General features: G+C 44.1%; 2 protein-coding genes and 3 pseudogenes across 2 annotated transcripts; 1 reads left to right on the forward strand and 4 right to left on the reverse strand.

Moving 5' to 3' along the window:
- Positions 1 to 7,075: 7,075 nt before the first annotated feature.
- Positions 7,076 to 7,821, reverse strand: LOC140897478 (olfactory receptor 5V1-like; annotated as a pseudogene).
- Positions 7,822 to 17,785: 9,964 nt separating this feature from the next.
- Positions 17,786 to 18,681, reverse strand: LOC140897479 (olfactory receptor 10A7-like; annotated as a pseudogene).
- A 5,264-nt stretch (positions 18,682 to 23,945) lies between these two features.
- On the reverse strand, positions 23,946 to 24,795 carry LOC140897481 (olfactory receptor 4N5-like; annotated as a pseudogene).
- Positions 24,796 to 32,064: 7,269 nt separating this feature from the next.
- On the forward strand, positions 32,065 to 33,000 carry LOC140897847 (olfactory receptor 14A16-like). The gene has a single exon (XM_073310984.1). It carries the CDS (start codon positions 32,065 to 32,067, stop codon positions 32,998 to 33,000), a length of 936 nt encoding a protein of 311 aa, XP_073167085.1.
- A 2,708-nt stretch (positions 33,001 to 35,708) lies between these two features.
- Positions 35,709 to 50,998, reverse strand: LOC140897765 (olfactory receptor 14A16-like). Its single transcript, XM_073310785.1, has 2 exons — positions 50,094 to 50,998; positions 35,709 to 35,760 (listed from the first exon to the last, which is right to left on the reverse strand). The coding sequence occupies exons 1-2, from the start codon at positions 50,996 to 50,998 to the stop codon at positions 35,709 to 35,711; spliced, it is 957 nt and encodes a 318-aa protein (XP_073166886.1).
- Positions 50,999 to 72,089: the final 21,091 nt, after the last annotated feature.

The following is a 72,089-nucleotide window of genomic DNA, read 5'->3' on the forward strand; positions in this document are numbered from 1 at the left end:
TGTAAGGTGATTTACTTTGTATATTTTGACACGGGTTGTTGACAATTTGTGTTTTAATTATTATAAAGTTTTAATTTTTTGAATCTCAGCGTCTACTGTTGCTCAATAATTATTGTCTGACCCCCTCCCATGTCTTTCCTCCCCTCATAGTTTCCCACAACTGTGACCACGTAAAATCTGAAAAAAAAAACCATTAAAAATAAGCATCAATATTATCGGCCGAAGTGATTAAAAAATCAAATGGTGGCAAGCCTACTTATGATGGAAATAGACATGACAGACAAAGGCGGGAAGGAAACAAAGGCCCAGAGAAGTTAATTGAATGAAGGCATTTAAATACATGCGGAGTGATGGGAAATGTTAAACTTTCATAGTTTGATGATGTTGAAGGCCAGAAGAGACAACTAGATCATCAAGTCCAGTGTTTCTCAAACTGGGGGTCCCAACCCAAAAGGGGGTCACAAATCTATTGTAGGGGGCTCACAAGAGCAGCGGCTGCTGGCCGGGCAGCCAGCTCTGAAGGCAGAGGAAGTGTGGCATGGGATGGTGGGGGGTCATCACTTTTTAGAGAGGTGTCATCACAGCCTGAAATATTTTCAAAGGGGGTCCCAGCAAAAAAAGTTTGAGAACCCCCGATCTAGTCTCACTTTCTCCTCTATAAGACAGGCTGTTAAACTTCACCCAGATACCCCTAAATAGAGCTGGGTACAATTTGTTGGATGAATAGTTTATTTGCAGTAAAAGGCATTTTCATGTAACCCAAGCTATTCATGAATTTTTACACAAATTTGCCAAATAGTTTTGGACAATTTAGGGGGAGGAGACTGAGGCACCTTTCAGAAAACAGCAGTGCCCTTCGTGCAACCTTTAACCCAATGGTGAGGGCACTCACCTGGGATGCGGAAGACCCAAGTTTAATTCACCCCTCTGTGTCAGGGCTGGTACACGGACAGCCTGTGTGCACAGTCAGCTGCTAAGTGGCAGACAGGCGATGAGTAGCGGGGTTGGGAGTGAGCTGGATCAGAATGCCAGGAAATCAGGGCCAGGCACCAAGTTGCAGGCGGCAGGCAAATAGCAGAGTTGGGGTTGAGCCAGGTCGGAATATCAGGAAGTTGGGGTCAGGCGCCAGATAACAGACAGCAAGCAAATAGCAAAGTCAAGGACAAACCAGGGTCAGAAGCCCAAGTCTAGGGTCTACAGCAAGCAGACACTGAAGCAGACAGAGGGAGGGAGGGAGGGAAGGAAGGAAGCAGGCAGGCAGTGTGCATGGTTCCTCAGACAGCCCCCTCATAGAATCATAGAATATCAGGGTTGGAAGGGACCTCAGGAGGTCATCTAGTCCAACCCCCTGCTCAAAGCAGTACCGATCCCTGACTAAATCATCCCAGCCAGGGCTTTGCCAAGCCTGACCTTAAAAACTTCTAAGGAAGGAGATTCTACCACCTCCCTAGGTAACGCATTCCAGTGTTTCACCACCCTCCTAGTGAAAAAGTTTTTCCTAATATCCAACCTAAACCTCCCCCACTGCAACTTGAAACCATTACTCCTTGTCCTATCCTCTTCTACCACTGAGAACAGTCTAGAACCATCCTCTCTGGAACCACCTCTCAGGTAGTTGAAAGCAGCTATCAAATCCCCCCTCATTCTTCTCTTCTGCAGACTAAACAATCCCAGTTCCCTCAGCCTCTCCTCATAAGTCATCTGTTCCAGACCCCTGATCATTTTTGTTGCCCTTCGCTGGACTCTCTCCAATTTCTCCACATCCTTCTTGTAGTGTGGGGCCCAAAACTCGACACAGTACTCCAGATGAGGCCTCACCAATGTCGAATAGAGGGGGACGATCACGTCCCTCGATCTGCTCGCTATGCCCCTACTTATACATCCCAAAATGCCATTGGCCTTCTTGGCAACAAGGGCATACTGCTGACTCATATCCAGCTTCTCGTCCACTGTCACCCCTAGGTCCTTTTCCGCAGAACTGCTGCCTAGCCATTCGGTCCCTAGTCTGTAGCGGTGCATTGGATTCTTCCATCCTAAGTGCAGGACCCTGCACTTATCCTTATTGAACCTCATCAGATTTCTTTTGGCCCAATCCTCCAATTTGTCTAGGTCCTTCTGTATCCTATCCCTTCCCTCCAGCGTATCTACCACTCCTCCCAATTTAGTATCATCCGCAAATTTTCTGAGAGTGCAATTCACACCATCCTCCAGATCATTTATGAAGATATTGAACAAAACCGGCCCCAGGACCAACCCCTAGGGCACTCCACTTGACACCGGCTGCCAACTAGACATGGAGCCATTGATCACTACCCATTGAGCCCAACAATCTAGCCAACTTTCTACCCACCTTATAGTACATTCATCCAGCCCATACTTCTTTAACTTGCTGACAAGAATACTGTGGGAGACCGTGTCAAAAGCTTTGCTAAAGTCAAGAAACAATACATCCACTGCTTTCCCTTCATCCACAGAACCAGTAATCTCATCATAGAAGGCGATTAGATTAGTCAGGCATGACCTTCCCTTGCTGAATCCATGCTGACTGTTCCTGATCACTTTCCTCTCATGCAAGTGCTTCAGGATTGATTCTTTGAGGACCTACTCCATGATTTTTCCAGGGACTGAGGTGAGGCTGACTGGCCTGTAGTTCCCAGGATCCTCCTTCTTCCCTTTTTTAAAGATTGGCACTACATTAGCCTTTTTCCAGTCATCCGGGACTTCCCCGGTTCACCACGAGTTTTCAAAGATAATGGCCAATGGCTCTGCAATCACAGCCGCCAATTCCTTTACCGCTCTCGGATGCAACTCGTCCGGCCCCATGGACTTGTGCACATCCAGCTTTTCTAAATAGTCCCTAACCACCTCTTTCTCCACAGAGGGCTGGTCATCTATTCCCCATGTTGTGATGCCCAGCGCAGCAGTCTGGGAGCTGACCTTGTTCGTGAAGACAGAGACAAAAAAAGCATTGAGTACATTATCTTTTTCCACATCCTCTGTCACTAGGTTGCCTCCCTCATTCATTAAGGGGCCCACACTTTCCTTGGCTTTCTTCTTGTTGCCAACATACCTGAAGAAACCCTTCTTGTTACTCTTGACATCTCTTGCTAGCTGCAGCTCCAGGTGCGATTTGGCCCTCCTGATTTCATTCCTACATGCCCGAGCAATATTTTTATACTCTTCCCTGGTCATATGTCCAACCTTCCACTTCTTGTAAGCTTCTCCATCTCTACTGAAGGTAGGACAAGAAGTAATGAGCTTAGATTTAGATTAGATATTTGGAAAAACATTCTAACTCTAAGGACAGTTAAACTCTGGAATAGGCTTCCAAGGGAGGCTGTGGAATCCCCACCACTGGAGGTTTTTAAGAACAGGTTCGACAAACACATGACAGGGCTGTGTGATGGAGCAAGGCCCGATGGCTATCGAAAAGCAGTGGGAGATAGATATATTAGCTCCAAGCTAAACAGATCCCTGGTACAAGGATAAATTAAATGGCGGCTGCTCCAGGTCAGTTAAGACACCTGGGGCCAATTAAGAACTTTCCAGAAGTCAGGGAGAATGCTAGATTGATTGGGACACCTGAAGCCAATCAGGGGCTGGCTGAAACTAGTTAAAAGCCTCCCAGTTAGTCAGGTGGGTGTGCATGTCAGGAGCTGTGGGAGGAAGTTGCACTGTTGGAGAGACTGAGTAGTACACACCATATCAGGCACAAGGAAGGAGGCCCTGAGGTAAGGATGAAGTGGAGCTTGAGGAAGTGAGGGCTGCTGTGGGGGAAGTAGCCCAGGGAATTGTACATGTCATGTTTCTAAAAGGTCAGCTGCCATAGATGATACTAATAGGGTCCCTGGGCTGGAGCCCGGAGTAGAGGGTGGGCCTGGGCTCCCTTCCCCCCATACACACACCTTTGCCCCCTGATTAATCACTGAGACTGGGAGACAACAGAGACTGTGCAAGGAAGGATAATTGCTCCTCAACTCCCTCACTCATTTATGATGAAAATGGCTTAGTAGACTGTGACCCTTGTCTCTAGAGAGAGAAGGGTTATGTGGAGGGTCACAGTGAGCCTCCGAGGCTAGCAAAATCTGCCAGGAAACGCGGGACCCATGGAGGCAAGGACAGAGCTATGTCACAGCTGGTCTAGGTTTCTTTGGTCCTACCTCATCACAGGGGCTGGAACTGATGACTTCAGGAGGTCCCTTCCAACCCAACATTTCTATGATTCTGTGATTTGTTACCCTGTTCAACAGGGGACCACAAATGGTCATCTAGGCCCACTGCTGTTGTGGGGAGAGGGACCATAGCTGTGGCCCAACTACCCCCTGCCTCTGGTGGAGTTTTAGCGTTGCAGTGGGTGCTGGAGTCCACAGATCCTTGTGTGCCGACACAGGGAGGGCTAACGCTGTGCCGTGCTTCTCGGGGTCACTTGGGGTAAGGCAGGCTCCTGGACTGTCTGCCTGGCACCATCCAGAAGAACTAGGGGCTAGCTTCACAAATTAGGCATGGGGACACTGAGTATCACCAGGCCTAACTTCTAGGTGCCTAGAAAACTACTGGGAGTTTGGGATTCACAAAGGCTGAGTTCAGCTCTCAGGCTACCTGTGCAATAGGTGCCTCAGAATGGAATTTGCAAAAGCCAGAACACTGGTAGGGGAGCCAGCTAAGGTAACCAATGGGAGATGACAAGGAGAGGAATGTGTGCTAAGCCCATCCCTCTCAGGGAGTTCAGCACTGAAGATGTTTTTTTGCAAGCCAGGGAAGGAGGAGCTCCCCCATAACTTTTAGCCTAGTGGTTATGATACGCACCTGGGATATGGAAGATCCCAGCTTCACATCCCCCATGCACCTGAGTGGCAGAAGGGATTTGAACAGGGCTCTGCCACTTCTCGAACCACTACACTATGGGATATTCTGACCAGGGGCTCACTCAGTCTCTCCTGTTGGAGTCATTCCAGTGTGGATAAATAATGAAAGTCATTGGAGCAGGGGGACTGGATTCTGGGTCTCCCAGCTGAGCGCTCTAACCAGCAGGCTACAGAGTCATTCTCGCGCTTGGTCTCTCGCTGTCTGGCCTACTCAGAGCAGAGAGAGAATATTCCCTCTATAAACAGCTCTAGGGAAATAGCACTTGCTCAGCTGTAGGCCTCTCTTTCCCCAATGCCTCTTCTCCTATAGCAGGGATGGGATAGCCCCTCTTTGCCTGAGTATGAGGATACCCTCCCCCACCCCGGAAATTCTGTGCTCAGATCAGGGCTCCAAAATGCTAGACGCCTCCCAAATAAAAATAGACCCATGTGTAATGGAAAAACCTCACTGCATTCTCTGAGCTACTAGTGAGGTGCCCAGATACTATGGTGATGGGAGTCATATAAGAAGCTATGGATTCATAGGCCAGAAGGGACCATAGTCTCACCTCCTGTATAGCACAGGCCAGAGAACTGCCCAAAATAATTTCTAGAGATCTTTTCAGAAAAAAAAAATCCCATCTTGATTTAAAAATTGATGAAGAATGAACCGCAACCCTTGGTAAATTGTTCCAATGGTTAATTACTCTCACTGTTAAAAATGCACACCTTATTTCTTGATGGCATAGATAGGAGAGATTAGATAGATAAGAATAATATGAAATCAATTTTATTTTATGTAACACCCTTTTAGACAAAATATACCCCACACATTTTGCAGAGAAGAAAAATACATATAACAGGATTAAATAGTACACAGAAGCAGAGGGAAATTGACATAATTAGTATAAGTTAATGAGAAATAACTCCCATGAAAACTCAAGCCTCAGCCTTTGGGGGAGTTAGGTAATAGGGAATGTTCAATTCATCCACTACTAATATGCACCCATATCAGGGATGGAGCATCAAAGTTCTGTAACAAATGAAACACGGCAGAGGAGTTTACAGGCCTGTGGACTCTTACTCCCGTGTAGTGAAGGGATTCATGTGCATTGGCAGGAGGGGAGAGGATGTAAGTCAATCAGACAATTATTTATGGCTTTGATTTTCAAAGGGGTTATAACGGAGTTCATTGAAAAATCAATGGGAGTTGGGTGCCTAACTCCCTTAGGCTCTCTTGGAAATCTGAGCCCACATGCTTAAATAGTTGGAAGGACTGGCCCAAAATTTCATTTTTTTTAGTCAAATATATATCATAGAATCATAGAAATGTTGGGCTGGAAGGGACCTTGAGAGGTCATCAAGTCCAGCCACCTGTGCTGAGGCAGGACCAAATGAACCTAGACCAGACCTGACAGGTGTCTGTCCAACCTGTTCCTAAAATCCCCCAATGACGGGGATTCCACAATCTCCCTTGGAAGCCTGTTCCAGAGGTCAACTCCCCTGAGAGTTAGACAGCTTTTCCTAATAGCTAATGTAAATCTTCCTTGCTGCAGACTAAGCCCATTGCTTCTTCTCCTACCTTCAGTGGGCATGGAGAACAGTTGATCCCTCTCATCTTTAGATGAGCCATTAACATATTGGAAGCCTGTTATCAGGTCCCCCTCAGTCTTTTTTTCTAAAGACGAAACATGCCCAGTTTTTTTCACCGTTCCTCATAGGTCCACCATTCCTCATAGCATAGGTTTGCTAAACCTTTTATCATTTGTGTTACTCTCATTTGGACTCTCTCCAATTTGTCCACATCTTTCGTAAATATGTGAAACACGTTCAAGGCCACACAGCAACTAACATTATGTTTATAAATTAAGGTTCAGTTTAATTGTAATGTTCTGTTGTTGGATCCTTTCTCAGACTTTCCTAGTGATTGACCTCCACATTTAATAATAACACTTTGCACCCCTATAAAAGTTTTCATCCATAGATATGAAAGCTCTTTGCAACAGTCCTGGGGCTTCAAATATGCTGCTCCAACCCCTAGACCCATTCCCCTCCAAGAGTCCAACCCCCTGCTCAAAGCAGGACCAATCCCCAATTAAATCATCCCAGCCAGGGCTTTGTCAAGCCTGACCTTAAAAACTTCTAAGGAAGGAGATTCTACCACCTCCCTAGGTAACGCATTCCAGTGTTTCACCACCCTCCTAGTGAAAAAGTTTTTCCTAATATCCAACCTAAACCTCCCCCACTGTGAGATGCGACACACAGGTGGAAAAGGCCTTGCTCCTCGCCTCAGGGGAATGTATTTTCAGTATCCTTGAAACAATGTATCCATATGAAAGTTCGATGCACAGGGTGGGGATCCACCCCAAGAAGATGCTGGAGACCAGTATAATAGTGACATTGAATGAGATGTCTCCACAGGAAAGAGTCAGCAGGGGTGGGATGTCACAGTAGAAGCAGTTGACCCCATTGGCCTCACAGAAAGGCAGGCGGATGGTAAGGAACATGTGCAAGGCTGCACTGAGTGTGCCATTAAGCCAGGAGCCTGACACCAGCAGAACACAAAACTTCCTGTTCATGAGCAGCATGTAGCACAGGGGTTTGCATATGGCCACGTAGCAGTCATACGCCATGGTGGCCAGCAAGACGCACTCAGCACCCACAAAAAAAGGAAGAAGTAGAGTTGTGCTGCACACCTTGCATAGGAGATACTTCTCCTGCCTGAGAGGAGGTGCACCAGCATCTGGGGGATGGTGGTGGTGGTCTGGCAGACATCTAGGGGGGAGAGGTTTCCCAGGAAGAAGTACATTGGGGTTTGGAGACGTGGTTCCACCAAGGAGAGGAAGATGATGAGAATGTTCCCCAAGATGGTGAAGATGTAGATGATGGAGATAACCCAAGAAAGTAGGAAACGTAACCCCTGAATATTATGAAATCCAAGAAGGATGAATTCAGTTGGTGTGGTTTGATTCTCCATGACCACATCTTCACTTAGCTGCAGCAGAGAGGAGAATGGTCTATAAACAAGGAAAAAGGAGTTATGATACAAGAATTTGCATATTTTAGTTTGGTCACTGGCAGAACCAGGAGTCTAGAATTTCTTCCCACTAATCCTTAGATCCCATTTCCCTCTCAGATCCAGGAATAGAGGCTAGGCATCCTGATTCCATGACCCTGATCTAACCCTATCATAAATATAAAGGGAAGGGTAAACACCTTTAAATCCCTCTTGGCCAGAGGAAAAACCCTTTCACCTGTAAAGGGTTAAGAAGCTAAGATAACCTCACCAGCACCTGACCAGAATGACCAATGAGGAGACAAGATACTTTCAAAGCTGGAGCAGGGGGGAACAAAGGGTCTTCTCTGTCTGTGTGATGCTTTTGCCGGGACCAGAGTAGGAATGCAGGTCAGAACTCCTGTAAAGAGTTAGTAAGCAATCTAGTTAGGTATGCGTTAGATTCTGTTTTGTTTAAATGGCTGATAAAATAAGTTGTGCTGAATGGAATGCATGTTCCTGGTTTGTATCTTTTTGTAACTTAAGGTTTTGCCTAGAAGGATTCTCTATGTTTTGAATCTGATTACCCTGTAAGGTATTTACCATCCTGATTTTACAGAGGTGATTCTTTTACTTTTTCTTTAATTAAAATTCTTCTTTTTAATTAAACCTGATTGCTTTTTCATTGTTCTTAAGATCCAAGGGTTTGGGTCTGTGTTCACCTATGCAAATTGGTGAGGATTTTTATCAAGCCTTCCCCAGGAAAGGGGTGTAGTGCTTGGGGGGATATTTTGTGGGGGAGACGTTTTCAAGTGGGCATTTCCCCTGTCCTTCGTGTAACACTTTGGTGGTGACAGCATTTAACCTAAGATGGTAAGAATAGGCTTAGGGGGTCTTTTGTGCAGGTCCCCACATCTGTACCCTAGAGCTCAGAGTGGGGAAGGAACCTTGACAAACCCCTAGAACCTGCTTGCCTTCTGGATATCCCAGCAATGTCACTGCTAGAGCACACACCATTTCCAGGGCTGAGGAATGCTCGTGGCTCCTAGACGTCACTGCTCTAACCACTACACTACACTCCCTCCCAGAGCCTGCAATACAATCCATGAGACCTGTCTCCAAGCCCCCTGTGCTAATCCACTAGACCCCGCTCACCACCCAAAGCTTGGAATAGAAACCAGGAGTGCTGACTCCCAAGCTCTACTTCTCTAACCAATAGACCCTACTCACCTCTCATAGTTGAGAACGGAACCCAGGAGTCCTGATTCTGAGTCTCCCCAATCACTAAACAGTAGAGCCCACTCCCTTTCTGAGCTTCGGATAGAACTCAAGAATCCTTCCCTCATTGGTAGATCACACATCTTTACGAGTACCTGAAGGAGGACATAGGAAAGCTCCTGATTCACCATCTTTGCTTTAACTCTTAGATACCAGTCTTTCCCTTAGCCAGGGCTAGTGCCTGTGTATTGGGGAAAGTTTGCCCTTCCATGGACCATGCCACACATATTCAAGTGATAAATAAAGGACTTTAATCTTCATGGACTGTAAATCTAATACTACAGTCAGAGGCATGGTACCATGAAAACACTGACAGTGGAGAGACAGATTATTACCACTAGCTGGTAAAATATAAAAACAATCTAATCTTCATTTCTTTAGCTGCTATACATTTCCAGATTTCATTCAAAATATGCTGTTATCCTTTTTTAATGTTTAAGTATTAAATTTATGTCAAAGGCATAGTAGGTTACATGTCTTTCAACTGAAGAGCCAGATTCTACCCTCCACAATAACTGTAAATTTCAATTAACTCAGACATTTTAAGAGACAGAGAAAGAGATGCATGTAGATGGAGTGTAAATAATTTGATGAGAGAGAAAGAATGATGAGAAGTATAACTTATTTTTAATTAATAAAATATACAATCATTTTATTCTTTCTTTAACTGCTTTATATTTCCTCCATGCAAAATATGGCGGTCCACTTGGTATTGGGATCCATTTGTTTTCAGCTTAGCTAAATGACAAAAATTGCAGTTTTTCATGATTGCATATATGAACTCTACATGCCCCTCAATGGCATGGTAGGTTAATACAAGACTTTAAAGAAGAGCCAGATTCTGCTCTCCACAACACCAGAAAGTTTTGAATATTCTAACGGAGAGACAAATAGTCTAATAGATAGATAAAGACAGAAGGAAACACACAAAAAGATAAATGGGAAAATAATATTATGATAAGAGCTAGCTACCCACCTGATTCTGATAGATAGATAGATACTGACTGCTGAGACAGAGATGATGGTGATGGTGAAGATGACGATGATGAATGCTTTTATTAAAAACATTAGTAAAAGATAGATAGAATCACCCTATGTTTTATTTTGATCTATTTTATGTTTCCAGATTTTCAGCAAAGTGAGAGAGACCAACTGATATCGGGATCCATTCGTTTTCTCCTTACCTAAATCTGAAAGATTGTACTCTCTCATGTTTGCAAGTTAGTTGTTGTCAAGGTTCCTTCCCCACTCTGAACTCTAGGGTACAGATGTGGGGACTTGCATGAAAACCTCCTAAGCTTACTTTTACCAGCTTAGGTTAAAACTTCCCCAAGGTACAAACTATTTTACCCTTTGCCCTTGGACTTCCACTGCCACCACCAAACATTTATCTGGGTTTATTTTTATTAGGAAAGCATCATTTGGAAACGTCTTTCCCCCAAAAATCCTCCCAACCCTTGCACCCCACTTCTTGGGGAAGGTTTGGTAAAAATCCTCACCAAGTTGCATAGGTGACCACAGACCCAAGCCCTTGGATCTTAGAACAATGAAAAAAGCATTCAGTTCTTGAAAAGAAACATTTTAATAGAAGAAACAGTAAAAAGAATCACCTCTGTAAAATCAGGATAGTAAATACCTTACAGGGTAATTAGATTCAAAACATAGAGAATCCCTCAAGGCCAAACCTTAAGTTACAAAAAAGACACACAGACAGGAATAGTCATTCTATTCAGCACAGATATTTTCTCAGCCATTTAAAGAAATCATAATCTAACACATACCTAGCTAGATTACTTACTAAGTTCTAAGACTCCATTCCTGTTCTGTCCCCAGCAAAAGCATCACACAGATAGACACAGACCCTTTGTTTTTCTCCCTCCTCCCAGCTTTTGAAAGTATCTTGTCTCCTCATTGGTCATTTTGGTCAGGTGCCAGCGAGGTTACCTTTAGCTTCTTAACCCTTTACAGGTGAGAGGATTTTTCCTCTGGCCAGGAGGGATTTTAAAGGGGTTTACCCTTCCCTTTATATTTATGACAGCATATTTAGCTAGATTACTTACTAAGATCTAAGACTCCATTCCTGTTCTGTCCCCGGCAAAAGCATCACCCAGACAGACCCAGACCCTTTGTTTTTCTCCCTCCTCCCAGCTTTACGAGTGAAAGGATTTTTCCTCTGGCCAGGAGGGTTTTTAAAGGTGATTACTCTTCCCTTTATATTTATGATAGTTGTACATTCAGAAACAAAAGCACAACAAATAAATAGTTTATATTCAAAATTTTGGTGCCCTTCAGACACTACAGAAGAGTGAAATTGTGCTCCCCGTAGTACCAGAAAGTTTCATACAACTCAGTAGAGCGAGAAATGGTGTGAGAGAGAGAGAGAGAGAGAGAGATGAAGGAGATTCAAAATATCCATGAAAGATTCAGAATCATTACAATAGCTACAGCAATATGTGAAATGTCTCTCACCTACCAGTTCAAATAAATAAATGGTGCTGGCTCTGCATTACTAACAATGGGGACCTAGAAGGAGAACTTAGATATATATTCTTTAAAAGGACTCTTGAGAACACATCCCTAGAGCATCTGCTGTGTGTTCAGAGATGAAGCTGCTTTGGGTGGGATTCCGGGGAAATGGGAGGGAGATATTGTCAGTTTGTTCTTTGGTGAAATACCTGTGACTGTACTGTGTAGTGGTGATATAAATTGTATTTGGAAATAGTCGTGTTCGCGTTGATGTATGTCTATACACACTGACATCCAAAGCCAGATTGTGGCTCTCTGGAGTGGAGTGTAGATCATGGCAACTTTTCTGGTGTCTTTGACAATTTCTGCAGAAATAAGCATCTAAGCCCTATGGATGGGAAATAAACTCTCCATATATGACCCTGATAAAGGACCCTGTAGGGCTATGAGCAGAAAGAGGTTTGAGCATCTAAAATTCTTATGGGTCATTTGGAATCCCCAGAGAAAAATCTCTGTTCTAGCATCATTTAAATCAAAGGATGAATTTTGGCTCCATTACTTCTCAGATAGGGTGATAACTATGAAAGCTACTGATGACATATTGGGTCAGATTTTCAAACTTGGTTTACCTACTGGTAAGGACTGAGACTGGGATTTTCAAAGAGGCCTAAGGGAGTTAGGCACCTGGCTAGATTTGCACTACGTCCAATGGAAGCCGGATGCCTAACTCCCTGGGGTCCTTTGAAAATCCCAGCTACAAATCTTTGAGCAACTTCATGTCAAATTCTATTTTGACCATTTGACAGCAGAAACTTAAAGTGCTTACTGAATTTGGGGTAGAGTATGGTATTTTAGTTGGAGACTGGGATATGGGTGTGATGTGAGCAGAGACACCAGACTCCATTTGCCTTAGCAGAGAACTACAGAATGCCCTCCTACTATAAAAGCCACTCATTATTAACTTCATCCTACAGTCTATCCTAGACTGTTCCAGAAATTGGAGGACCAAGAACTCTATGAATTCAAGTCACCTCCACAGCTGATCGAGCTTCAGTAGCATACCACCACTTTTCCCAGTTCCAAATTGACTCCTGCCTCTCTTTCAGGAAGAACCACATATGCTTTAGGGAGTCAATAGGACTTATTTGTACCCTGTGATGTGTGACTAAATTATTACATGTAGATATAAAAGTGAGAAGTGCTTTACAAAAATTTTGATCAGGGTGAATTGGAGCCTAGAGAATTTAGTTTTGCTTTGAACCTGCAGGAAGAGAGTAACACCCCCAAATGGAATTTGGCCATGTTAACAGGTCTGACAGAAAGAATTTGGCAAAGTTATAAGCAACTGAAAACAGGGGTGTAATGGGGTTGGGGCTCTCACCCCTAGCAAGGGCCTTTGGTCAAGTGTGTGCAGGCTTGCACTTTCTCTCCCTGTAGCCCTCCTTGGGCTCAGGTCCTTAATTAGTCCCATAATCTATCAATGATCTTAGTGCTGGTGTCGAGCCGTACGCCCAGGGCTTTTCCCCAGGAGGCAATGTCCTCACCATCTCTGGGTGCTTCAGGCTCCAGCTCTCTTGCTGGGCCACTATGGAGTTCCGTTCCCCTTCTGGGGTGCCTCAAAGTCCAGGCCACTACTCCCCCAGTGGCTAATGGGGGTGGGGGGACCCAGGCCCGCTCACTACTCCAGATCCCAGCCCAGGGATCCTGTTGATAGCAGCCATCCACTGTGTCCCTTTATCTAAGTCATACTGCTGATTTAATTCCCTGGGCCACTTCCCCACAACCCTGCACCTTCTTCACCCTTACCTTGTCTGAATAGGGTCCTAGCTACCAGCCTAGAGCTCCTTCTCGCTCCCTCGGCCAGCCGCACACCATTCACACTCCACCAGTTCCAGCAAGAAACTAACTCACTCTGGCCCTGCAGCTATTCCTAGACTAGCCTGCTGGACCCTGATTGGCTGTGTCCCACATAGCCCTTCTAGGCAGCCTGGAGAATCCTCTCCACTGCCTTTTTCAGGGACGGGATGTGGCAGGGCCATGAGGTCTCGAGCAGGGGCCAGTTTGTAAAAGGATGAATTCTTCCATTGACCTACCTACCACTTCTCAGAGAGGTGGATTAACTACATCAATGGATAAACTCCTTCCACCGACAAAGAAAGTGTCTATGCTATAGCGACACAGCTACAACACTGTGTCTGTGGGTCTGTATTGACATGTGCAAATCTTCATTGGCTCAGGGAGTGAAATCTGGGTCTCTCGGGGGAATGCATTAGCCACTAGTCTATAAAGTTATTTCCACTCTCTCTACACCCTCTAGGACTCTACAGAGCTAATTGCTAGGATGTTCTCCCGGGATACCCGCATTCCATTCCCTGCTCCAGTGAAGATTTCAGTACATGCACAGAGTAGAACAGCTTCAACAGGGGAGATTGAGAGAGACCCCTGAGAACACCTACCAGATTAGACCCCCACAAGTGAGATACTTGAGGGAGAACCAAGTTTGTAAATGCCACTGCGGAGTTGGCAGGAGTCAGGGCTGAGCTGCTCAGTTGTGTCAATAATTTGATGGCTTCCCACTAGCCCACTGACAAAAATGTAGGCGCCTCTGGGGCTTTACTGGTGGAAATTTAGGCACCTGAGAACATTAGGCACCTATAAGGAAAGGTAGCAGGGGTTTCATGAATGTCAATAAAAAGAAGTACTTGTGGCACCTTAGAGACTAACCAATTTATTTGAGCATGAGCTTTCGTGAGCTACAGCTCACTTCATCGGATGCATACCGTGGAAACTGCAGAAGACATTATATACACACAGAGACCATGAAACAATACCTCCTCCCACCCCACTGTCCTGCTGGTAATAGCTTATCTAAAGTGATCATCAAGTTGGGCCATTTCCAGCACAAATCCAGGTTTTCTCACCCTCCGCCCCCCCCCCACACACACATACAAACTCACTCTCCTGCTGGTAATAGCCCATCCAAAGTGACAACTCTCTTCACAATGTGTATGATAATCAAGGTGGGCCATTTCCTGCACAAATCCAGGTTCTCTCACTCCCTCACCCCCCTCCAAAAACCACACACACAAACTCACTCTCCTGCTGGTAATAGCTTATCCAAAGTGATCACTCTCCCTACAATGTGCATGATAATCAAGGTGGGCCATTTCCAGCACAAATCCAGGTTTTCTCACCCCCCCCCCACCCCCATACACACACAAACTCACTCTCCTGCTGGTAATAGCTTATCTAAAGTGATCATCAAGTTGGAGAGTGAGAAAACCTGGATTTGTGCTGGAAATGGCCCAACTTGATGATCACTTTAGATAAGCTATTACCAGCAGGACAGTGGGGTGGGAGGAGGTATTGTTTCATGGTCTCTGTGTGTGTATAATGTCTTCTGCAGCTTCCACGGTATGCATCCGATGAAGTGAGCTGTAGCTCACGAAAGCTCATGCTCAAATAAATTGGTTAGTCTCTAAGGTGCCACAAATACTCCTTTTCTTTTTGCGAATACAGACTAACACGGCTGTTACTCTGAAACCTGTCATGAATGTCAATGGTGTCTAAATGTTGGCCTTAGGAACCTAAGTTAGGCAGTTAGGCACCTAATCCCCCTTGTGAATCTAGCCCTAAGTCTCTAGATGTTATGGTTGCAAAGACAACATTGCAAACATGACTTGAGTGAAACCCCTGTGGCAATGTCTGCCTGAGTATGCAGAGAGCCTGACATAATAGCTCGGAAGTGTGAACTGCCTCATTTATTTCAATGGGTGCTGTTACAACCTGGCCCTGCCCTCCCCCTGGTCAGGCATCAGTCTGTTGTACTCAGAACTAAACTGTGTTTCCCATGAGATTCTAACCCCTCTATCAAGTCTGCATAGTGACTGGTCATTGCCTCTAGCTCTGGGTCTCTCTCAGGCATATTGCCAAGTGCAGACCCCATGCATGACACCCTTCTTGGGCAGTGGGAGTCTGCAGTCCACCTGGCTTAGACCACAAAACAACTGTCTCATTCCTCCCATCCTCCAATTACTTATACCCATTCCCCCTCATCTGGCAGTGGGAATCTGCCTCATCTGGCAGCCCAGACAAATCCTTCAGGGACAATGCAGCAAGAAAGCAAGAGACACAAACACTTTACAACACAACACCAGAGGTACAGAACTTAGGAAAACAATGTCCTCAAGGCACCCCCCTCAGTCTGATCTCACCACCCCTGGCAGACCTGGTTCTGGTCAGCATCCTTAGGTGATGCTGAATCTCTCAGCCACATCCTGTTTCCAGGTGCTTTTGCTGAGTGAATTTTCCGGCTCCAAATCCTACCCCTGTTTGCTTCTGTGTAGAGAGTCAATCAAAGTCAGCGGCCCTGCCAGTAGAAAACCCATTGTTCCAGGATAGAAGAATCAGTCCACGTTGATGGCCAGTGATGGCTCTCTCCTTGTGAGCGCTTTCCACACTCTAGCAGGGGCAGCAGTGCTCAGAGAAGGCTGATGCTGTCAGGATAGGCCTCTTTTTCATGAGCATCTGGATGTTCTAAACCAGCAAGGAGGTTACAATGCAAAACAAAGGTCTCGATGAACGTGACAACCACAAAATTGCTACAGCACATAGGCATGCTATGTCACTGGCCCTCTACAACCATAACTCTGCATTCATAAAGTTTTTGTCAGTGAATTTCCCAGGTGTTTTTATTATTGTTTGTTTGTTGTTGTTTTTTTTACAGAAAAAGCTGTTGGTAGGAGATTAGAAGTCATTTAGACAGTTGTAGTTGTCAGACATTCATAGAAATGTAGGGCTGAGATGGACCTCGAGAGGTCATCGAGTCCGGACCCCTGTGCTAAGACAGGACCAAGTAAACCTACAGCAGCCCTGAGATGTGTTGTCCAACCTGTTCTTAAAAACCTCCAATGATGGGGAATCCACAACCTGCCTTGGAAGCCTGTTCCAGAATTTAACTCCCCTTCTAGTTAGAAAGATTTCCCAAATCTATAACCTAAATATCCCAGATTAAGCCCATTACTTCTTGTTTTATCTTCAATGGACACGGAGAACCATAGATCACCATCCTCTTTATATCAGCATACTTGAAGGCTGTTATCAGGTCCCTCCTCAGTCTTCTTTTCTCAAAACTAAAGATGCCCAGTTTCTTTAACCTTTCTTGCTGTCAGGTTTTCTGACCCTTTGATCATTTTTGTTGCTCTCCTACATACTCTCTCCAATTTGTCCACATCTTTCCTAAAACATGGATGTAATAAAATACAGCCCAGACTTTAAATGTGACCTGCCCTTCTGGATGCCTCCTGGGTAGGCTGCCTCCTTCTGAGACCCTTCTCCAGTCCCATGAATGAACCCCTTCCACGTGGCCGGCTCATGCCTCTACTTCTCTCTGGGGTGGGATTCAGAAATCCAGCCACGTTCTGACGGGGTTTCCAGCTTCCCCCTTCCCAGATGCCCACCCCACTACCTCTCAGGTCCAGCTGTGCTGGGACTCTGCCAAAGTTCCCCTTTGGGATCCTGGCCCTGCAGCTTTGTTTGCAGTGACACAGAAGCAGGAGTATTTGTCCAAATCGTGCACAGTGCTTAAAGAAGCATATTTTAAAAATAACGAATACCTATAGGGCCCATTGTCTCCCCTACGTTTGGCATTCCCCTCCAGCCCCTGGGTAGACGTGACCCACCCTTGGTGTCTCCTGTTGTCTCTGGGCACCAAGTTATAGCTTGACCACTGCAGTTCCTGACCCTCAGTCTGTCTATCTGTTTTTCTTTACCCTGATGACTCTGGGTCTTTTTGTCAGGTTCCAGCAGAGCCGACCACTTCCTTTTTAACTTTCAGGGTCTTTTGATTCTTAGCCCTAGCCATAGGAAGAATAAAACATCCTATTGTGGATGGTGCCAGCCAGGTCGGTTCTTCCCCCAGTTGATGACCCAGCCCATTGTTGTCTTAACCCTCTGAAGTGGGTACCTCAGAGGCTGAATATCTGAGTCATTGTTTTACTTTTCATGAGTTCCTTAACAGCACACTTTACAACCTCCTTTGCTTTAACCCTACACATTCAACCAGACGACAATATAGAATTAAAAAGGGAAACCAAATTATACATCATATTTTAAGCAGTAGTACAGACATTTTCCCACTTTGTGACACCTCCCAAGTTGAGACACTTTAATGGGGCTCAGTGATCAGAAAAAACAACTGTATTTATGAGAACACAGAAATGTTAGTCCTGGTCAAGAATTTCCTCAGAGCCTCCTTGACTTCTTTGTTCCTCAGGCTGTATATGATTGGGTTGAATGTCGGAATAATGACCGTGTAGAGCAGGGTGAGGGCTTGGTCAGTGTCCACAGTGACATTGGAACTGGGCCTCATGTAGGTGATAAAGATGCTGCAGTAGAATAAGATGACTGTGATTAGGTGTGAGGAGCAAGTGGAGAAAGCTTTGTGTCTCCCCTCACCTGAGTGCATCTTCAGAATGGTCCAGATGATGCTTTCATAGGAGGTGATGATTAAGATTAAGGGGACTATTGTGAACACCATAGTGAGGAAGGGAAGAATCGCATTGATGAGCGATGTATCCGTGCTCACCAGCCTAAGCACTGGGAGGACATCGCAGAAGAAGTGGTTGATTTTATTTGGTCTGTGGAAGGGTAACATGAATATGGCTGCCATTTGCTCACATGCCACCAAGTTGCCCACGAGCCACACCACAGCTGCCAAGCTTAGGGTGACCTTTCTGCTCATGATGAGTGAGTAACGCATAGGGTTGCATATGGCAACGTATTAGTCATAGGACATAACAGTCAGCAAGCACAGTCCAGGAAAGAGATAGCCTGCCTCTCTGACAGGAGGTTGGTCAGGGTCTTAGGGATGACCACTGAAGTGTAGCAGATCTCCAAGACTGACAAGTTCCTGAGGAAGAAATACATGGGGGTGATGAGGGCCAGGTCAGCAACCATGACAGCGATGATGAGGCTATTTCCTATCAGTGTGATGAGGTAGATGAGTAAAATGAGGACAAAAAGAAGGGGCTGCAAATGCTGGAGGTCTGAGAAGCCGAGAAAGATAAACTCTGTCATTGCAGTTAGGTTTTCCTCCATAGCTCGGTCCTGTTGAGACCACATATGTATTTAGATACCTCTCAGGGGTTTGCATGGTATCTCATGATAGATAGATAGATTAGATACACAATCAGTTTCACCCCATCCCCTTTCTCATCTCTCTGTGTGCACACAGATCAGGTGTCAGGTCTCTTGGATCTTACTCATCTCTGGTTGGTGATTCTGACACCCTGTCCCACACTTACCTCAGGAACGGGCATTGGCAGCTGCTGTGTCCGCTCCAGAGGAGCAGCTGGGCCACACCTGAACGGTGCTGCGACCCTGCATGCTTGGTCGCAATGCCTGGAGTGCGGGGCTGGGCCCAGCCCTTCAGGACAGGCACTGCAGGAGCCCCCTCTGCAGGGTGAGTCATGGACACACAAAAAAAGTCATGAACAAACAGGAAAATCACAGTGTTTGTGACTTCTTTCCCATTGTCACAGACATGCAGCCCTACGAATGATTATTAAAGAGCACCCCAATATTTGTCCCCACTTCCCTACCTCACACAGTGCCATCCCACTAATGAGAATGAGATACCAGAGTGTTTATCGAAAAGGCACTAGAGAAACCAACAACAAACAGCCCATACACATAGCTGGTCCCGTCTAATCTTACATTTCACTGCCAGCTAATGTGGTTAGATTTACCTCTCACGTTACTGGAACACAGCTGGACCAATTTCTGTTCTTCTAGACAAAAAAGATTCTCCGGTGTGTCTGTGGGACTCTCAAATCTCAGTGAGACGAGAGAGAATCCTGTAGATGAAGATATTTTAGGTGCCTTTGAAAATGACAGGCAGATAGATGAGTCATTCATTAACATTAGTTACCTTGATAGAAAGAAATTATGCACAGTACCTTTGATAAGACAGAGAGAAAGAAATGAAGGACAATTCTGTAGATTCTGTACATGAGTAAATTAGATTGAGTGATTAGATGAGAGAGAGAGAGTGAAAGAGGTTGCTCTATTTTTCCTTCAATTCTGGAGATAATCTTGTTTGTCTAGAAGAACAGAAATTGGTCCAGGTGTGTTCCAGTAACGTGAGAGGTAAATCTAACCACATTAGCTGGCAGTGAAGTGTAAGATTAGACGGGACCAGCTATGTGTATGGGCTCTTTGTTGTCGTCCAGTCCCCGCATCTGGCAGTCAGAGGCTTAGATTATCTGTAAGCATCAGCCATAGGAGGTAAATGGCAGATAATAAGTGTCCACGCTGGGTTTTACAGAATGGAGGTAAGGAAGAACAGATCTCTGTGTTCTGTTCCTAACTGCTCCCTTGACTGTGTTAACTAAAAGGTTTGGGCTGTACATGTTATATCAGGGACGCCTATTAGTTTGGGAATTTATTTGTCAAAAAACACAGTTTCAGGGCAACCAAAACTATTCATGAATTCAGGTCAAATTTGGTGAATAGTTTTGGCTGAAAAAAAATCAGCTCATTTTGACATTTACTAAATGAAACATTTCAACCTTTTTTTCCAAAATGACTTTTTTTAGATGGTTAACTAGCTTTACTTTAAAAACAAACAAAATGGTAAAATAATAATAATAATTAATAACAACATCACCCCAAGAACAAAATGAAACAAACAAAGGAATAATAATAATTTTGGTCAAATGAAGTATTTTGTTTGACCAAAACAAAATTAAATGTTTCATTTCAGGTTAACCAAAATGTTTTGTTTTTGTTTAACCCAATTGTTGGATTTTTTTTTCCATTTTTGGGAAGAAAAAAATCCATTTCTGGTTGACCCAATTTTATTTTTATTTTTCCATAGTTTTGGGGTTGGCCATTGAATAAAAAAAAATCAGTGATTCACTCAGCTCTACTTCTGGCTTCTATTCCCAGCTCAGGGAGGGAAGTGGTATCTAGTGGTTAGAGCAAGGGGGCCTGAATGTCAGGACTCCTGGCTTCTATTTCCAGCTCCAGCAGGAAGAAAAGTCTAATTGTTTCGAGTAGGGGACTGAAAGTGAATACTCCTGGATTCTGTTTCTGACTCACTGTATGACTTTGAGAAAATTGAGTCACCTGTCTATGCCTCAGTTTACACATCTGTATAATGCTGATTATGAAGAGGCTCACTTTCACACAAGAGATATACTGTGCCCAAATAAATGCATACATTGTATTTTCCTTTTTAAATGCAGAACATTTTATTTTATATATTCTGATTGGTATATTTTTATTATATTTCCCTTCTAAAGGCAGTTTCTTCTGCACTACTGACATGAAAGGAGTGATTTCAAAGGGGAGAGTCTGACTGAAAAGTAACCAGCCAGCCTGTGGTGAGAAGCATCTAAGTTTTAAGGACACCGGAAGTGTTAAGATCACCTTAGAATGTGTTTTGCTTTTATTTCATTTGACCAAATCTGACTTGTCGTGCTTTGACTTATAATCACTTAAAATCTAGTTTTATAGCTAATAAATCTGTTTATTCTACCTGAATCAGTGTGTTTGGTTTGCAGTGTCAGAGGCTCCCCTTGGGATAACAAGCTCGGTACATATCAATTTCTTTGTTAAATTGATGAACTCATATAAGCTTGCAGCGTCCAGAGGGCATAACTGGACACTGCAAGATGGAGGTCCCTAGGATTGCGTCTAGGACCAGAGATATTGGCGAGTGTCATTCTATTGCAAGTAGCTGGGAGCAGTTTACATGCCAGAGGCTGTGTGTGAACAGCCCAGGAGTGGGGGTTCTCACAGCAGAGCAGGGTAAGGCTGGCTCCCAGAGTCAAGGACTGGAGTGGCCTAGCAGATCACCGGTCCAGACAACACCATAGGGGAATGTCACACCCACCTTACAGTTCTTGTACTAATCCCCAACTTTGCCAGTTTAGCTAATAATTTACCATGTGATACCATGTCAAATGCTTTACTGAAGTCCAGGTAGATATGGTCTGCCACAATTCCCTTGTCTGGTAAATCAGTTTTTTTTTCTCAGAGAAAAACATTAGGTTAGTCTGGCACCATCTACATTTGGTAAACCCATGTTGTGTTGTATCCCCTTTTCTGTTTACCTCCATGAATTTAATTATTCTTTCCTACAAAATTTGTTCTACAGCCTGGCATACTAGTGAGGTCAGGTTAACAGGTCAGCTCACTTTTTTTCCATTTCTTAACTATAGGTAATGCATTAGCTATTCTCCAGTCATATGGTACTACCCCTAAATTGGTAGATTTGTTAAATATCCGTGCTACTGGACTTGCAATGTCAGGTGCCAGTTCTTTCAGTATTCTGGGGTGGAGATCATCTGGTCCCTTTGATTTGAGTGCTTTAAGCTTGTTAAGTTTTGCTTCCACCTCAGAGGTGATCATTTCCATTTCTATGCCCTCATTCTCATCAGCCATCCTGTCTCCATGCCCATGTTCCACATTATCATCTTATTGAAAAATGAAATCTTCTGCTCCCTTTCCTTCCACCCCAGACCTGACCAGTGGTCCCATCCAGCCCAGTCTCCCCCTCAGTGCAGCACCAGGACATTCAAATTCAAAATGACCTTGACAAATTGGAGAATTGGTCTGATACCAACAAGATGAAATGCAATAAAGACAAGTGCAAAGTACTTCCCCCAGGAAGGAAAAATCAAACACATCACAATTACAAAATGGGAAATAACTGACTTCCAGCCCTACATTTCTATGATTCTACCTACCCATCCAACCTTGTATCCTGCCTTCCCCATCACCCTGGATCCATCTGATACTCCAGCTAACCTGCTACCACAGCCTTCTTGTGAATGCTTCACCAAGCCATTGGTACGTCCAGCCGAGTGCCTGGCCTCACTGCTCAGCCGGCTTAGACCAATGGTCCCTCTTGTGCAGCCAAGATCTCGGTCAAGGCCCCAGATGCTAGTATGAAATGTACAAGACTGTGTGTCACATGTATATCTGCCACTGCAGTACATGTCATGTGGTAATGCAATTAAAGGTTACATCAAAATATCCTGTAGGCACAAAGGGTAGTGTTAAGGCTGCTTGCCCAACCATGTCTTGAATTTGCTTAATCACACAACATTAATGTACAGTACAGTGTGCAATTGCCCAGACTTTGTGTGTGCTCTGTTTTGTTTTTTTAAACAAAGAAGGTGAAAAAAGTAAAAACATAAAACCAATAACCCAGCAGGGTCCAGACTCCAGGTCTTCACAGCTCCACAGACAAGCTGGAAAGTGACATAAGTTTGCAGGTCGCCCATATAACCTTGACTCTCCTCCCTATTCTAGAAGAAGCATGGTGCTGTAGCCAAGGACTTGGGCTGGGTCTTAGACCACCTGCATTAAATTCCCAATGCTGCTCCTGACCTTGCGTTTTTCAGTGACATCAGCAAGCTCTTTTAGGCATTACAGAACATTCCAGCCTTAATCTCTCTGGTCTCAGTTTTGTAAGGGCAATCATTCTTCCATTCATCCACTGTTTGTCTGTCTTGCCTATGTAAATTGTAATGTCTTTGGGGCAGGGGTACCTACTAGGGTACTTTTACTATGAATGTGTACAGTGCCTGGTACAAAGGGACCTGATCTCAGTAAGGTCCCTTATGTGCTAGCATAATATAAATCAAGACAATAATTAACCCTGCAATTTTAAGTGACATGAATTTAATTCTAGACACTTATTCAAACACATTGACTCATACCCAAGATTTCTTCTGTGTTTTAACACAGCTAATACAAGTGATAATCATCTCCTGCCTATTAATTAGTATTAATTACACATATTACATATTAATTACACCATATTCAGATGTAAAATATAATGAGCCAATTTCTTCTCTCAGTTACACCAATGTAAACTCTCAAGTTATCCATGATATACTCCATAGTCATCCCACAGATCTTCCATTGACACTACAGATTCATAAGATGGTCCATAGACATTACAGAGCAACTCCATAGATTCTACAGAGTTGCTCCATAGATATAACACATTTACTACAGGCTCACTCCACATCTACTGTAGAGTTATTCATTATAGAGTTAATACATAGCTGTTCTGTAAATGCTACAGATTTACTCATTATTCCACAGATTGTACAGGGATTTTCATATATGTTACAGTGCTATTCCATAGTTACTACAGATTTATTAGTAAGTTACTTCACATATTCTAGTTGCTCCATAGATACTACAGCATTACCATAGAGTTACTCCAGATCCTACTGAGTTGCAGTATAACTAAAAGCAAAACTGAGCCCTACACCAAGAATATGTTTCCCAGTCTGACAATTCTTTATTCTGACTTCCATTTATTACCCTCTCCAAAGCCCTTATCTTCCCATCATCCTCTTTATGGTGCTGATGATCATGTACAATGTGGTGTGGAATATGGACACCACCTTGTCCATGGGAAAGCTGCCAAAGAGCCAGGTGTAGACATAGAGGGCTGGACTGAATATGATGAAGACTGATGATGATGTGGGTGATGCAGATGAAAGCCACTTTGCTCTTTCCTGGACCGGATCCTGAGCTTGACCAGCAGGACAATGTAGGAAATGAGGAGGAGGACAAAGTACATCAAGGTGACCACGTTGCTGTCAGAGAACATCAGCAGCTGCACCACATAAGAGTCAATGCAGGCCAGCTTGATCACCTGAGGGACATCACAGAAGAAGTTGTCAAGCTTGTTGGGGCCTCAGAAGGATGGTCAGATGGTCAGAACCACCTGGACAATGGAATGTAGGAAGCCTCCTATCCACGCGTCCCTCACCAGGGTGCAGCAGGCCCCTCTCTATTTGAGCTTGGTACAGTGCAGAGGTTGGCAGATGTTCCACGTAGCAGTCATAAGCCATGACCTTGGCTGCCCCCAGAAGGTGGAGGAAGAAGAGCTGGGCCATGTAACCCTGGTATGCGATGGTCTTGCAGTGGGAGAAGAAGTTGACCAGTATTTTTGGATGGTTGACAGAGTAGTAGCAGAAAACCAAGTTGTCCAGGAAGTAATACATGGGGGAGCCCAGCAGGGGGGCTGCCCTGCATGGTGAGGATGATGAAGAAGTTGGCTGGGAGCATGATGATGTGGAAGAGCAGGAAAAGGAAGAAGAGGATGAGCTGTACCTCATGGGTCTGAGATAGCCCCACCAGGACAAACTCTGTCAACTCCATGAGGTTCCCATGCTCCATCCCATCAGTGTGGGTCCCTGTAGCACACACAGACCGGGGAGAGGGGAGGACATTATAACAGCCACTGTTAACTAGCACCTCAATGTATAACAGCACTTTGAGCCAAGCAGAGATGTACGGGCCAAGCACATCGGAGCTTTATTGTGGGGAAGGGGTGAGAATGGAACCCCGCACTGAGGTAACTTACACACCAAGGGGTGGACCCAGTTGCAGGGATATGGCTGCCACTTCTGCTGGCTTCTCCACAACTGGATCTTTCCCATATACTGCCACACTGCCCTCAACGGAGCTCTGCCTGTTCACACCAGCTGGGGATCTGGCACCATTTGCTCCAAGGAAGCTATGGCTGATTCACAACAGCTGGGGATCCAGCACTATTGACTCCAAAAGGAGCGAGTCTGATAAGCCCCATTTAATAGATGGGGACACTGAGGCATGGAGAGCAGCAGAAGTCACTTGCACAAGGTCACACAGAGATTCAAAGGCAGTAACGACTGGAACCCAAGAGTCCAGACTTCCAGCCCCCTTGCTTTAACCACTAACCCTACTCCCCTCCCTCCAGAGCTGGGACAGAAACCCAGGAGTCCTGACTCACGTCCCCTCTATTTTCTAACCACTAGTCCCCACTCTGATTCGTGACCTGTTTCCCTCTCTTGACAGTGCTCACCTCACTTTCTCAGCAGGTTCAGACACTTGTGTTTTGGAGCAGGTTTTAGCCAACCCATTAGCAGGTTTGGCCTCTGAACCCAGGGGCCTCCTGATTATCTCTGGGCACCTCATGGGCTCAGCTGGAGGCACATCCTTGCTGTCTTGCAACCCACTTCTCACTCTGTCTGGCTCTACATCACATGACTCTGTCTCCCGATCGCTCTGAAAGGCCTCAGTCATCTCGAGCTGGGCACCAAAAACTAGCTTTAGTTCCAAATTCCTGGGGAGACCCTTTTACACAGACACCAAGTGAGGTATGTAAACCTGGAGCTTCATTCACTGCATTGTTGTTCCCACAACATTGGCTAGATTCCTAGGCTGAGGTTTTCAAAGTGACCAGAGGGATCTGGCATACAAAAGTTCAGAGACCCAAAGAAAAAGCAAATCCTCATTAAAACTAACTGGAATTTGATGGCCAAATATCTATAGGCAACCTCGAAAATTCCATCACTGGTCATGCTGGCCCCACCATGAGCACAAAACTGGGATTGTCAAGGAACTGGTTTAATGTTTGATTGTTGTAGAGTCCTGGACAGAAATCTGTCCCCAGGAGATATTATGACATGTACAAAGCTGTAGCCTACGTCACTGAGAGAGGTGGAGATGTGTTACTCTGAGGTGTGGCCTAATTCAGCTAATATCTCCCGGAATTAATTTTACTAGAGCTGGTCAAAAACACGGCGGGGGGGGGGTCAGAATCATCTTACTCCCTTAAAACAATTCAAACTTTCTTTACATAATTCATAGAAATTTAACAATTTAAAAGAACTACCATTTTTGTGAGTTTTTTGGAGACACTTTGTTCCCATTCTTGGGGGAGTTCAAATTAGATTAATAGATTCCAAGGCCAGAAAAGACCATTGTGACCTTCTAGTCTGACCCCCTGTACAACCCAGCCCAGAGAATGTCCCCAAAATAATACCTAGAGCAGATCCTTTAGAAAAACATCCAATCTTGATTTGAAAGTTCTCAGTGATGGAGAATCTATGAAATAAGTAATTAATAATAAACTAGGCGAGATTTTCAAAGGGGATTAATGGAGCTGGGCACTCCTATTGAAAGCAAACTGGATTTAGGCATGCAAATCCAGTAGGTACCTTCAAACATTCCAGTCTATATGGATAATGTGCGCATGCAGTTACTTTAGAGTAGATAAAACTCTCTGAAGGATAGAAACTCGCCTTCCTCACACCATAGATCCATTCATTAGCTGATGACGGTGAGACTCCACCATGGGCAGATTATTCAAGAATTGTCCTCTATGGGGCACCTTAGACCTTCCTCTGAATCAGGTGGTACTAGCCACTGCCAGGGACAGGATCCTGGACTAGATGGTCCAAAGGTCTGACTCAATTAGACAGTTCCTCTGATCTATAACAAGCAGATGTTGTCAAATAAAATTCCAATGAATGTTGCACCCATATCAACTCAAATGCATTTAATTTAGTTTTAATTATTCATTATTAAAGCTGGTCAAAAATGAAAATTGTATTTTTCTGAGAAATGTCATTGCTTTGTTTTCATTAGAAACATCCCATAATATTGCTTTTGGATGGGGGCTGGGCAAAAAAATGAAACTGGAGACTGAAAAGTGTTTGGTTTTCAAAAATTTTCTCTAGTAAAAATGCCACTTTATGGTGCATATTTTCTAGTTTGGAGAAAAGATTTCTGATATTGAAAACTTTTTCCCCAAGAAAAGGTTTCCATCTCCAGGTTTTCATAAAAAGAAAACCAAAAACAGCTTCCCCACACCGACAAACAAAAACCCATAGAAAAATGAGTCCAAAATGAATTTTTTTCCACACCAAAATTATTTTCAATGACAAGCAATTTTTCTTCAAAAATCTATTTTGCCAGGAAGATATTTTTGAGCATGGCTATTCATTATGAATTATCCTCCAAGTTGTAATTATTATCCCCATTTGATGGATGACAAACTGAGAAACGGAGCAGTGAAGTGACTGAACAGTCAGAGGAATAGTTGGGATCAAATCTCAGGACACCTTGGCCTTTAGCTTTTTAATAATTAATTAATTATCTGATAGTTGCATCTGATGTCAGAGGCCCATTTCATTAGGTACGACAAAGACTCCACCTGAACGAGCTTAGAGTAGAAAAGACAGGCAAAGGATGGGAGGGAAAAGACAGCCCCAGGGAATGACTTTCCCCGGGTAACACAGCAGGTCAGTGTTTGCCTCACAACTTTCCTCTAGACCCTGCTGCCTAATTGTAATCGTGATTATTTTAGTTTCTGGAAACTCTACAGAGAAGTAGAGGGCAAGAGAAATGTACTGTTGCTTTTGGGCTATTGAGGGCTCCAGGGAATGAGTCCCACAGGCCTTAGAAAACAGACATGGATAAATCACCTTCCCACAGCACCAATCTTTTTGACACAGAGCTCATCTGCAGACAGCACAGATCTCAATGTATTTCCAGCAGCTCAGGCTCAGTGCAGTGGGGGAATGTCCTCTCATAATATAGTGATAGGAGCATTAGACAGAGAGATTGATAGAGCGGTGTGTATGGGGCTGGAGAGAGAGGGGCAACCAATTGCAGTCTGTAGCTCGAGGAGAAAAGACATCTCAGTCTGATGGATTCCACACAGACCGGCACTGTAAGTTTGCTCTTGCAATGAAATATATTTGGGGATTACAGAGTGGCTCTTTAAGGACAAAATTGTAAATGACAATATGTATTTTTTTTCAGAGTTTCACTCTTAGCTCGATTTGGGCATGGGAAACTGAGGTAATCCAAAGCACTTACCTTAGGAAAGAGAGGGCAGAATATCCATGCCACAGTTTCCTCCTATTGGGAGTGGGGGAATTGATCAAATTGACACAAATATTTTTTAGAATGAACTGAGAAGTTTACATTAAAATTGTCAAAAAAATGTGACAAACACTATCAGCTCACTGTTACTTTTCTCTATTTATACATTAGTTTGTTGTTATTGCTGTCTGTCTGTCTGTTTGTACTTTTCTCTCTCAATTAGTTTGTTTTTACTTCTCTATCTACCTTTAGCTTGTGTTAGTTCTGTGTTTCTCTCTCACTCTCTGTATCTGTTCTTTTCTAACTTGTGTCTCTCTGTTAGTTTGTTGTTACATCTATCTATCTATCTATCTATCTATCCGTCAGTTTGTGTCTAGTTCTCCCTCTCTTTCTCTATCTCTATGTTCATTGTCAACTGTTGGAAATGGGCCATCCTGATTATCACTACAAAAGGTTTTTTTTCTCCTGCTGATAATAACTCACCTTAACTGACATGTATCCGACAAAGTTGGTATTCACCCACGAAAGCTTAAGCTCCAATACGTCTGTCAGTCTATAAGGCACCACAGGACTCTTTGCCGCTTTTATAGATCCAGACTAACATGGCTACCCGTCTGATACTTGTCACCTTAACTGATCACTCTCATTATAGTGGACATGGCAACACCCATTTTTTCATGTTCTCTGTGTATATATATATATATATCTTCCTACTGTATTTTCCACTGCATGTATCCGATGAAGTGGGTTTTAGCCCACGAAAGCTTATGCTCAAATAAATTTGTTAGTCTCTAAGGGGCCACAAGTACTCCTCTTTCTTTTTTCCATGTTTATTTTTACTTCTGACTATTAGATTGCTGCAAGGGGAGTTGAGTCTAGTGGGTTAGAGCAGCAGGGTTGGGATCCAGGATTCCTGGTTTCTATCCGCAGCTCTGGGAAGGGTATGGGGTCTAGTGGGTTAGAGTTGTAGGGACTGAGAGCCAGGAGTCCTGGGTTCTATTTGTGGATTTGGGAGGAAGTTCACTCCAGTGTAGAGAGCAGGCAGAGAGGAACCAGAACTACTGAGTCCCATTTCTGTCTCTCATAAGGACAGGCACCCCTTCCCCCCATAACTTGAAGCTGAGTGGTTAGGGTAATAAGCTGGCATGTGACAGACCCAGGTTCAAACCTTCCTTCTGATTGATGATGAGCAGGGATTTGAATTGTATCTTGACTTTAGCAAAGCTTTTGATATGGTCTTCCACAGTATTCTTGCCAGCAAATTAAAGAAGTATGGATTAGTGAATGGACTAAAAGGTGGATAGAAAGCTGGCTAGGTTGTCAGGCTGAGTGGGTAGTGACTAATGGCTTAAAGTCTAGTTGGCAGCTGGTATCAATTGGAGTGCCCCAGGGGTTGGTCCTGGGGCTGGTTTAGTTAATCATCTTTATTAATGATCTGGATGATGGGATGAATTTGACCGTCCGCAAGTTCGCAGATGACACTCAGCTGCAGGGAGAGGTAGATACACTGGAGGGTAGGGATAGGGTCCAGAATGACCTAGACAAGTTGGAGGATTGGGCCAAAAGAAATCTGATGAGGTTCAACATGGACAAGTGCAGAGTCCTGTACTTAGGAAGGAAGAATCCCTTACATTGCTACAGATTGGGGACTGACTGGCTAAGCAGTAGTTCTGCAGAAAAGGAACAGGGGATTACAGTGGATCAGAAAGCTGGATATGAGTCATCAGTGTGCCCTTGTTGCCAAGAAGGCCAATGGCATACTGGGCTGCATTAGTAGGAGCATTGCCAGCAGATCGAGGGAAGTGATTATTCTCCTCTATTCAACACTGGTGAGGCCACACCTGGAATATTGCATCCAGTTGTGGTCCCCCCACTACATAAGGGATGTGGACAAATTGGAGAGAGTCCAGCGGAGGGCAACAAAAATTATTAGGAGGCTGGGGCACATGACTTATGAGGAGATGCTGATGGTTATTTAGTCTGCAAAAGAGAAGCGTGAGGGGGGATTTGATAGCAGCCTTCAACTACCTGAAGGGGGCTTCCAAAGAGGATGGAGCTCAGCTGTTCTCAGTGGTGGCAGAAGACAGAGCAAGGAGCAGTGGTCTCAAGTTGCAGTGGGGGAGGTCCAGGTTGGATATTAGGAAACAGTATTTCACTGGGAGGGTGGTGAAGCACGGTAATGGGTTACCTAGAGAGGTACTTTTCTCATTCTCTCCTGTTGAGGCAGCTCCATTTTGTATCAATAATTAAGTAGTCACTGGAGCAGGGACTTGAACTTGGCTGTGCCAGACACAAGATGAGTGCGCCAATTACCACGCTGGAGAATTCCCTGTCCCAATGACTCTCCATTGTCACTCGCCGCAGTCATTCCTGATGGCCATGGAGAGTCATTGGCCAGAGAGAGGCTGAGATGCAGTCAAAGGTAGTGATTAGAGGAGAGGACTGGGAGTCCAGCCACCTCAGTTGTGTTCCCAGCTCTGGGATGGAGTTGAGCTCAGTGGGCAGATCCAGAACTCTTGGCTTGTGGGTTAGAGCAGGGAGCAAACTGGGAGTCAGGACTCCAGGGTTCTCTTCCAGGCTCTGGGAGGGAATTTAGTTGAGTGGTTAGAGAATCAGGAGGGGAGCTGTAATGTCTGTCTCACAGTGAGAGTGGAACCCCGGCTAGAACGGGGGATGGGGTGTCAGGACCCATGGGCTGTATTCCTCACTAGAGTTCACTGTGTAATTATGACTGGGCTCGGTCACCTCCATGCTAGATGCTGCTCCCGTTTAGAGCAGTTTAAATGGGGAGTAATTCCATGGCATGCAGTGAAATTACTCCACATTCACAGCAGTGCCCCTGACAGCAGAATCTGGCCAACCAGGCCCCCGATTCCCTTCAGTAAACTGAGGATAGTGACATTTATATACCGTTATCCAGAGCTCGTCCACCTCTGGGTGGCAAAGTTATACATGTACCTCAAAAGTAGGGCTGTCAAATGATTAAAAAAAATAATCACAATTAATCGCAGTTTTAATTGCACTGTTAAACAATAATAGAATGCCAATTGAAATTTATTTAGAATATTTTGGGATGTTTTTCTACATTTTCAAATATATTGATTTCAATTAGAATGCAGAATACAAAGTGTACAGAAGTCACTTTATATTATTATTTTTGATTACAAAGATTTGCACTGTAAAAAAATAAACAAAAGGCTGACTGATGATGAGAAAAGATTTGAATTGTATCTTGACTTTAGCAAAGCTTTTGATTCAGTTTCCCACAGTATTCTTGCCAGCAAGTTAAAGAAGTAAGCAAACGTTTGTAATCAAAAATAGTAATATAAAGTGAGCACTGTACACTTTGTATTCTGTGTTGTAATTGAAATAAATATATTTGAAAATGTAGAAAAACATCCAAAAACATTTATAATAAATTTAAATTGGTATTCTATTATGGTTTAACAGTACGATTAAAACCACAATTAATCACGATTAATTTAATCAAGTTAATTGGTTTTGAGTTTATTGCTTGAGTTAACTGCAATTAATTGACAGCCCTACTCAAAAGCAATTGGTCCTAATTCTCCTCTCCATCACCCCAGTGTGAATCAGGAGTAACTCCACTGGAGTGAGTGGGGTGTTTTCCCCATCCTCATTCCCATATTACACCAATCTTCACAAGCTAAGGGTCAAACTCAAGGAAATTAAGGTGGTTTTCACAAAAGGAGAGTTATTTAACTGATCTAATCCTGGCCCTTGCTCTTGTCCTTCCCTCCACAGCCATCACACGATGTCCTGAGAAAGAAAATGTCCAACCGAACCACTGTGACCGAGTTCCTTCTCCTGGGATTCTCTGACATTTGGGAGCTGCAGATTTTGCACGTTCTGGTGTTTCTAGTGATTTACCTGGCAGCCCTGGTGGGGAATCTTCTTATCTTCATGGCCATAGCCTTCGACCACCACCTTCACACCCCCATGTACTTCTTCCTGATGAATCTCTCCGTCGTAGACCTTGGCTCCATCTCTGTCACTGTCCCCAAATCCATGGCCAACTCCCTCTTGAACACCAAGTCCATTTCCTATGCTGGATGTGTTGCCCAAGTCTTTTTCCTTCTCTCCTTCCTGACAGCAGATTTTTCCCTTCTCATCGTCATGGCGTATGACCGATATGTCGCCATCTGCCAACCACTGCACTATGAGGCAATGATGAACAGCAGAGCTTGTGTCCGACTTGCAGCCAGTGCCTGGATCAGTGGGATTCTCTACTCTGTGCTACATACTGGAAACGTGTTTGCATTGACCTTCTGTAATGGCAACATAGTGGATCAGTTCTTCTGTGAAATCCCCCAGCTACTCAAGCTCACCTGCTCTGACTCATATTTGAGAGAAGTTAGGGTTCTTGCCTTTAGTATATGTTTAGCCTTAGGCTGCTTTGTTTTTATCATTGTGTCATATGTTCAGATCTTCAAATCAGTGCTCAGAATCCCCTCTGAGCAGGGCCAGCATAAAGCCCTATCCACCTGCTTTCCTCACCTCATTGTGGTTTCCTTGTTTATTTTCACTGGCTTCTTTGCTTACCTGAAACCCATCTCCAGTTCCCCATCTACTCTGGATCTTGTGGTGGCTGTTCTCTATTCCATGGTGCCACCAGTGATGAATCCAATCATCTACAGCATGAGGAACAAGGAAATCAAAGGTGCCCTGAGGAGACTGACTGGGTGGAAGTTATTCACCAATAATTAATTTTCTGCCTTTCCACAATAAATGTTCCCTCACTTTCCCTCTTCATTAAAGTCAATTATATCCATGACAGCTTACACTCACACAGGTCAGATTTTGATCTCAGCTGCACTGTTGCAAAGCCAGATTAACTCCACTGATGTTAATGCAGCTGGGCTGATTTACACCAGCAGAAGATCTGGCCCAGTTGTGGAGTTAAATTGGTGTACACTCTGCATGTGAGAAGAATCAGACTTTCATTCTCTGCCAAAACAATACCTGGTAGACTCCTTGGCCATTTGTACCTGATTCATGGCCACTAAAAACAAGTATGAGGATTTTCTTGCCTTTGTGTGTATAAATCAGGAATGGCTTCATTGGAACCAAAGGAGTCAGACTGGTGTTAAACTGGTGTATGTGATAGACACCTATCCTCATTAAATCAATGTTGGGGTGGATCCTCATTAAATCAATGTTGACTTGGATGGAGCTAAACCAATGTACGGCATTTGGGGATCAGGCCTATTGACTTTATTGGAGCTAGGCCAACTTATACTAATTGGGGTTTGACATGTATATTTATTGGAGAGTGGCCACATTTCTTTCAATTACTGCAGCCTTCTCACTTTGCAGCTGAGCCTTTAGAGCTGTATTCTGATCTCAGTTACACTGGAGCAAATCTGGACTCTACACTTGTGTGTTTTGTCACGTTTGTGTATATGTGGAGTAGTTGTGTGTGCAGAGGGAGGGAAGAGTCTATTTTGTGTGCTTCTATGTGTAACACTATAACAATGTCCCTTCACAGATAATTTGCAGAGATTTGAACCCAGGGCTTTCAGAGTTTCAAGCATGAGCCTGCACTGAAGGACAAAGCCTTCTAGGCTCATAAACTGACATATGTGGTCTACCCACTAGATGGGGACAAGAAGCCACACTGTGTTAGCCTGGATCGAGTGTACATTTGGGAGTGTGAGAGATCCAGATACTGGCTAGAAATTACAGGAAGGTTTCCAACTATTAGAGGGGGTGCAGTTTCTGGAGCAGCCTCCCAATAGGAGTTGTGGGGCAAAAAACTTAATTAGTTTTAAGAAAGAGCTGGACAAATTTTATGAATGTGATTGTATGATGGGATTCCTTGTGATGGTGGGGGGGCAGGGCTTACTTTTGCTTTATGTCTTATGTTCCTAAAACTCATGCTTCAGGGTTTCATCTGGCCACTGGCAGGGGTCAGGAAGGCATCCCCCCTCCCCAGTGCATTCTGGGTGGGTTTTTTATCTCCTTCCACTGAAGCATTGGGGGTGGCCATGCCTGGAGATGGGACATTGGGTGGCATGTGCCAGGGCTCTGCATTTTCAGCCATTCTCTCTCTCTCTGGTGCTTTGCTGGCTGTTTCTTGCTTACATGCTCAAGGTCTAATTCATCACCATTTGTGGGGTTGGGAAGGAATTTTCCCCCAGCTCAGATTGGTGTTGTCTTTGGTGGGGGGGGGGGGAGTTGTCCTTCCTCTGATGTGTGGGGGGCGGGTCACTTGCCAGGATTATCTGGGTCTATCTCACTTAATCATCTCCCTGCCATTGCGGGGTCAGGCACTGGTGCCCTCAGTTCCTCCTATTCTCTGCCTGTGGCACAGAACCATCTGGTCTCCTGTGGGTCTCATTTACTTTGGTCTCGTTTCACTTGTTGGGTGTAGTGTGTGGGTGTGCAGACTGGATGATCTGGTGGTCCCTTCTTAACTTGAACTCTGTGACTATGTGACTTTATGAATGGGTCAGGCTGCATGGAGCCTTGTCTAGGGATCCTTTTATTATTTTATTTAAATAAAGCAATGAATGTTGTGTTATTCCTATGGTGAAAAGGATTTTCTGAAGTGAAAGGTTTTCCATTGTTTCCTAAAGACAAACTGGCTCTGGATAATGAGGCCAAATGTTTACCCTACCAAAGCCACTGGTGTGATGATATCTGCAATATTTTCTTTTATGTGATGCTCTATTATGGTGGTAAATAAATCATAATTTGTTTAGAAAAGGCCAGCTGGTTGCTCAACTTACTCCAGGGAATAACTGCAGGTGCTGAACCCAGCTGCACCTGCTGAAAAATTAGCCAGATGCCTACAGAAACTCTTTTCCTCCTGTTCACTATTGTCAAAACATGCCTTCAGCTCTCTCAGAAAACCCCATTGAAGAGACGACACATTGACACACCCAATACTAGATGTTAAAAAATTGATACTGCCATTGAACCAAAAAGACCCCACCCTCCCAAACTCCCACCCCCAAAAACATCTGGCACAAAGAAACGAATCAACCAACCAAAGAATAAAATCAACAAAACAAAAAAACCCAGAAGATACAGTCAAGCAGAGAAACAAACAACTCGTATCCCAAGTACAATTTTTACCCCTCTGCCCAAACGGTGAAGAGCCTTAGACCCCTTGAAAACTTTTATATGTCTACTGATTTTATGTGGAATGTGCTCAGATAGCATGGTGATGGGCAGCAATATAAAAGCCACATACAGATAGATAGATAGATGGGTGTGGCTGGGGATAGATAGATTTTGATATTTATGCTAGTGTAAATCTATAGTAACCCCATTGAATTGAGGGGCATTTGTCTGGATATTTACCAGTGTAAATCCCTCAGTGTGCATAAATGGATTGCACACTAGGTTCTCATGGAAACAATAATGTCATCAGTTGATTATATTTATAAAAAAACAGAATGAGATGACGGTCATGGGAGAAAGATGGCCATTTTATTTTTTGGAGAATAGCGTTGACCCAATCATTTTCCACAGAGCAGCTTTGATCTCCTTGTTCCTCAGGCTATAGATGATTGGAATCATCACTGGCGGTTCCACAGGGTAGAGAACAGTCGCCAGGAGATCCAGACCTCATGTCGAGCTGGAGGTGGGTTTTTAATGTAGGCAAAGATGCCAGTGGAAACAAACACGGAGACTACAGCCAGGTGAGGAAGGCAGGTGGAGAAGGCTTTATGCCGGCCCTGCTCAGAGGGGATTCTCAGCACTGTTTTGAAGATCTGAACATATGACACAATTATTAAAACAAAACAGGTGAAGGCTAAGGACATACTAAAGGCAAGATACGTAGTCTCACTGAGTTCTGAATTAGAGCTGGGGAGTTTGAGGAGCTGGGGGATTTTACAAACCATCCTGACAATCTGCTCTAGCTGACCCTCACCCCAAAGAGGGGCAACAGCACCTGCCCTGGATCTTACCCGATGGCAACATCCCTGGAAGGACCCTTGGCTAAAAACAGGCAGGGCTGAGGCCTAGTGGGTGTCCCAAGGGGGTTGCAGAAATAAATATGTATTTATAGCACAGAGATGTGATTTTTAGCTAAGAGCTTTGTCAAGGTTCCTCCCCCACTCTGAACTCTAGGGTACAGATGTGGGGACCTGCATGAAAACCTCCTAAGCTTACTTTCACCAGCTTAGGTTAAAACTTCCCCAAAGTACAAATTAATTTTATCCTTTGTCCTTGGAATATCCACTGCCACCATCAAACTCTAACTGGGTTTACTGGGAAACGTAGTTTGGACATGTCTTTCCCCTCAAAATCCTCCCAACCCTTGCACCCCACTTCCTGGGAAAGGTTTGGTAAAAATCCTCACCAATTTGCATAGGTGACCACAGACCCAAACCCTTGGATCTGAGAACAATGAAAAAGCATTCAGTTTTCGTACAAGAAGACTTTTAATAGAAATAGAAGTAAATAGAGGTAAAGGAATCACCTCTATAAAATCAGGATGGTAGATACCTTACAGGGTAATTAGATTAAAAACATAGAGAATCCCTCTAGGCAAAACCTTAAGTTACAAAAAAGACACACAGACAGAAATAGTCATTCTATTCAGCACAGTTCTTTTCTCAGCCATTTAAAGAAATCATAATCTAACGCATACCTAGTTAGATTACTTACTAAAAATTCTAAGACTCCATTCCTGTTCTATCCCCATCAAAAGCAGCATACAGACAGACACAGACCCTTTGTTTCTCTCCCTCCTCCCAGCTTTTGAAAGTATCTTGTCTCCTCATTGGTCATTTTGGTCAGGTGCCAGCGAGGTTACCTTTAGCTTCTTAACCCTTTACAGGTGAGAGGATTTTTCCTCTGGCTAGGAGGGATTTTAAAGGGGTTTACCCTTCCCTTTATATTTATGACAAGCTTATTGACAGAAGATCCTCAGCTGCTTTATACTCAGAGGCAAACACTAAAAACTAAGGGCCAAATCCGTATTCTTTGCCTCTGAATCTGAAAACTGAACAAGAGTCAAATGTTCCTAACCAGTCTGCTCTTTCCTAGGCCTTTCTTCTTTGGGATTAATTACAGTGTAACTTCTAATGGCAATAGAGCGATTCATTCCCACTGGGGATAGAAGTTGGAAGGAATTCATGGTGGCATAGTTTTTCTATAGCTGATCTTCAGCTTCTGTTGGGATGAATGGCCCATCTGAATATGTGTGACGTCTTGTTTTATGTTTCCTCCTGTGTTTGAGAGTCTCATTGCATAACGACAGGTTTCAGAGTAACAGCCGTGTTAGTCTGTATTCACAAAAAGAAAAGGAGTACTTGTGGCACCTTAGAGACTAGCCAATTTATTTGAGCATGAGCTTTCATGAGCTACAGCTCACTTCATCGGATGCATACCGTGGAAACTGCAGAAGACATTATATACACACAGAGACCATGAAACAATACCTCCTCCCACCCCACTGTCCTGCTGGTAATAGCTTATCTAAAGTGATCATCAAGTTGGGCCATTTCAAGCACAAATCCAGGTTTTCTCACCCTCCGCCCCCCCCCCCACACAAACTCACTCTCCTGCTGGTAATAGCTTATCCAAAGTGACCACTCTCTTCACAATGTGTTTCATCGGACGTATCCATTGAAGTGAGCTGTAGCTCACGAAAGCTTATGCTCAAATAAATTTGTTAGTCTCTAAGGTGCCACAAGTACTCCTTTTCTTTTTGCGAATACAGACTAACACGGCTGCTTCTCTGAAACCAATCAAATAAAAATCTGTCTTTACGACAAAATGAGATTCTTGTTAGGTCATGGACCGGGCCTATCCCTTCTCATCTTGGATGTGATTAGATTTACCCTGGGTGTGGTATGAATGTCAGATCAGCACATGTAATGGGACTCTCCCACTTACACCAAGGTTATAATGAGGCTTGGGAGAAGTTCATTTTTATTCTTTTATAATTTCAACAGATGATATCAATGTTTATTTTTCAGTGGTTTTTTTCCAATTTTCATCTATTTAATTTTTCACGGTTGCACAAAATTATGTGTTTTAAGCATTTATTTTTCAATTTTTACCAATTTAAATTTTCACAGTTGTAGGAAATTATGGGGGGAGTGTGTCAGACAATAGTTATTTAATGACAGTAGAAGCTGAGATTCAACAAGCTGAAGCTTTATAACCATTAAAACATAAATTAGCAACATCATATGCCCAAATATACAAAGGAATTAGCCTTACATCAAACTCTAATAAATTCTCAAGCCTCATTTTTCTTACTTTGCTTGTCTGTAAATTTTGATTATTATCAATGGAAATATTTTTGGTCGGTTTGTGTGTGCGCAGTGCAATCCAAGTTTATCCACATTTACCAATAAAAATCGAATCCTTCCAAGCCTATCTATAATACAATGATGACAGACAAGTAACTTACACCAGTGTTTATGTCACTGCTGAGTTTAGCTCAGAGTCTTGGGGCCAGAACCTCAGCAGCATTAAACTGGTGATGTCAATGGAGCTACTCTACATTGGCGCAGGTCTAGCTGAGGTGAGAAATCTGCCCCTTACATCTCTGCCCTGCTTACTTTCTAAGAAAGAGCAGGCTGGTTAGAAACTTTTGACCCATCTTCAGTTCACTTTCACAGGCAAAGAATATGGATTTGAACCTGTTTAGCAGGCCAGATCGCCACCTGCTGTCAATAGCCCTGGCTAGTCAGAAGTCAATGGAACTGTATCAACTTACACCTGCTCAGGACCTGGCCTGTACTTTTTAAACTTTGCTTCTGCATACCTCTTAGTGACCAGCTAAAAACAGCCTGGGCCACCTGAGCTGTGGGTTCCTCTGGTGGCTGCATCCCAAGAGCTGCTGGCGCAATGCAGGAGAAAAAACATCTGTGCTCCCCCAGAGGTAATGATGTGGAGTTAATGAAGGACCAGGCCATTCCAGGAGAGCTGAGGTTCTGGTGCCACTGAGCTCTTAGTTATTGTAGGTCACATGTTTGTGCTATAAATATATATTTATTTCTGCAAACCCCTGAGCACACACTATGAGATTCAGCCCTGCCTTGTTTTTAGCCAAGGGTCCTTCCAGGGATGCTGCCATCATGTGAGATCCAGGGCAGGTGCTGTTCGCACTCTGTGGAGTTAGGCTCAGCAAGGGCAGGTTGTCAGGGCAGTTTGCTCAGAGGTGAGATCAGAGCTGGGCTCACAGCCCTGGAAACCAGATTCAGCTATTTAGCCCCTGGGCTGGTACAACCTGTGCTGTGACCATCTCTGAAACTTGCACAAGACGGGATCAGCTCTAGAGCTGGGAGGGGCTTTCATTCCCTGATCCTATTTAGTCCATCACCTCTCAGCCAAGCCTGCCCTAGGAGCGGAGTAGGAGCACCCATCTGTGGAGTGGATCCCTTTCTGCTAGGAACTTCAGAGAGACCCAGCACCTCAGGACATCCAGCGAAGGGACACAGAAATGGCTGCTGGATAATACAGTGATGGGTGCTAGATAGACAGACAGACAGATAGTGTCCAAACAATTCTGATGCCTGAGAATCAACTGCATCACAAGCTGAGACAAATTCCACATAGATCAGCACAGTAAGTTTGCTATTTCAGTTACATATTTGGGGGGATTAATATACAGGAGAAATTTAAGAACATAAATGTGAAATGACGGTCCGAACTCTTTTAGTCTTTTAGTGTCAATTTAATGAAAACATCTGCTGCTGGCCACAATGTTTTTCCTCTCTGGAAAATTTTGAATTTTCCCCATAATTTTTGGCAGTCCGAAAAACCAGCTGAACACTGGAAATTTTAAGCTGAAAACCAAAATTTTCTTTCTTTCCAGGAATAATCAAATTTTTCCTGGAAAGTAGATGGATTCTGAGAAAAAAAATTGTTTAATTGAAAACACAATTTTCTATTAAAAAATTAATTAACAACTAGCTTAACAAAGAAAATATACAGGGATGACTTGATCATAGTTTATAAGTATTTACATGGAGAAAATAAATTGTGGGTCACGGCTAAATAAATGATTCATAGAGAATTACCTATCGACGCTCATTAATTAACTCCTATGATACACTTGGAGAAATTGAGGCACAGAGTGTGCAGGACCTCAGTTGACTATCTGGGCTTAGATCACAGGAACTCTAGAGTCTTGGTCACCTCTCACCCCTGCTGTGTGGATGTACTTGTTATCATTTGAGGCTGGGATTCTCAAGGGAGTCTAAGGGAGATAGGTGCTCAAGATATACATGCCTTACTCCCTTAGGCTCCTTTGCAAATTCCAGCCTTCATTTTTCTGAAATTCAAAAGACGCGCTCTCATAAATATAAAGGGAGGGGTAACCACCTTTAAATCCCTCCTGGCCAGAGGCAAAACCCTTTCACCTGTAAAGGGTTAAGAAGCTAAGATAATGTCGCTGGCACCTGACCAAAATGACCAATGAGGAGACAAGATACTTTCAAAGCTGGAAGGGAGGGAACAAAGGGTCTGTCTGTCTGTGTGATGCTTTTGCTGGGAACAGATCAAAAATGCAGCTCAGAACTCCTGTAAAAAGTTAGTAAATAATCTAGCTAGAAATGCGTTAGATTTCCTTTTGTTTAATGGTGGGTAAAATAGGCTGTGCTGGATGGAATGTATATTCCTCTTTTTGTGTCTTTTTGTAACAAGGTTTTGCCTAGAAGGATTCTCTATATTTTGAATCTGATTACCCTGTAAGGTATTTACCATCTTGATTTTAGAGGGGTGATTCTTTTACCTTTTCTTTAATTAAAATTCTTCTTTTAAGAACCTGATTGTTCTTAAGATCCAAGGGTTTGGGTCTGTGTTCACCTATGCAAATTGGTGAGGATTTTTATCAAGCCTTTCCCAGGAAAGGGGGTGTAGTGCTTGGGGGGATATTTTGGAGGGAGACATTTCCAAGTGGGCACTTCTCCTGTTCTTTGTTTAACATGCTTGGTGGTGGCAGCATAGGGTTCAAGGACAAGGCAAAGTTTGTACCTTGAAGAAGTTTTTAACCTAAGCTGGTAAGAATAAGTTTAGGGAGTCTTTCATGCAGGTCCCCACATCTGTACCCTAGAGTTCAGAGTGGGGAAGGAACCTTGACACGTGGAGACCCTGGAAGAGGGCAAGATAGATGCAGGGCTAATATTACATAGGCGTTTAGGCACATAGAGATGGCGATAGGTACCTAGTGGTATTTACCTTAGCAGATAAGCAGGTTAGGCACGAAACTACCATTGAATGTCCATGGGACTTAGCCATCTAGCTTACTTAGGAACTTTGATAAATCCCTTTAGGTGCCTGTCTCCATCTTTAGGTGCCCAAATCCCTTTGTAATCCTGGCTCACAGATTAGAAGATGGGCTGGAGTCAGGGTACCCTGGTGGAGATCCTATGGCCTGTGCCATGCAGGGGTCAGACTAGGGGATCATAGTGGCACCTTTTGCTTGAAATCTATTAATTTATGAACTTTTGCCTCTGGGTCTCAGCTTCTGAGCTGTGCAGAGCTTCAGGGAGTGAGTCCCGCAAGCCCTTAGGAAATAGACATGGACAGACAGCCTTCTACAGCATCAGTCTTCTAATGTCAGTGAAGTTCAAAATCAGCTACACACAGCTCATCTGCAGAGAGCAACAGGTTTGAATCGAGTTCAGTCAGTTCGTTCTCAGAGTGAGGGCAATGGTGCTGAAACAATTTTCATAGTGGGGTACTGAAGGTGGAAACCATGTATTTGGGTTGTTATTACTACTTCAAGCCAGGGGGTGTGGCAGCACCCCCAGCACCCATAGTTCCAGCACCTATGAGTGAGGGCTGAAAGGACTCAGGTAGCTGTGTCTTTGTCTTCTAGATAGAGAAATAATGACCAAAGAACCCTGGAGCTGGAGGATCGAATGCTTCACAATCTGGGGAAAAATCCACAATGACCAGCACAGTAAATTCACTATTTCCATGAAATATATTTGGGGATTAATTTACAGAACAAATGTAAGGCCTTAAACTTAAATCACAATTTTAACTCTTTAAGGCTTTAACTATCACTTTAGTCATACAGCTAGAAAAAAAAAATAAGTGCAAAATTTTGACTACATCAGAAATCCGAAATCCAAAAAGTTTTCAGGATTTGGCAATCAAAAACAAATTTCTTTTTAACTAAAACCTGCTGTAAATTGAAAATGTTAATTTGTAAACAAAAGAAAATTGGGGATTTCAGTTGTGAAAAGAAAAGAAACAAACAAAAAAAAGTGTTTTTTTTTTCAAGAATAGTAGACACTTCCCCTGGACATTTCCTGTTTAATTGAAAATCCCATTTTTTAAAAATAAGTGGACAAAAAATCTCTGACTGCCTCTATTTGGAAACTGAGCTTTAAGCAAAGGTGGGAAACATTTATATCTTTAATAATACAGCAATTTCAAATCCTTTTGGTCTATTGCAACCGTGTTTATTTCTGTTTCAAAGGAATAATTATTATATGGATGGATAGTGATGGATATGGATGGATATGGATGACAAGAGAAGCAAAAGACTCTTTTCAGAACCACCACATTTTTCTGGACAGGAGCAGGTTCCCCTCAGATCCATCCCCAGAACTTTCCATTAGTGTAGACCAAAGCCGGACGCATCCATCTGCTGCATTGGAGGCTCAGTGAAGTGACCTGTTCATCTTAATGAGCTATTCTGAGCTGAGTGAGAACCCCTCCAGCAAACAGTGCACCCTGAAACAATCACTCCAAGAGGTTTGAACTGCTCCACTCGTACCAGCCACCCCAGTGCCAGCAGGGTCTTCACGGTATTGTCGGTGCATGCTTCCCATTTGCCTCTTCTTCGCTTCACACCCCAAGGGGCGGCACTTCCCTAGACCCAGCATACATGGGGAAGGATTTAGGGAGACCGGTTCAGCCACCCAGAAGGGCAAGGGCAAAGCCCCCAAGATCACGAGAGGGGAGCAGGGAGGGTTGGACCCCCATAGATGGGTTGGGAACCCCCAGATATTGGCACAGACATGGGAGGGGAATGTGGGGCTGTCAGGTGCTCCTGTCCCCATTTTCCCCCAGGCTGCTGTCACTCACCCCTTCCCAGTGTCCCATCCCACCCCATCTCCTGACCCCCAAACCATCTCCTATCCACCCTCCTCATTTATCCTCCTCCCCATAGTCACCCTGCCTCTCACTGCCCCCAAAACTCCTCTCTGCCTTTCCCACCAACTCTTCCACCCCAAATCACCCTCCCCCCACCCAGTGAGCATCTGCATGGGTTATTTATTTTCATTTCAAAAATAGTTTCAGCACCTTCTCAATATTCGGCTGTACTCAAGTGACACCCTTCAACAGAGGCAGATGCCTCCTGTTTTCAGTCACAGATTTCTGTCCAGGGTTAGATTTTAACTCACAGGACCTATGTTTGTTTCCCAGAACACTCTACTTTCAGCAGCTATGAGGCTGAAAGTCAGAAACAGTTTTCAACCAGTTCCTCCTCTCGCCATGCATATGCACAGTGCAATCTGTTTGGCGCGACTTCAAAGGCTGACACGCCTAACTGAGAAGTAAACACTGTGGCTAATATCGCTGTCACCTTATTTCTCCCTGAGGGCCAGTGGATGGACTGCACTCTGCTGGAGTGGCCCCAACTTGATGATCACTTTAGATAAGCTATTACCAGCAGGAGAGTGGGGTGGGAGGAGGTATTGTTTCATGGTCTCTGTGTATATAATGTCTTCTGCAGTTTCCACAGTATGCATCCGATGAAGTGAGCTGTAGCTCACGAAAGCTCATCCTCAAATAAATTGGTTAGTCTCTAAGGTCCCACAGGTACTCCTTTCCTTGAGCTTTGGAGACCCTGGCATGAGGATCTGAGCCCTGGTTTGATCTCTAGCTGGGCACAATAAATCGACACCAAAACACACCAATTGTAAGAAAAGTTAGAAATACTCCACTGCAGTCAACTGATTTCCCTCTCACTCACCCTGGTGTAAATCAGGAGTAACCCCACTGGAGACAATGGGGCTGATTCCCCCGTCACTCATCTCACGTTAAGTCCATGGTGTTACACTGGAGTATGTCTGGTTTCAGGGAGAGGAGATTCAGGCCCTTTGACTCCAGCCTCTGCCGCATGCTCCACCCTCTGAATGCTCTTACTCTAGCCCTGGGTGTCTCCTTCCCTCTGCCTCACACAGCCCAGACCCCCAAACAACCCCCCCCCAACCCCTAATCCCCTCCCTCCCTTCTCACAACCCTCCACCTCACGGATGCTCTCAGTCCCCTTTCTTTGAGATTCCCCCTGCCATGGCCAGATCCAATTCTCCACACAAAGTTCCTGACTCAGCTTCCTCAGAGATCCCTGCTGAACCCCTCTGCCCACCAGTCCCCTCCTCTGCTCAGCCCCACTCCTCTGACATGGTCCCAGCCCCAGGGAACAGCCCCCCATCTCTGTTTCCTTCTGTCCCACCTCCAAACACCAGACATTCTCTCCTGCTTCTCTCCTTTGGCCAGCCCTGGCCACCACTTCCTTCCCACCCCACTTTCCTCCTTCCTCTGCATGGCCCTTTTTAGAGCTGGGAGGGGATTTCAGTCCCTCATCCCATTTAGTCCATCACCTCTCAGCCAAGCCTGCCGAAGGAGCGGAGCAGGGAGACCCCATCTGTGTACTAGATCCCTGTCTGATAGGAACTGCAGCAAGACCCAGCAACTCAGGACATCCAGCGAAGGGACACAGCAGTGACTGCTGGATAATACAGTGATGGGGGCATGAGAGAGAGAGAGAGAGAGAGAACCAAAAAATCCTGTCAGTGGGTGGATAGATGGATAGATAGATATGACTCATGATTCCTAACACTGGAGGCTTGAATGTATCGCAAGGTGGGAAAACTTCCACAAAGACCAGCACAGTAAGTTTGCTATTTCAATTAAATATGTTAGAATATTAATATATAGGGCTAATTTAAGACCATATATTTGAATTATGTTTGAGACTCTTTAAGACTTTTCCTATCAAGTCAATCAAACATCTAGAGCCTATCAGAATTTTTTTTTTTAAATTGGGGTTTAATAGAATTCCCAAAAATCTCTGATTGTTCATGTTTTGGTAACTGAAAAACAAACATTTTCAGCTAAAATTTTCAGAAAACTGATTTTTTTCTGCCTAAATCCACCCCCAAAAAACATGGGTTTTCAGTTCTCCTCTGTAAATATATGAGTTATCAGTGAAATATATTTGATACCTGAGACTTTCTATGGAAATTTGATGAATTAAAAACACAATTTTCCTTTGAAAACAATTTAAGCAGAAAATTTTTGACGACCCTTAATTGGAAACTGAGCTTTAAGAAAGACTGGGAATGCAAATATTGTCCAATAATATGAAAATTTTAAATCCATGCACTCTATTTTATACCTTCTTATTTCTGTTTCAGAGGGGTAGCTGCCAGATCGTAAAACTGAGTGAGCAGCAAAGCTGATAGTCCTCAGAATTTGTTTCGTACAGACTAGTGCTTTTAAAGTCAGGGTGAGAGTTGAACCAATTAGCCAAAACCTATCTATCCTGACATGGAGGACAGGTGGACTTGGAGGAGATCAAGAACAGGAGATCTTGTGTCCAAATGGCAGCCAGTACCTGGATCAGTGGGGTTCTGAATTCTGCACTGCACACTGGAAACACATTTGCAATAATCTTCTGTGGAGACAATGAGATGGATCAGTTCTTCTGTGAAATCCCCCAGCTTGCTATGACTCCTATCTCAGTGAAATTGGGGATATTGCCTTTAGCATGTACTTTGCCTTAAACTGCTTTGTTTTTATAATTGTGTCATATGTTCTGATCTTCAAAACAGTGCTGAGAATCCCCTCTGAGCAGGGCTGGCATAAAGCCTTCTCCACTTGCCTCCCTCACCTCATTGTGGTCTCCATGTTTGTTTGCACTGCTAGTTTTGCCTATATTAAACCCACCTCCAGCTCAGTCTCAGGACTGGATCTCATGGTGGCTGTTTTTTTATTCCTTGGTGCCTCCCATGATGAATCCAATCATTTATAGCATGAGGACCAAGGATATCAATGCTGCCCTGTGGAAAATGATTGGGTCAAGGCTATCCTCCAAAAAATAAAATGACCATCTCTCTCCCATGACCATCGTCTCATTCTGTGTTTGTTTATAAAGATAATCAACTGTTGACATTATTATTTCCATGAGAACATAACGTGCAATCCATTTATGCCCACTGACGTATTTACACTGGTAAATATCTAGAAAAACTCCACTCAGATCAATGGAGATACTATAAATTTACACCTATATAAATAAGATCAGAAACTATCCATCTGTCTAGCTAAGAACATAAGAATGGCCATACTGGGTCAGATTAATGGTTCATCTAGTCCATTATCCTGTCTACACACAGTGGCCAATGTCAGATGCTTCAGAGAGAATGAACAGAACAGGACAATTATTGAGTGACCCATCCTGTATTGTCCAATCCCAGTATCTGGCAGACAGAGGCTTACGGACACCTAGAGCACAGGGTTGAATCCCTGAACCTCTTGGTTAATGGGCATTGATGGACCTATCCTCCATGAACTTATCAATGTCTAGCTATCCATCCATCCCCATGCATTCCCCTCTATCTATTGATCGATGGATCAGTCTGAGGCTTTTGTACTGCCACCCATCACCATGGTATCAGAGCACTTTCCACATAAAATCAGTTACCATATCAAAGTCACTAGTGGACTTCATGGGGTCTCTGTCTCTTCTCCTTTTTTTCAAGACGGGGAGTAAAATTCTGCCCCCACGACAGCCCCGAGGCTGGAGGAGCTCTCTGCCCCCAACTACCGATGCAGGGCTGGAAGACCTGTCAACCTCTGCCATGGCCATGGGGTTCAAGGTGTCAGCTGCTGCCCCCAGCAGCTTGGCTCTTTTGCTATAATGAACCCCTGGTTTTAACAAACAAATGTCTTCGATCCCCAGGGGTTCGTTCTAGTGAGGGTATACTGTATTTTGTTGGTTAGTTGATTTGTTTCTTTGTTCCAGGTGTTTCTGGTGGTTGGGAATTTGGGAGGGCGAGGTATTGTTGATTAGATCGAAGTATCCATTTGATGTCATCAAGTATAGGGTACTACCAGATCAGGCCCCGGACCGAGCATGCGCCTATCTTCCCCTGTTCACGGTTCACTAGCAGAGACAGGGACCTCCCTGACTGGACTTAGGCATCTCTCTCTGAGCTACCACACACTCCTCTCCTTGGCATCTCCCATCGGCTAGCTCAGGTGCCCCCTCCTAGCATGCTGGCTTTTGTGGATCCCATTCTTAGGTGTCTGTATCTCCCTATCTGTCATATAGGGAGCCTGGGGGCCTGACTCCCTATTGGTGGAGTAATTGATGGACCCAGATTAGAAGGAGGCTAGTCTTTAAAAGAAACTCACTGGAACATCTCTGAGCGTGAGATTTCATCTGGAATCACTTTCTTACTATATTAGGCATAGACTAGCGTGTTTGTTTTTATTTTGCTTGGTAATTCATTTGTTGTGTCTTTTATTACTTGGAACCACTTAAATCCTACTTTTTGTATTTAATAAAATCACTTTTGATTTATTAATTAACCCAGAGTATGTATTAATACCTCCTAGGGGGAGGGGCAAACACCTGAGCATATCTCTCTATCAGAATTATAGAGAGTGAAAAATGTATGAGTTTATCCTGTCTATACTTTACACAGGGTAAAATGGATTTATTTGGGGTTTGGACCCCATACAGAGTAGGGTACCTGATTGCTGGAGACAGGAACACTTCTTAAGCTGTTTTCAGTGAAGCCTGCAGCTTTTGGCGGGTGTGGTTCAGACCTGGCTCTGTGTTTGTAGCAGGCTAGCGTGTCTGGTTCAAACCAGGCAAGGCACTGAAGTCCCAAGCTGGCAGAGAAGACAGGCTCAGAAGAAGTCCAGGTACAACAGATGGCAGCTCCCAAGGGGGATTCTCTGTGATCCAGCCTGTCAGATCCAGTATTCTTGGAATGTGTCAGTGGCCAACCTATTCAAGGGAAGAGCTGGGAAACATTTTTCTAAGCCATTGGCAGATTGTTTAACTCAGCTAAAAACATAGCGGCATCTGTCATGAACAGGTTGAGGAAACCATTTCCCATTGACAAGTTAACTTTGACCAGTTCTACCAACCTGAGCTGAGAGCAGGACTCACACCCCTGCCCATTCCATGCATCTTTGGTCTCCAGGGTGCAGAGGGACTAAGAATGGGCATGTCTGAGATGATCCAGGAATAAACCTGCTCCTTCACTCACTAAAGAGTCCCTCCCCTCTTAGGTCTCACTCCTGCTGCTGTTCTAGAGTAGGTTGGTAGGCAACATCAGCCTCTGATTAGTGCAGGAATTAGGTCCCCTGAAGTTCTCAGGCCACTTGTGCATATGTGAGGATCACCCACTAATCTAGGCTGACACCCGGGGGATTCAACCAGAGACATCTAGAGCATGAGCTTCTACAGCATGAGCTGAACAACCAGGCTGCCTGAAAGCCACTGGAACAGCCCTCTATCCTCTAGGTGGGGCACAGAGCGGCCTCAGAACAGTCACTGCCCATGGGTGGTGTTTATATGGTGACACTGCGTGGCTGCAGAGATCAAGAGCTTCATTTGAGCTGGAGTCATCTCTCCCAGCCAGAAGGAGAAGGTGTTGCAGACAGTTGTAGTAATGAAACACAATGGACTCTACTGGAGTTTATTCTCTGTGTGGCCCCTTCTCCTCTTCCCCATCCATGCACATCCATAAAGTCACAGAGTTCAAGGTTTTAAGGTCAGGCTTGACAAAGCCCTGGCTGGGATGATTTAGTTGGGGATTGGTCCTGCTTTGAGCAGGGGGTTGGGCTAGATGACCTCCTGAGGTCCCTTCCAACCCTGATATTCGATGATATTCTACACAACATCTAAACACCACAGCCCCGTCATACAATCAGACATGTTAATCTGGATTTAATCTGGAGATTTAATCTGGAGTTAATCTGGATTTGCATTGGTGCAACTGAAATCAGAATAAGACCTGTTTGTGTGCAAGCTGTGTGGTCATGGAAATAACTGACGTTAATGAATACTTAAAGATACTATGTAAGAAAACTTTAATTAGAGAAAGACAGAAAATTAATTCTTGGTGAATTACCTACACCCAGTCAATCTCCTCAGGGCAGCTTTGATCTCCTTGCTCCTCATGCTGTAGATAATTGGATTCATGATTGGTGGCAATACGGAATAGAAAACAGCCACCAGAAGATCCAGAGCAGATGGGGAACTGGAGGTGGGTTTCAGGTAGGCAAAGGCACCAGTGCAAACAAACAGGGAGACCACAGTGAGGTGAGGAAGGCAGGTGGAGAAGGCTTTATGTCGGCCCTGCTCAGAGGGGATCCTGAGCACTGATTTGAAGATCTGAACATACGACAAGGTGGCAAGGGATATACAGATCTATTGACAGCAGTTGGCCAGATCCACAGATGCTGCAAATTGCTTTAAGCAAGCAAGACAACTCCCATCATTGTTTTCAGTGGCCATGGAATGGCTGCAAGTGGCCAAGCAGTGTAACGGGTATTTTTTTGGCACAGAATGAAACTCTGATTCCTCTCGCACACACAATCTGCACCCATTTAACTCCACAACTGGACCAGATTTTCTACTGGTGTAAATCACCCCAGCAGCAGTGACATCAGTGGAGTTAATCTGGATTTGCATTGGTGCAACTGAAATCAGAATAAGACCTGTTTGTGTGCAAGCTGTGTGGTCATGGAAATAACTGACATTAATGAATACTTAAAGATACTACGTAAGAAAACTTTAATTAGAGAAAGACAGAAAATTAATGCATTACCTACACGCAGTCAGTCTCCTAAGGGCAGCTTTGATCTCTTTGTTCTTCATGCTGTAGATAATTGGATTCATCATTGGTGGCACCATGGAATAGAGAACAGCCATCACAAGATCCAGAGCAGATGGGGAACTGGAGGTGGGTTTTAGGTAAGCAAATAAGCCAGTGAAAATAAACAGGGATACTACAGCGAGGTGAGGAAGGCAGGTGGAGAAGGCTTTATGTCGGCCCTGCTCAGAGGGGATCCTGAGCACTGATTTGAAGATCTGAACATACGACACAATGATAAAAACAAAGAAGCCTAAGACTAAACACACACTAAAGACAAGAAACCCAACTTCACTTAGATATGAGTCAGAACAGGTGAGCTTCAGTAGCTGGGGGATTTCACAGAAGAACTGATCCACCATGTTGCCTCCACAGAAGGTCAATGCAAACGTGTTCCCGGTGTGTAGCATAGAGCAGAGAATCCCACTGATCCAGGAACCAGCTGCAAGTTGGACACAAGTTCGGCTGTTCATTATTGCCTCATAGTGCAGTGGTTGGCAGATGGCGACATATCGGTCATATGCCATGATGGTGAGAAGGGAAAAATCCGCTCCCAGCAAGAAGAGGAGGAAAAAGACTTGGGCAACACATCCAGCATAGGAAATGGACTTGGTGTTCATGAGGGAGTTGGCCATGGATTTGGGAATGGTGACAGAGATGGAGCCAAGGTCTACGATGGACAGATTCATCAGGAAGAAGTACATGGGGGTGTGAAGGTGGTGGTCGAAGGCTATGGCCATGAAGATAAGAAGATTCCCCACCAGGGCTGCCAGGTAAATCACTAGAAACACCAGAACGTGCAAAATCTGCAGCTCCCAAATGTCAGAGAATCCCAGGAGAAGGAACTCGGTCATGGTGGTTTGGTTGGACATTTTCTTCCTTAGGACATTGTGTCATGGTTGCAGAGGGAGGGACAAGAGCAAGGGCCAGGATTAGATCAGTTAAATAACTCTCCTTTTGTGAAAACCACCTGAATTTCCTTGATTCAGACCCTTAGCTTGTGAAGATTGGTGTAATATGGGAATGAGGATGGGGAAAACAGTTCCACTGATTTCAGTGGACTTGCTCCTGATTTACACTGGGGTGAGAGAAAGTAGAATCAGGTCAATGGACCCCAGTGCAGTTACTCCTAATTTACACCAGGGTGATGGAGAGGAGAATTAGGAACAATTGCTTTTGAGGTATTTGTATACCTCTGACACCCAGATGTGCGCAAACTCTGGATGACATTTTATAAATGTCACTATCCTCAGTTTACCAAGGGGAATCAGGGGTCTGGTTAGCCAGATTCTGCTGTCAGGGCACTGCTGCGAATGTGGGGTAATTTCACTGCAGGCCATGGAATTACTCCCCATTTAAACTGCCCCAAAAGGGAGCACCATCTCACATGGAGGTGACCAAACCCCGCCATAATTACACAGTAAACTCGAGTCAGGAATACAGCTCAGGAGTCCTGATGCCCCATCCCCCATTCTAGCCAGATTTCCATGCTCACTGTGAGAGACAGACATTACAGCTCCCCTCCTGATTCTCTAACCACTCAACTAAACTCCCTCCAAGAGCTTGGAAGAGAACCTAGAAGTCCTGACTCCCAGTTTGCCCCCTGCTCTGACCCACTAAATGCAACACCCCTCCCAGAGCAGGAAATACAGGCCAGGAGTTCTGGACTCAGCTCCCTCCCAGAGCAGGGAACACAAATGAGGTGTCATGACTCCCAGTCCCCTCCTCTAACGACTACATCAGACTGCATCTCAGCCTCCATCCCAGTGACTCTCCACTGCCATCAGGAATGACTGCTGTGAGTGACAATGGAGAATCACTGGGCCAGCGAACAGGCATGAGAGTGATTCTCCAGCTTGGTACTTGGGGCATGCACCTGGTGTCTGGAAGAGCCAAGTTAAAGTCCCTGCTCCAATGACTATTTAATTATTGATACAGAGTGGAGCAGCTTCAACAGGAGAGACTGAGACAGTCTCATTTCAGAACAGCCCGGAGCCCAGCTGCGCAGGCACTGTCCTGTAAAATGAGAATTCAAATCCCTTTTCAACATCAATCAGAGGGAGGGATTGAATCTGAGTATGTCACAGGCCAGCTGAGCACCCTAACCACTCAGCTTCAAATTACGAGGAGTGTCTGTCCCACAGTGTTTATGAGAGACAGAAATAGAACCACCCCCCAGTTCTGTTTCCTCTCCTCTACACACTAGACTGAATTTCCTCCCAGAACCACACATAAAACTCCAGAGTTCTGGCTCTCAGTCCCCACTACTCTTACCCACTAGACCCCACTCCCTTTCCAGGGCTGGAGATAGAACCCAGGAGTCCTGGCTCCTAGTCCCCACTACTCTAACACACTTCACTCAACTGCCCTTGCAGCAATCTAATAGACAGAAGTAACAATAAACTGAGAACTAGACACAAACTGATGATAGATAGATAGATAGATAGATAGATAGATAGATAGATAGATAGATAGATAGATAGATAGATAGATAGATAGATGTAACAACAAACTAACAGAGAGACACAAGTAAGAAAAGAACAGATACAGAGAATGCGAGAGAAACACTGAAGTAACACAAAGAGGTAGATAGAGAAGTAAAAACAAACAAATTGAGAGAGAAAAGTACAAACAGATAGATAAACAGCAATAAAAACAAACTAATGTATACAGAGAGAAAAGTAACAACGAGCTGACAGTGTTTGTAACAATTTTTGGACAATTTTAATGTAAACTCCTCAATCCATTCTAAATATATGTGTGTCAATTTGATCAATTCCCCCACTCCCAATAAAAGGAAACTAAGGAATGAATATTCTGCCCCGTCTTTCCTAAGGTAAATGCTTTGGACTGCCTCTGTTTCCCATCCCCAAATTGAGCTAAGAGTGAAACTATAAAAAAATATCTATTGTCACTTACAATTTCATCCTTCAAGAGCCACTCTGTAATCCCCAAATATTTTTCATTGCAATAGCAAACTTTCGGTGCGGGTCTTTATGTAATCCGCCCAGACTGAGATGTCTTTTCTCCTCCAGCTACAGACTGCAATTGGTTGCCCCGCTCTCTCTAGCCCCATACACACCGCTCTATCTCTCTATCTAATGCGCCATCACTGTATTATGAGAGGCCGTTCCCCCACAGCACTGAGGCTGAGCTGCTGGAAATACATTGAGATCTGTGCTGTCTGCAGATGAGCTGTGTGTCAAAAAGGTTGGTGCTGCAGGAAGGTGATTTATCCATGTCTGTTTTCTAAGGGCTTGTGGGACTCAGTCCATGGAGCCCTCAACAGCCCAGAGGCAAAAATTAATTTCTCTGGCCCTTTACTTCCCTAAAGAGTTTCCAGAAACGAAGATAATCACAGTTAAAATTAGCAGCACCATCTGGAGGAAAGACTGTGAGGCAAATACTATGGGCACACAGGACTGTACTCCAGACATCTGGGATCAATTCCTAGCCCTGCCACTGACCTGCTGCGTTACCTTGGGAAAATCATACCCTGGAGCTGTCTTTCCCCTCCCACCCTTTTCCTGTCTTTTCTGCTTTAGTTCCTTGGGGTGGAGAGTGTCTCTTACCTAATATTATGGGCTCCTCATATCAGGTTCAACTATCAGATAATTAATTAATTGAAAAGCTAAGGTCCAAGGTGTCCTGAGAGCTGATCCCAACTATTCCTCTGGCTTTGTTCAGTCTCTTCACCCCTCCTTTCCTCAGTTTGTCATCCATCCAATGGAGATAATAGTTACAACTTGGGGGATAATTCAAAAAATATCTTCCTGACAAAACAGCTTTTTGAAGAAAAATTGCTTGTCATTGAAAATAATTTTGATGTGAGGAAATTCATTTTCAACTCATTTTTCTATGGGTTTTTGTTTGTCGGTTGGGGGAAGTTGGTTTTGGTTTTGGTTTTATGAAAACCTGGCGATGGAAAACTCTTTGGTATACTTTTTCAGGGTTTTGGGGAAAAGTTTTCAATATCAGAAATCTTTTCCCAAAACTTGAAAATATTTACTATAAACTGGCATTTTTACTAGAGAAGTTTATTGAGAAGCAAACACTTTTCAGTCTTCAGTTTCCATTTTTTGCCCACCCCCCCATCCAAAAGCAATATTATGGGATGTTTCTATGAAAACAAAACAATGATATTTCCCACAAAAGTATAATTTTCATTGTGGCCAACTTTAATAATGAGTAATTAAAGCTAAATTAAATGTGTTTGAGTTGATGTGGGTGCAACATTCATTGCAATTTTATTTGACAGCATCTGCTTGTCATAGGAACTGTCTAACTGTGTAAGACGTTTGGACCATCCAGTCCAGTATTCTGCCCGTGATAGTGGCCAGTACCACCTGATTCAGAGGAAAGTCTAAGAGCCCCTATAGAGGACAATTGTCGAATAACCTGCCCATGGCGGAGTCTCATCATCCTCAGCTAGTGAATGGTCTATGGTGTGAGGAAGGTGAGTTTCTACCCCTCATAGAGTTTTATCTACTCCAAAGTAACTGCATGCTCTCATTATCCAGACAGGCTGCAGTACTCAAAGGAACCTACTGGAATTGTGTGTCTAAATCCTATTGGCTTTCTTCAGGAGAGGAGTGCCCAGTTCCATTAATCCCCTTTGGATATCTCACTTAGTTTATTATTAATTATTTATTTTGTAGATTCCATCACTGACAACTTTCAAATCAAGATTGGATGTTTTTCTAAAGGATCTGCTCTAGGTATTGTTTTGGGGATGTTCTCTGGGCTGGGTTATACAGGAGGTCAGACTAGACAGTCCCTGATGGCCTTGGAATCTATTAATCTAATTTGAACTCCACCAAAAATGGGAACAAAGTTTCTCTAAAACCCCCACAAAAATGTAGATTTTTTTAAAAAATTCTAAATTTCTATGAATTATTTAAAGAAAGTTTGAATCTTTTGAAGGGAGTAAGAGGATTCTGATCCTCTACCCCATTTATTAACCCGATCTATTAAAACTAATTCTGTGAGATTTTAGCTGAATTAGGCAACACCTCAGAGTAACACAACTCCATCTCTCTCTTGGCGATGTAGGCTATTTTGTGTTCATGGTGGGGCCAACATGACCAGTGATGGGATTTTCAAGGTTGCCTATAGATATTTGGCCACCAAAATTCCAATTAGTTTTAATGGGAATTGGGAATCCCAGTCCCTAGTTGAAAATCTCCACCCATATTTCTAAGATCAAAACCTGCAACTCTATTCTGGTGGCATTTTTAAGGCCATTATTCAATATTTTTATTAACAACTTGGATAACAGAGGACAGAATATGCTTATAAATCTTCCAGATGACACCAAGCTGGGAGGGGTTGCAAAGACTTTGGAGGACAGGATAAGAATTCAAAATGACCTTGATAAATTGGAGAATTGGTCTAAAATCAACAAGAGGAAATTCAAGAAAGACAAGTGCAAAATTCTTCTCTTACCAAGGGAAAAGTCAAATGTATAACTACAAAATTGGGAATCACTGGCTAGATGCATGTTGTGAATCACAGGAATATTCACACTGTGTATTAGCTCCAGGTTCTTATTTCTGGGTAGCATTTTTGCTTTTCTCCAAAGTACGTGAGAGAAGACAATTGGGTTTGGAATATCTGCAGCTGATATATTGATCTATAGTTATAAATTGCTGAACAAGCCTATTTAGGAGCCAAATTCTGAGTTACTTATATGTGTTTAATCAAGCAAGACTTTGGTTGGGCCAGACTGGGTTCTCAGTTATACCAGAGTAGAGCTGAAGTCATTGGAGTTATTTTGGCTTCATCCCTGAGATCAGAATTTCCTCCAGTCTGAGTTTTGGCTGAGTAAAGACAGAGGAAAAACTGCCCACCCCATTCTACCAGTTTTCAGTGTCATATAATTGTGCCTTATGTTCTGACCTTCAAAACAGTGCTGAGAATCCCCTTTGAGAAGAGCCGGCATAAAGCCTTCTCCACCTGCCTCCCTCACCTCATTGTGGTCTCCGTGTTTGTTTGCACTGCTAGTTTTGCCTATATTAAACCCACCTCCAGCTCAATCTCAGGACTGGATCTCATGGTGGCTGTTTTTTTCTTCAATTCTCTTGTGCCTCCCGTGAAGAATCCGATCGTTTATAGCATGAGGAACAAGGATATCAATGCTGCCCTGTGGAAAATGATTGGGTCAAGGCTATTGTCCAAAGAGTAAAATAGCCATCTTTCTCCCAGGACCATTGTCTCATGCTGTGTTTCTTTATAAAGATAATCAGCTGTGGACATTATTGTTTCCATGAGAACATAACTGCAACCCATTTATGCCCACTGACGTATTTACACTGGTAAATAACTAGAAAAACTCCACTCAGGTCAATGGAGTTACTATAAATTTACACCTATATAAATAAGATCAGAATCTATCTATCTGTCTAGCTAAGAACATAAGAATGGCCATACTGGGTCAGATTAAAGGTCCATCTAGCCCATTATCCTGACTACACACAGTGGCCAAGGTCAGATGAACAGAACAGGACAATTATTCAGTGATCCATCCTGTCCAATCTTAGAATCTGGCAGTCAGAGGCTTAGGGACGCCTAGAGCATCCCTGAACCTCTTGGTTAATGGGCATTGATGGACCTATCCTCCATGAACTTATCAATGTCTAGCTATCCATCCATCCCCATGCATTCCCCTCTACCTATTGATTGATCGATCAGTCTGAGGCTTTTGTACTGCCACCCATCACCATGGTATCAGAGCACTTTCCACATAAAATCAGTTACCATATCAAAGTCACTAGTGGACTTCATGGGGTCTCTGTCTCTTCTCCTTTTTTCAAGACGGGGAGTAAAATTCTGCCCCCACGACAGCCCCGAGGCTGGAGGAGCTCTCTGACCCCAACTACCGATGCAGGGCTGGAAGACCTGTCAACCTCTGCCATGGCCATGGGGCTCAAGGTGTCAGCCGACGCTGCCAGAGGCAGGGTTCTTTTGCTACAATGAATCCCTGGTTTAAACGAACAAATGTCTTCGATCCCCAGGGGTTCATTATAGCGAGGATATACTGCATTTTGTTGGTTGGTTGATTTGTTTCTTTGTTCCAGATGTTTTTGCTGGCTGGGGGTTTGGGACGGCAAGATATGTTTGATTTTATGGGAGTATCCATTTGATGTCATCCAGTATAGGGTACTACCACATCGGGCCCCGGACCGAGCACGTGCCTATCTTCCCCTGTTTCGTGGTTCACTAGCAGAGACAGGGACCTCCCTGACTGGACTTAGGCATCTCTCTCTGAGCTACCACACACTCCTCTCCTTGGCATCTCCCATCGGCTAGCTCAGACGCCTCCCCTCCTAGCAATCTGTTTTTTGTGGCTCCCATTCTTAGATGTCTGTCTCTCCCTATCCATCGAATAGGGAGCCCGGGGGCCTAGCTCAGGCTGTGTGACCCTATTGTTCTCTCAGTAATTTTATAGGTGCCTAAAAGTTAGGTGTTGCTGCATTGTGGGTCACCACGCCTTGGTCTCTTTAAGGATCCAAGCCGCAGGGGATATTTAGTCACCTAGTGGGTTTTTCAAAAGCAACTAGGCAGCTAACTCCCATTGAAATCAATGAGTTTTGGACACCTAGGGGCTTTAAAAAAACTACCAGGCACCTAAACACTTTTGAAAACCGGGTCTTAAGTGATGAAGTGGAGGTGTCTATAATGGGCAATGATACCCTGGTGTGCAGCTGTGGGTCCATTGACTCATGATCTTTGATATCCACTAGAGATCCTAGAATCACAGAGATGATGGGGTTGGAGGGACTGGAAGCCAAGTCGAATCTGGTGCCTGGCTCTTTGAAAATCCCATCTTTAATTCCTGGAAAGAATAGCCCTCCCCTTTGAAGAACATGCCCATATCTCTGCTGATTCTGTGGCTGGTGCCAGCCCACCTAATAAAGAAAAGTGAACTCCTGTCTTTTGTAGGTATATCATAGAAGCACAGAAACATAGAAATGTGGGGCTGAAAAAGACCTTGAGAAGGTGAGGCAGGACCTAGTACATCTAGACCAGCCCTGACTGTTGCTTGTTCAACCTGTTCTTCAAAAAATCTCCAATGATGAGAATTCCACAACCTCCCTTGGCAGCCTATTCCAGAATTTAACTGTCCTTAGAGTTAGAAAACATTTCCTAATCTCTAACCTAAATCTCTCTTGCTGCAGATTCAGCCCATTACTTCTTGTCCTATCTTCAATGGACATGGAGGACAATTGATCACCATCCTCTTTATTACAGCCCATAACATGTTTGAAGACTGTTATCAGGTCCCCACTCAGCCTTCTTTTCCTTCCCAGTATGGTAAATACTACTGAGGATATGATCAAAGAGCAGCAAAATCCCTTGTGCCATATGCTAAATCATATGATGGGACACGAATACAATAAGGCTCAGAACTTCAAATCTATCATATTCCCTAAATATCTTTAAAAATTCCCTTCAATGGGGACAGGACGTCCAATTCACCTTGGCAGCTTTTACCAAGGCCAGTGGTGGATTCTCCATCTCTTGATGTCTTTAGATCAAGACTGATCTAAAGCTGATCTTTAAGCTGGATAATCCCTTCTGGAACATGAGTTCTTCAAACATAAGTTACTGGGCGCAAGACAGGGGTAAATGGCCTGTGATCTGTAGGATGTCAGAAGACTAGACTGGGTGATCTAGTGCTCCCTTCTGGCCTTACATGCTATGAATATTCTGCAAAAATTTCCATTGATGAGACATATGGTCCAAACCCCCTAGGGACCTTTAAAATTCTAGACTAAAGCCTCTTTTCAGTCTCGCGTTAGTTTGGTCCTTAATTGAGAGCCCTGAAGAACTAAATCCTTCTTTTCACCTATAAAGCAAGTGCACTTGCCCAAGGCAGTGTGTCTGACACCTAACCCAGAGATGCCATATTTAGGGAGAAGACAGGAGGTTGGTCTAAGACCAGAGCTGTGATTTTCTAAGAGGCCTAAGGAGTCAAACATAAGTTCCCAAGGACTCCTTTAACTCCATTAGGCCCTACTCCAGAAAGAAGCCACAATGTTCACTGTTGGACAATATACCTGCCATCAGTGCCTCTAGGACCGAATGCAGGAGATCCAGTTTGTTTGAACATATTCCAAGTAGAGGAGGTATCTAGGAAGCCATTCAGAAGCTGTTTGGAAGAGGTGAGCATGGTGGATCGAGGTAGCTGGCCAATCATTTGGTTTTAAGCTGGATAATCCCCTTTTTGTGTGCTTTGTCCCCTGTCTAATACTGAGACAAAATCAGACGTGGTTTTGTCCAGTACCACGGATAAGGGGACATGCGTGCAAGGTCACACTGGCAGGAATGGCCATGAGGCAGGGGCGGGGTCACAGCTTTCCCAGAAGTTCCACAATGTTCGGAGTGACATTGCTTTATAGAAATAATAAACCCCATAATATTTTATAGAAATATGTTATGAGTGTAAATATGACGACTGGAATATGTCTTATGTTAGATGTGCCACGTAACATATCTCTGCAAAGGTTATGATCTACTGGATATATTCATCCTATTTGCATGCCTGTATAATTTTTCCATTCAAAGTTATGAGTATTGGCTATGTACTTGTTTGATTTTAAGTCGCCTCAGTGAAGCAGTTGGTCAGCTTCTTGAGAAAATACTATTCTCAGTAAGTGCCCAATCCAGAAACACTTAAGATAACAAGTTTCAGAGTAACAGCCGTGTTAGTCTGTATTCGCAAAAAGAAAAGGAGGACTTGTGGCACCTTAGAGACTAACCAATTTATTAGAGCATGAGCTTTCGTGAGCTACAGCTCACTTCCTCAGATGCATATCGTGGAAACTGCAGCAGGCTTTATATATACACAGAGAATATGAAACAATACCTATTCCCACCCCACTGTCCTGCTGGTAATAGCTTATCTAAAGTGATTTCCAGCACAAATCCAGGTTTTCTCACCCTCCACCCCCCCACACAAATTCACTCTCCTGCTATCACCAGCAGGAGAGTGAATTTGTGTGGGGGGGGTGGAGGGTGAGAAAACCTGGATTTGTGCTGGAAATCACTTTAGATAAGCTATTACCAGCAGGACAGTGGGGTGGGAATAGGTATTGTTTCATATTCTCTGTGTATATATAAAGCCTGCTGCAGTTTCCACGATATGCATCTGAGGAAGTGAGCTGTAGCTCACGAAAGCTCATGCTCTAATAAATTGGTTAGTCTCTAAGGTGCCACAAGTCCTCCTTTTCTTTTTAAGATAACAATGAACTCTGAGAGATGTCAATCCACATCTGAGCTTTCCTGGGAATGTGGCATCGTCAGGTAAAGCTCTGAGTCATGCATGGACATGTGACTTACCCAGGTAACTCCAAAACTTCATCTTGCTGCTGGACTCTGCATAGGAGAGGAGAAGGGGTTTTCACCCACAAGGGAAAGTCTATTTAAAACCCTGGAAATCCCTCCATTCTGTCTCAGCTGGCTCAAGAGATAGCCTCTCCATCCCCAAAAGAGACCTGAAAGAAACTGGAACAAAGGATAGTAACCACAGTGCTGTGAATAATTGCTGGACCCAGACTAGAAGGAAGCTAGTCTGTAAAAGAAGCTTACTGGAACATCTCTGAGGGTGAGATTTCATCTGGAATCACTTTCTTACTGTATTAGGCTTAGACGCGCGTGTTTTATTTTATTTTGCTTGGTAATTCACTTTGTTGTGTCTGTTAATACTTGGAACCACTTAAATCCTACTTTTTGCATTTAATAAAATCACTTTTGGCTTATTAATTAACCCAGAGTAAGTATTAATACCTCCTAGGGGGAGGGGCAAACAGCTGTGCATATCTCTCTATCCACGTTATAGAGGGTGAACAATTTATGAGTTTATCCTGTATAAACTTTATACAGGACAAAATGGATTTATTTGGGGTTTGGACCCCATACAGAGTAGGGTACCTGAGTTGTTGGAGACAGGAACACTTCTTAAGCTGTTTTCAGTTAAGCCTGCAGCTTTTGGCGGATGTGGTTCAGACCTGGGTCTGTGTCTGTAGCAGCCTAGCATGTCTGGTTCAAACCAGGTAAGGCACTGAAGTCCCAAGCTGGTAGGGAAGACAGGCTCAGAAGTAGTCTAGGCTCAACAGGTGGCAGTTCCCAAGGAGGGTTCTGTGATCCAACCCATCAAATCCGATATTCTGGGAATGTGTCAGTGACCAACCTAGTCAAGAGCTGGGAAACATTTTTCTAAGCCATTGGCAGACTGTTTAACTTAGCTAAAGACATAGCAGCGTCTGTCACAAACAGGTTGAGGAAACCATTTCCCATTGACAAGCTATTTTGACCAGTTCTACCAACCTGAGCTGAAAGCAACACACACACACCCCTGCCCATTCCATGCATCTTTGGTCTCCAGGGTGCAGAGGGACTAGGAATGGGCATGTCTGAGATGATCCAGGAATAAACCTGCCCCTCCTCTCACTAGGGAGTCCCTCCCCTCTTAGGTCTCACTCCTGCTGCTGTTCTAGAGTAGGTTGGTAGGCAACATCAGCCTCTGATTAGTGCAGGAATTAGGTCCCCTGAAGTTCTCAGTCCACTTGTGCCTATGCGAGGGTCACCATCTAATCTAGGCTAGCAACTCGGGGGACTCATCCAGACATATCTAGGGCCCAAAGTACGAGCTTCTACAGCTTAAGCTGAACAGCCAGGCTGCCTGAAAGCCACTGGAACAGCCCCCTATTCTCTAGGTGGAGCACAGAGGGGCCTCAGAACAGTCACTGCCCATGGGTGGTGTTTATACAGTGACACTGCACAGCTGCAGGGGTCAAGGGCTCCATCTGAGCTGGAGTCACCTCCCTATCCAGGAGGACAGGGCATCACAGAATGTTGTACTAATGCAACGCCATGGACTCTACTGGTGCTTATTCTCTGTGTGGCCCCTTCTCCTCTCCCCCATCCCTGCACATCCATAAAGTCACAGAGTCATAGAGTTCAAGGCCAGAAGGGATGACCAGATCATCCAGTCTGACCTGCTGTATGCCAACACCACCCAGCACCTGTACACCAAACTCAACAACTGAAATTAGACCAAAGTGTCACAGCCCTCAGGAGACAAGATGGTTCTGTGCCACCAGCAGAGAATAGGAGAGACCAAGAGGCACCAGTGCCTGAGACCCCCACAATGGCAGATTTTCTACTGGTGTAAATCACCCAGCAGCAGTGACATCAGTGGAGTTAATCTGGATTTGCATTGGTGCAACTGAGATCAGAATCAGACCTGTTTGTGTGCAAGCTGTGTGGTCATGGAAATAACTGACGTTAATGAATACTTAAAGATACTATGTAAGAAAACTTTAATTAGAGAAAGACAGAAAATTAATTCTTGGTGAATTACCTACACCCAGTCAATCTCCTCAGGGCAGCTTTGATCTCTTTGTTCCTCATGCTGTAGATAATTGGATTCATCATTGGTGGCAATACGGAATAGAGAACAGCCACTACAAGATCCAGAGCAGATGGGGAGCTGGAGGTGGGTTTTCAGGTAGGCAAAGATGCCAGTGCAAACAAACAGGGAGACCACAGTGAGGTGACGAAGGCAGGTGGAGAAAGCTTTATGTCGGCCCTACTCAGAGGGGATCCTGAGCACTGATTTGAAGATCTGAACATACGACACAATGATAAAAACAAAGCAGCCTAAGAGTAAACACACAGTAAAGGCAAAAAACCCAACTTCACTCGGAGCAGGTGAGTTTGAGTGCAGTGGTTGGCATATGAGACTGTAGGCAATCCTGGGACTTTCACCAGTAACTGAGCATCCCAGGTCCCAGCTTGGTGAAACCTTTTACCTTTCCCCCTGAGTGTGAGATTCTTCTTAAGTTCCTATCTGTTCTTTAATGTTGCTAAGCAGCTGTTAGATGTCTACCACATCCCACCCCGGAGGCTCAGTGTGTGGATATTGAACCTAGTGTACACAGCATCTGACATGTGAATCCTTTCTGATCCATTGGGATGAGAGATAAAATGGAGATCTGTACAGTGAACACATTCTCAGACCTTCCACTTTGGGCTGATAATCAAGAGGAGAAATTTCATTACAAATGGGATACTTTGTTTGGGAAATTTCCCATGACATGAGAATGAGAGGTGCAAAACGTGGGGGCCAGCCGGCAAGCCTGTTATCTTCATTGTGCCAGCAGCAGTTGGAGATCAAGAAGATGATGCCGATGATGGTGATGAAAGAGAGAGCCACCACAAGTTCCCGAAGCCAAAAACTCATTTGAAATAGTAGAGAGGAGAACATCTGGTGAAGTATCAGGTACCTCAGGATTTGTTTGGGACAGCTGGAGAGACAGACATCTCCTCTCAACAGAATATCTGGCCTTTAACGAATATTTCTCTTGACATCATTCTATCTGGAGTCCTTCTTTGACTCTCTGTGCATGGATGTCTCTGTAGTGATTTCTATATCTCACAGGTTGCTATAAGGACCTTTCTGTCCTGTGGGAGGGGGAAGTTGGGGGTATATGTTACTCTTGGGTATGTTTGAGGGTCATTCAGAGTGATGGAGAATCTCACCTCTCACCTCGACATTGACAACCTCACTCCTGGGGGACAGAATCCACCGCCCGCTCACATCCCCCTCACATTCACAGGCATATTCCCCAGTGCTCTTTGGAGTTGTTTGTGGGATATGGAGCATAGACCAGTTGGAAAGGTGACCACCAGTTTCCATAGTGCTATAAGCTACACCACTGTGTGCTGACCCTGCATCCCTGGGCATGAACTCAACACCAACCTTGTAGAAATGAAACCTCCAATGGACAGCAATCCCAGGGACCACACAGGAGAGAAGCACAGCACCTCCTTCTCTCACCACTCCCAAGGGGGATCAACATTCAATGTTGGCTGGGGAAGGGGATCTGAGAAGGGAGCAGGGAAGGTAAAATATTAGTGTGTATCATCTGGGGACAATGGTCAGATTCAAACTTAATTTTTGCTCTTTCTCCAATTTTTCTTGCTTTACCAGAGGACCCTGATAGACTTTACTGAACTACATATTAGAGCCTGGTGGATGGAGGACCAACTGCTCTGACAGAATTCTGGGCATTAGTATCTGTTTCTTTCAGAGGGAGGGGCTGCCCGAAACCCCAAGACCTGAGAAACTTTAACAACCAGAAACCCAGTCTCCTTTCATAATGACTGTCTTTCACCCTTCTCTCTGGTAAATGCCCCAGGATGAAAAACTTGCCCCGTTTAAGTCAAAGGGAATTTTTAATTCAATGGGGACAGGATTTCACCCGTAGTGTCTGGTGTCCAGCAGGACCTCAGCTGGGAACAGCAAAGAGGCTACTTTTGTCTTTGTGTTCAAGATTAAAAACAGTGAATGGTGGATATATTTCCCCTCTGGCCACTTGGACGAGAGCTGGCGGCTTTTGTCACCACCATAATGAATACAAATAGTGGGTCATTTTGCTGCATCAACTGTTGATAATAATTCAAATTTTTGATGTCCTAGTTATTTTCTGCTAAGAAAATATATAGAGCTATTCGGATTTACATCAACTGAACATCTGGATCCAAGTTTTCTATTGTTCTTTTGTAAGACAAACTTCCATCAATCCATCCATCCATCTAGGTACCTAACTACTATATCCATCCATATTTTCCAGAATCAATGACATCATTATTTGGAAGGCACTTGGGACAGATGTGAGACAGTATGGAACACATTTAAAATGAAATAGTCCCTCATATTTAATAAATGCTGTGAGGTCTCTGCTATCTTCATGCAACATAACCTAGAAGTATGCAGTCTGAAAATCAAGAGTAGAAAACATCTTTGCTCCATGAAATTCTGCAAATACTTCTTCTATCTGAGGAAGAGGATGGCTGTCAATCACAATAGCTTTATTTGGCTCCCTTAAGTTCACACTAAGGCAAATGCCTCCACCCTTCTTTTGCGTCACTACTATAGGTGAGTCAATCTCTTCAATAATGTCCTTTTGAACAAGTTTTCTAAGTTCCTCTTAAACAGCTTCCCTGACTGAAAATGGAAGTGCCGTAACTTCTGTCGTATAGGCATCACATTATTCTGCATTTTGACTTTATACAGAAACCCATAAGCACAGCCAAGTTTCTCCTCAACCTGGTGTTGGGTCCCAGCTGAAACTGGTGTGTGTACCACAAGAGTACTTTGCTGAGGAAGATCAATTTGCTTATTAACTACCCTGAGATTTAAAGCAGCCAATGAATCTCTGCCAAGGATAGGAGTGCCTTTGTGAACAATGTAGAACTCTGCAGTTACACAGCAATCACCAAAAGTAACTATTGCTGGCAGGCAGCCATGTACTGGAATATGGTTTTTCAAATAGCACACCAAGTGAAGTTTGGGTTCAGTAAGAGGCACATCTTTAAAGTAATGCAAATAGATGGAATCAGGTAGTATAGATACTGCTGAGCCAGTGTCCAACATTAGCTGAATAGAGTGAGATTTGCCTGAGGGTAGGGCGGAAACATTTACAGTGCACTTTATTTGTTCTGGAATATGTGTAGTAGTGATTTTGTCCATGCTCAGCATGGTAACATCTGGAATTGTAACTGCATGCACCTGTTGATTGAACTGGCTGCTGTGACATAATTTAGCAAAATGCCCAATCTTCTTGCAATGGTTGCACTGAGCTACTTTTGCTGGACATGCTGTACAGCTTGCAAGGTGTTGTGGGGATCCACAGCGAAAGCGTGCTTTTACTGTATTTTGAATTTGCTAATTCAGTGGTTTTTCATTAGTTTTCCTCTTGTAATCGTTTGTCTGCAGCTATAGTGAACTTTTCTGCAAAGAAGTCACAGCCTGGACTGTGCCTCCTGTATCCATGCTCATTATTTTGGCTTCAGCTGTAGCTGACTCAATCTGAGTAGCAATGGTTATTGCTTTTTCTAGTGTATGTTGTGGTTCTAGAAGTAAGCATTCTCTTACACAAAGCATGGTTGTTTTCTCAATGAGCTGGTCTCTAATCATCTCGTCTTCCATATTCCCAAGGTCACAAGTTACAATCAGACTCCTCAGGGAAGTAATATACTGCATTATAGTCTCTCTGTTTTCTGCTCATGTTGGCAAAATCTATAACAATTAGCTACTACATTCACTTTTGGCACAAAAAAATCTTTAATGCAGTGAGCCCAGTCTCATATTTATCATCTGCAAGGGGAAAAGTGTAAAATATACACAGCCCTTCTGCTCCAAGGCAGTGGATTAGCAGAGCACACTTTCTTACTTCAGAAATCTCTGTAGCAGTGTTTGCAAGCAGATAAGTCTCAAGCATATGGATCTAGGTAGTAAAAGCAATTAGAGGCTCACCTGGGCTTTGCAGAAAGGGTGCAGGTGGGTTCAGAGGCAGAAGATCCATCCTCTTCGCCAAAATGTTGTATCAACCAGGCAAGGTATTAACAAACTTCAACAGGACTTTATTTTCAAAGTGGAAACATCTTTACCAAGCTGCTGCTGCACCCTTGGTAGCTCTCACTCCGCCTCCTCCACTCTCCCCTCTCCTTCCTGTTTCCTGTCCTTTCAGACTCCCAAAGCCAGTGCCCTCAGTTCTAATAATTACAAGCAGCATCTAAACACCACACATTTACACTAGTTTAAACCTAGAAGTGACCCATGCTCCATGATGCAGAGGAAGGTGAAAAAACCTCAGTGTCTCTGCCAATCTGAACTGGGGGAAATTGCTTCCTGACTCCAAATATGGAAATCAGTTAGACCTTGAGCATGTGGGAAAGACCACCAGCCAGACATCTGGGAAATAATTCTCTGAAGTAACTCAGAGCCCTCCCCATCTAGTGTCCCATCACCTGACGCTGGGGATATTTGCTGCTAGCAGTTGAAGATCGGATGCATGCCATTGTGCATAAAGTTCTCCCTTTCCTAGTGTAGACTTACCACAGATAGATATGGAGACAGGGGCACTCTCTGAAGATGGGATTTCCCACCTGGAGCAGCGTACCCAATACTTGCAGGTGTATGAGCCGGAGTCCTTCAGGCTGACCTTGTGTAGCTGGTTACTCCAAGTGTCCTGCTGTGGGTATTGTACTGAGGCCACTTTTGACTTCCCCTTGAAGGACTGGAATCTGATCAGTGGCTACTTTGCATGCACTGAGCATCTGAGTGTAATGGGGTCTCCAATGAGGTAAGTGGAATATTGAGAGAACACAGTGAGTGTCGGGACTGGGATAGTGATGCCTGAAAACAAATGGGAATTTAAAAGAAGACGAAAAAATTAGGAATAGAGCTGGTTGGATTTTTTGGCAAAATTTTTTTAAAAAGGACTGGAATTTTCCTAATGAAACAAATTGAAAATTTTCATTGAGTTTCTAGTTTAAATTTAAATTACCACCTCCCTAGGTAACGCATTCCAGTGTTTCACCACCCTCCTAATGAAAAAGTTTTTCCTAATATCCAACCTAAACCTCCCCCAGATGTCCTGTGCCAGTGTGGTCTGTCACCAAAGGGCTGCGGCAACTGAACACAAGACACGAATCCTTAAGACCAAGAAGGAATGGAAAGTTTTTGGGGGAGAGCAGGTGAAAGAGGCATTAATATATTGTGGTCTTTGTGATAACCAAGTGTAACTGTACACAACCCTCTAAATAAAAGGGATGGTCATTACACCATGATCATGTCCTATCTATCTATCTATCTATCTATCAGAATCTCAGCCATAAATATTTGTGCTTCAGTGTAGGAGATAATCCCTACCTGAAGGAAGTTAGGGAGAAACACACTATGGAAAGTTTAGTCTGTAATCTCCCAGTTCAGGGTTTCTTGCACTTTCTTCTGAAGCAGCTGATGCTGTCCACTGCTAGAGACAGGAAACTGGACTATGTGGAACTATGACCTCTTCCAGGCTGGCAGTTCCTATGTTCCTACACACATGAGAATAGCACTCCACATACTTTGCAATATTAGCAGGGTAGTGTTGAATATTTGATGGTTTCCTTGTAATTTAGAGCGAGCTAGCTAGCTAGCTAGATATGTAACCCTTCTGCCCATCAAAGTTGGCAGCAACAAGGGCCGGGTTCTGTATCTAGGGTCCATTCCAATAACACAATGCAAAACCGTCTCGAGCCCCCACCCAGTGACCTGGGACAAATATATACCACCCCCACTGGGTGCCTCTCAGAGGCAATACCTCCCCTCTCGCAAGCACAGAGTCTGAGTGTAGCAAAAGCCTTTTAATAACAGAGAGAAACAATACGGCATTATGTTGGGAGAACACCACCAACAGGATTCATAACACAACCCATGAGCAAAAACCCATCCCAAGCAAACTGGGATGTGCCCTTTCCCTTTGGTTCTTGAGTCCAGCAAACCAAAAGTCACCCAAAGTCCCAAAAGTCCAACAACCCAAAAGTCTCTGCCCCTGGTCAGTGCAGCCCCAGAGTTCAAAAATTTATCTGCAGAGTTTTACTTCCCAACCTGGGTGGAAGTGGGAGGCTTAAGGGGCACCTTACGAGGTCCAAAGCCAATTGCCCCACCTCTCCATGGGGCTCCGCTCTGCTCCACTCTACCTGCCATTCCACAAATCACTCTGCTCTGCAGGCCCCCTGTGAGCTGCTCCAGCCATCCCACAAACTGCTCTGTTCCACCAGCCACTCCACTCTGCCAGCTGTCCCACAAACTGCTCCGCAATATATCTTCAGGCTCCCCCACTACTTAACACAACGCTCAGTGATTTCAGCTTGTAGTAAGGGAGCCTCAGTGCTGGTGCACCATTGGCCCAAAGTGAATTCAGCTCAGCAGCCTGTAACTAGACTCCTAACGGAATCAATATTAGCTCTGATATTCCATAGTGGAGAAAGAAGGAATTGCAATTGGCATATATGGCCCTCATCAGAGCCCCGCCCCACTAATACTTGTACCCAACCTCTCTCAATTCACTGAGTTTTGGAACCCATGTCCCTTGCCTAGCGAGTGCTACTTAGTTTATGACGAGTCCTTCCATCATAACAAAAGCTCAAGTACAGTTCCACTGTTCTTGATTCACATAATCAGGATAATAACAATTTATTCTTCCTGCCCCAATAACAGAGAAACTGGGAATCCCACAGCAGCCAAAGTGACCATTTGGGCAGCCATGGGCTCATGCTAGGCGGGGTGGGTGTGCCTATGCAAATGAGATAAGGCCCTGAAGTTCTTTTCCACAACTTGCCACAACTCACCACCAGATGTCAGGGTGGAGCTCATCCTGACTGATTACAGATAGATAGATAGATAGATTTGTAGGATAGCAAAGAGAGAATCATAGAATCATAGAATATCAGGGTTGGAAGGGACCTCAGGAGGTCATCTAGTCCAACCCCCTACTCAAAACAGGACCAATCCCCAACTAAATCATCCCAGCTAGGGCTTTGTCAAGCCTGACCTTAAAAACCTCAAAGGAGAGATAGAGACAGGATAGAAACAGAGGGAGAGATCTACTCAGCATTAGTACTTCTCTTACACAATAACTCTGCTTTTATTTCCAGGAACTAATGGATATTGAGCTTGTGTGATCAAGTCAGTGCTTGCACCTAAAATCACCCAAGATCCCTAAAGATGAATGTGTCACAGACAGATTCCCAGAGGATTAAATGTAGAAAAATAATCAAAGAGCAGAATCAGATGGACTATTATTGTTATTTGTATTGGATTGCCTTTATTCAGAAACTTCTTTTTATATTTCTATAACTTCTATTTCAGGATCACAAACTGATTAAAAATTATAAGTGAATGTAATTAATTCTACTATGGGTTGGGACTGAAGGGCATTAGCAAAGGTGTGGGGAAAGCCCAGAACTGGGATTGTAGTGGGCTCTGGGTTGCTATGAAGGGACACTGGCAGAGCTGGGATAGGGGGCTGCAGGTCAGGATTAAGGGGCATTGACTAAACTAAAGTTTCCTACAAAATATGCTTTTGATTATCTTTGTTGGCCTTTTATATTTGACCTTTCTTTGAACTTTCTCTCACCTGAAACATTTTTCTTTTAATTTTAATTTGAATAAAAGATTTTTTTTAAAGGTCCAAATTAATCCTTGATGTAGCGCTGCTGAAGTCGTTCACCAGGGATGATTTCAAGAATTGGGGTACAATTTTCAAACTAAGGTCAAGGGCCAGATTTTTAAAGCTATTTAGGGTCCTAGTGGGATTTTCAAAAGCAACTAAGTATCCAACTCCCATTGATTTAAATGGGCTTTAGGCACCTAGTTGCTTTTCAAAAATTGCAGTAGGTCTCTAAACATTTTAAAAATGTGACTTATGATTCATTCATAGTTTCAAAAATGTCCTGGGTTCTTTTTCACAGATTCCAAGGCCAGAAGGGACCACTGTGATCATCTAGTCTGACCTTCTGTATAACACAGGCCATAGAACTTCTCCAACATAATTCCTAGAGCTGATCTTTTAGAAAAACATCCAGTCTTGATTTAAAAATTGTCTGTCATGGAGAATCCACCATGACCCTTGGTAAATTGTTCTAATGGTTAATTACTTTTGCTGTTAAAAATTTAAGCCTTATTTTCAGTCTGAATTTGTCTAGCTTCAACTTCCAGCCATTAAATCATTTAAGACCTTTCTCTGTTAGCATGAAGAGCCCATTATCAAAAATTTGTTCCCATGTCGATACTTATAGATTGTAATTAAGTCATCCCTTAACCTTCTCTTGGTTAAGCTAAATAGATAGAGCTCTTTGAGTCTATCACTGTAAGGCATCCTTTTCTAATCCTTTTAAACATTCTCATGGCTCTTCTCTGAGCCCTCTCCAATTTAGTAACATTCTTCTTGAATTGTGAATCTTTTTAAACTCTTAAAAGTTTGTTAATGTGTCTGGGGATGGGGCGGAAATCCTCCAGGGACATCTCAATGAAGCTGTCCTGGAGGTACTCCCAAGCCTTTGCAAAAGGTTTCTGGGGAGGGCAGCCTTATTGCGTCCTCCATGGTAGGACACTTTACCACAGCAGGCCAGTAGCATGTAGTCTGGAATCATTGCATAAGAAAGCATGGCAGCGTGTGGTCCTGGTGTTTGCTGGCATTCAAGCAACGTCCATTCTTTATCTCTCTGTGTTATCCTCAGGAGAGTGATATCATTCATGGTCACCTGGTTGAAATAGGGGAATTTTATTAAGAGGACATCAGAGGTGGCCATTCCTGCTGGGCTGTTTGCCTGTGGCTGAAAAGAAATCATCCCTGCTGTTAGCCTGGCAGTGTGGGGAGGGGTGAAGCGATCATCCCAGAGAATTGGGTGTGGAGGGGGGGAGGGGGTTAGTTGGGTTTGTGCTGCACGTTAACCTGAAAACATCAACCCCTCCTTTTAAATGGCCAATGTGTCTTTTTCAATTTTAATCTCCCTTTTTTTCCTCCCGGAGCTGCAAATGTTTCAACGCTGTGACTAGTATCTCCATCCCAGAGGCTAGTGCAGATAAGAAGGTGAAAAAAACGCACTCACGATGAAATGTTCCCTGAGCTCATGCAGTCCACCCAAACTGAAAGAGCCCAGCAGAATGCATGGAGGCAGACAACAGAAGACTCCAGGAAAGCACAAAATGAACGTGAGGACAGGAGGGACACGCAAGAGGATAGATGGCTGGAGCAACAGGAGAGGTGGCGGGATCAAGAGGAAAGGTAGCGGCAGAATGATGAAAGGAGGCAGGATGCAATGCTGAGGCTATCGGAGGATCAAACTGATATGCTCCGGCGTATGGTTGAGGTGCAGGAAAGGCACAGACCACCACTGCAGTCCCTGTGTAACCAACCACCCTCCTCCCCAAGTTCCATAGCCTCCTCACCCAGATGCCCAAAAACATTGGGGGGGCCCTCCGGGCACCCAACCACTCCACCCCAGAGGACTGCCCAAGCAACAGAAGGCTGGCATTCAATAAGTTTTGCAGTGCAGTGTGGCCTTGTCTTTCCCTCCTCCCCCACCCCACCCCACCCAGTGCTTCCCTCCTTCCCCACCCCTCCC

This window comes from Lepidochelys kempii, chromosome 14, assembly GCF_965140265.1.
Source record: "Lepidochelys kempii isolate rLepKem1 chromosome 14, rLepKem1.hap2, whole genome shotgun sequence".
Taxonomy (NCBI): domain Eukaryota; kingdom Metazoa; phylum Chordata; order Testudines; family Cheloniidae; genus Lepidochelys; species Lepidochelys kempii.

Bases quoted from the DNA above. Each gene is read 5' to 3' on its own strand.
- LOC140897765 (XM_073310785.1), bottom strand. From the start codon at position 50,998: ATGTCCAACCAAACCACCATGACCGAGTTCCTTCTCCTGGGATTCTCT. The intron at 35,761-50,093 runs GACTGCGTGTAG...CTGTGGAAAATG, and splicing joins AAAGCTGCCCTTAGGAGACT to ATTGGGTCAACGCTATTCTC.
- LOC140897847 (XM_073310984.1), top strand. From the start codon at position 32,065: ATGTCCAACCGAACCACTGTGACCGAGTTCCTTCTCCTGGGATTCTCT.